At 42.0% G+C, this 72,089-nt stretch overlaps 1 protein-coding gene across 1 annotated transcript; it reads right to left on the bottom strand.

Annotated features, from left to right (window-relative positions):
- Window positions 1-13,068: 13,068 nt before the first annotated feature.
- Window positions 13,069-67,997, bottom strand: SEMA6D (semaphorin 6D). Its single transcript, XM_090270564.1, has 19 exons — window positions 67,866-67,997; window positions 27,769-27,931; window positions 27,251-27,362; window positions 26,638-26,698; window positions 26,454-26,516; window positions 26,242-26,343; window positions 25,907-25,997; window positions 25,354-25,473; window positions 24,609-24,697; window positions 23,662-23,879; window positions 23,421-23,552; window positions 22,973-23,128; window positions 22,709-22,882; window positions 21,242-21,382; window positions 21,066-21,146; window positions 20,566-20,627; window positions 20,123-20,179; window positions 18,481-18,645; window positions 13,069-16,742 (listed from the first exon to the last, which is right to left on the bottom strand). Exons 2-19 carry the CDS (start codon window positions 27,875-27,877, stop codon window positions 15,454-15,456), a joined length of 3,222 nt encoding a protein of 1,073 aa, XP_090126690.1. The 5' UTR covers window positions 27,878-27,931; window positions 67,866-67,997; the 3' UTR covers window positions 13,069-15,453.
- Between the last annotated feature and the right edge of the window lie 4,092 nt (window positions 67,998-72,089).

Genomic DNA, 72,089 nt, shown 5'->3' with positions numbered 1-72,089 from the left:
GCTCCATTTAAACCCACCCTGGGACAGAGGGTGCTAGCCAAGTAGTTGCTGACACAGCTGTATTAAGCCCAGAGACCCACAGAAAGTTCAGTTAGCCCCAGTGGGATGTTGTCCTTGCCATGGTGTGTCCTCGTAGTCATGGTGATGGACACATTTGCACAGTCTTACTTTGGGACGTAGGCTGCATGGGTTTTCTTCTCCAAATATGATGGTGTGATCAGGTGACACCTCAATGATTGCAAGATTTCTGGTGGAACAATGTCTCTATGGAAATAACAAGAATTTTAGATTTCAAAACCCCATCTGACAAGAATAAAAAGAACACTTATATCTAAATTCTCTAGGTTTGCTGAAGCATCACCTGTGACTTACAGAGGTGCGGTTTTTATTTTTAACCATTGGTCCATCTCAGCAGTGATGGGGTCGTGGATCCAGCACTGAATAGCCAGAAAGGGAGTTGCTCAGCTTGTTTCTGTCATGTGTTGCCCTCTGGGCAGCATTCTTCTCATTTCAAATTGTGATGTTTTCCTCTAGACATCCAGGCTAGTCTATGACAATTTCTGGAGCTTTCCAACTCAGTTTGCATTCACTGAGGAGCAGTTTTTAAGAGCAAGGGTCATATATATCTAGTTGATATAGTATGAAGATCATGGAGACTTCAAATGGGGAAATGACTTATTTTTTTAGAAAGCAAATAGCTTAAGAGTAAGTTATTTACCCTCTTAAGAAAGTCCAAGTTCCTTCAGCCAGCCCACTTAATCATTTGGAGTTCCATTCACGTGCCAAGCCCTTTACTAGGCTCCCTGGTTCAAGGACTCAAAGCCTGCAGTTTTTGGAAAGCTCCCAGAAATGTCCTTACTGTGATATGCATGGGAAGTTCATGGTGGGAACAGGGAACACACAAGGGAGAAATGACAGTTAAACTTAATCCTGTCCTCCCTAAGCAGGAAAAACTCAGAGCAGGGGTTCATCTAGACTCTAGCAGGCAGCGACCAGACCTATACAGACAGTGGGTTTATGGAACAAAAATAATTGCCAAGGTTTTTTTAAGTCTAAAATTATTTTTTTTTTTGAAAATGACTTCTTGTATCTATGGAAGGATCATATGAAGTTAAAAACTTTTTTTGATAATTTAAATGTGGAATTGTGTAGGCGTATACTATAGTTATAAGCAGTAAATTTAATCAAAATACATGAGACAGATTAACAAGAGAAAATAACCAAATTTAATACATACATATGTATGGGGAGCCCACATACATGTGAGAATCAGAGACCCCATGTGCACAAGAGGTTCAGATTTAGAAAGGAAACATGAGTCTATAAGATATCCTGAGCTAAGGATGAGGTAAAGTACCCTGGGGGCTTCAACAGGTCATTAATTGAGTATATGGATTTTTTTTCCACAAGGGAATAGACTATAGTATTTATAGAACATACATTACCTACTCTATTCGTATTTGAATTTTTTCAAGATAGTGAGTTGTTTGGTTTTGAACTTCTAGAGGAATTATTTACTTATGAAATATGACTAGCTTTACTTTGTTGTTGGTTTAAGGTACATTGTGTCAACAACTGTTGAAGTGTTTGCATTATTTGTGAGTCACCGAAGGACCCCGGTCTTCAGTGCGATCCAGACAGTGATGCATCAGGTTTGCATATGAGTGGTCCACAGACAGCTCCTCGAGCAACTCCAGCCCTGGAGAACTTCACTTCGTCTCTCCCCATTCTCTGTCTCTCTGTCTCCTTTTGCTTCTTCTTGGCTTTTAATTTTCCTCTCAAAACCTCAAAATCAATTTGAGACTTCCAATTTCTGGTCCAAAAAGTTGCTATGAATAGAATTTAACAATCTAAACTCTGGGTTTAGGGCTCTTGATGTAAAAGAAAAGGAAATAATCCCAGGCTATTATGGGAGACCCATAGTACAAAGGGACACACACAGGACTGAAGGAGAATTGGGCATTCATTCAACACATATTTACTGAGTGTCGGTATATTCTAGAGGGTAAAACCGAGAAGGAAACAAATCCTGGCTCTGTGGAGCACACATTGGATGAGAAGAGTAGATAAAACACCAACAAATAAGTGCTATGAAGGGGATACAAAGTAATGGTTGAATTCAGGAGAAAGGGGTTATTGCAAGTAGGAAAGACCTCATGTGAGAAGGTAATACCTGAAGTGAGGCTTCACAAGTGATGCACCTTGAAGGTAGATTATCTACCTTACCAAAACTTTCAGGGGTAAAATTATGTTAAAAGTCCCAAGCACTTAGTTTATTGAAAGATCAAAGGAGAGAAAATGTATATGAAGTGGCCCAGTGAACGGGAGCTGTTATTGTCATTGACAAAATGCTGTGTCAGTTAGGGGTCTGAGCAAGAAACTGACAACACACTCAAATGAGGACAATTTGAGTAGAGTTTACTAAAGAAAGAATTTACAAAACTGTGGGCAGGGTGCAGGGAAATGAAAAGAGAAAGGGGAAGGAATAGGGGTCTAGTAAGAGCAGACAGCACTTCTCGCCTTTAGACCTGCTGGGGAGGAACCAACTTTCCTCGACTCTCAAGGTTCTTCTTGCTGCTCTAATAATCAACAGACATGAGACATATTAACAAAAGAAAATAACCAACTTTAATTACAGATATATGTATGGGAACCTGACATACATGTGAGAGTCAGAGACTTCAAGTGCACAAGAGGTTCAGAGTTAGAAAGGGAACATGAGCATCTCAGACATCCTGAGCTAAGGATGAGGTAAGGTGCCTTGGTGGCTTCAAAGGGTCACTGCACTTTTTCCAGCCAGTGCTGAGCCATGGGCATCTCTCAGGACAACTGGTACAAGTGCTGAAAGACTGGGTGCAAGAGAAAGCCCCATCACAAAGCCCCACCACTGACCTGGGACACCATGCTGCCAACACTAAGATTGGCCCCTGCCATATACACACAGTCCATGTGCAGGGAGACAACAAGAAGTGCTGTGCCTTGACCCTGGACATAAGCAATGCCTGGGGCTTGCAGTGCTGTACACATAAAACAGAGATCATTGATGCTGTCTACAGTGTGTCCAACAACAAAGTGGTCTGCACCCAGACCCCAGTAAAGAACTGTGTGGTGCTCATTCACAGCACACCTTATCGACTGTGGTCCGAGTCCCACTGTTACAGAGCAGGATCCCCAGAGCCTGCAGTTGGAGGATGGGGGAAGGAGGCAGCTTTCAAGATGCCTTTGCATATCTATGGCTGGTAGCGAGGATCTTAGTTATGCAAGTGGCTTTGGTTCTTCCAAGACCCGAAGGAGATAAGAGGGGTTTTGACCATAGAATGGTGAGCAAAGAGCATATGGGTCTGCGTGAGATTCTGTGAATGGTCAGAACCGGTTACCACACCCACCATATCACAGGCCACGGTCAGGGATTTAAATATAAGGCCGTAGCCATTTGCAAGGAGAGAACCATGTAGCTTTGAAAGGGAAGGGAGAACTCCATGCGGTTTACAAGGAGGCTGAGAACTCCACATGGTTTTCAAGGAGAGAGGAGAAGCATGCGGTTTGTAAGGAGGCAGGAGAGAATCATGTGGTTTTGAAAAGGGAAAGAGAACCATGCGGAGAACCATGCATGATCCAGCGCAACATGGCACATGTGTTCCTGGACTGTTACATGGAGACTGATGACATCGCACCCCAGATCCTGAAGGAGAGAGCTGACAGATAAGGGATGGGGAACTTCTGGGCATGATTTTGGTTTGTAGCCTTTTGGGGAGCAAGGGAAGTGTTGGGTCCCACTTCAGAACAGGGCTCTGAGCTGAAGTGCTCACTGTCCCCCCCCCCCCCAGTTGGAATATTATTAAAAAAGACCTAAACTTTCATGTATGCAGGGCCTCTGACTCTCTCATGTATGTGGGGTTCCTGTACACAAGAGATTAATTTGATTTTCTCTTGTCAGTCTGCCTCCTATTGATTTGATTATTCGGCCAGCCAAAAAAAAAAAAACAAAAAAAAACTAGAAGTAAAGGGGAATTTTTTCCCCTACTCCATATTTTCTAAGCTCTAACTTAGTCCCATTCCAAGGATCACAGGATGGGGAATGATGGCTAATGATGGGAAAAAGAAATAAAATGACCTCAGAGATTCATCTGCTTCTCTTCCCATTTTCTGAGAACCAAAACCACCTGTATATGTGGTCCATAATAGGCCATCAATACATACTTGTTTGAATGAATGAATAACTAAGTTACTGAACAAACAACTCTGGCTTCTAAGCATGACTTAGAAAATAATGAGGACCCGTCGTTGAGGCCTTGCTGGGAAGGGCTTTGTATATAAAACTAAAGAAGCTGGATTGTATTACTTATTCTTTTTGCTATACAGAATGACTGAAGCTTTATAAGCAATCAAGAATATTTTAGCCACCAAGATTGTTTTAGAAAGATCATTCTGATGGTTACGTAGAAGAGCAGTTGGTGTGGTACAACGTTTGCTGTACAATACATCTAAGCTCTTGTTGCTTTCAAAAAGTGACAATAAAAACTTCAGGGAACAAAGGGCTTTTTGGTCCAAACATAAATGTGGCTGCCTTAACTATATTTTCCATTATTGGAAATAAATATACTTTATCCACCTTCGTGGTCTAAGGGTTTTGTATACTTTTTGAAAAGAATGTATCCTCATGAAACTAGTGTGAACTGAATCTGTTCAATTATTTACCATTTAAGTAAAGTATAAAGTCATGTGAACACCTAGATCCTTAATGGCAAACAAGACTATCTTCAAACTAAGAAAGAGAAATAACCTCACCTTTTAACATTCTTGTGGGAAAGAGAATTCTTTGATTCCTATGTACCTTTAAAGTGCTGGACCTCCAGTTGCATGATTTTGTAGGCACCATAGGATTTGAAAGGTCAGACTTGTAGAAGCAGATTGTTTTGTTTGTTTCTGCCATCTGGGTTGCGGGCGTCTGACGGTCATGCCGTAACAAGAGTTCGGGTCAGCTTGTGAGGATTTTCTCCATCGGGGCCAATTGAAATGTGTTGGGCTATAGCTGAGGATAACTCAGGTCCAGCTACATGTGATTTTTGTACCTCTAAAGCCATCCAAACACTTCTTTGTTAGAATATCATCATAAATATTGATCACTCGCTATGACATATTATATATCGCTGTATATATTTTACAGCTCCTTTCATCAAGCGGTGGAATCTACTCCCTGACTCTGGGCTGGCCTTATGACTTACTCTGACCAAAAGGAAGTGGCAGCTGTGATTCTGTGTGATTTCCAAGCCTCTGCTTAGAGGTTTTGGAGCTTTCATTCTCTGTTGGAACTCTGCACCTTGAAGCAAGCCTAGGATAGACTCGTGGAGGCTGAGAGATCATACAGAGAGGAAGAGAGATGAGGAGAGAGAGAGAGATCATGTAAAAAAGAGGTCCAGCTATCCCAGACATCCTAGCTGAGGCCCAAGACATGTAAGACTATCAAAAACCAACCAGCTCCAGAGCCAACCAACTCACTGACTTCAAAGCCAACACCATGTGGAGCAGAGATGAGCCGCACAAATGAACCCTGCTCAAATTGCCGACCTATAGAATTTTGAGACAATAAATGGTTATTGTTGTCAGCCACTACATTTTGGGATACTGTGCTGTACAGAATTCTAAAGATGTCCTCTACCATCAAGATTCCCATTCCTTGCTAATCAGTCAAATGCTAATAATATAGGTACTGCTGTAAAGGAATTTTTCAAGTATATTTAAAGCCCCAAGTTGCCCTGTGCTGTGAACCTGATGTGATCATTTAAAATGCTGAAGTAAGCTCTGTAAAAGCAGCAAGTTTTCTCTGGCTGGTAGCAGAAGCGAATGTCATAGAGACTCTAAGAATGAGAAGGATTTGTTACACCCTTGTTGGCTTAAAGATAACAGCAGGCCACATGGCAAGGAATACTGGCAGCCTCTGAAAGCTGAGTGGCTCCAGCTGACAGCCAGCAAGGGAGCTGGGACCTGTGTCGTACAACCAGAACTGAATTCTACAAACATCCTGAAAGAGTTGGAAGCAGATTCTTTCTCAGAACCTCCAGATAAGAATCTAGTTCAACAGAGACCTGGAGTTTGGCTTGTGAAACCCTGAGCAGAGAACACAGTCCAGCCTGCCCACATCTCTGACCTACAGAACTGTGTGCTGACAAGTCTCTACATTTGTGCTGATTTGTTATGCAGTGATAGAAAGCTAATGCAAGCTGTTTCTTTCGGTCTTAGTTGACAAATACATATACTAACATTTGTATGGCACATAGGAAAGACACAACATAGAGCAGAGGATTTCAATTCTGGCTGCATATCAGAATCTTGCAGACAGCACTTAAATACCAATGCCTAGGCCCACTCTAGTGATGCTGATTTAATTGATTTAATTGTTCTGGGATGTAGCCCAGGCATTGGTATTTTTGAAAAGCTCCCCAGGTGATTCTAATAGGCAGCCAGAATTGAAAATCACTAATATAGAACAAATTATATAAGGGTAGGTAGATGAGAGAGAAGGTTTCTCTCCTATGATCCCTCCACTGTGAGAGGACCACCTGGGTGGAGCATGTTAGTGACTATCAGGTAGGGTGCTTTCAGCTGGAAGAGACAATATCTGATAAGCAATAGAACAATAAGATCATTAATCTCTCCTTTAATAGAAAATATAAAGGGCTTCAAGCTGGTGAGATCAGCAACTCTATTAAGTCATCGAGAATTTGAGGGCTTCCTGTCTCTTTGCCCTTCCATGTTCAGCAGGTGGGCTTTTCTCCCACCACACGTCCTTCACTGTACTGAGACGGCAGGTGCTGATATGTCCACTGCATGTCACTCCCCACCAACCGCAGGAAGAGAGCTTCTCCTCATACCTTCCTTTTCTATTGGTGTGGGAAGCTTCCCCAGTGCCTTCCCAGACTTAGCCTCAGGTTCTACTGCCCAGAACCGGGTTGTTTCCATGTTCTCACTGTCAGAGAGACTGGAAAGGGGCACAGCAGACCTTTCAATAAAACCATTCTGTTCAACATCGTTTCATGATAATGTTGATTAGATGCTATAGATCTTAATTCTTATTTATATCACTGCGTCCATAGTAAAATTGGTTTTGTTATAAGTCTTTTCTCTGCAGTTCTAAAAATGAACCTATTGACAGCATTAAGGACTTAGGGCACTTGTCATTTTTAGCCTCTGTAAAGTTATTCAATTGTGGCAATATATGTAAAGAAGAGAAAAGTGCTCTTCCTCTGGCTATCCCTTCATTCCCTGGTAGTAGGTGGCTAATCTAAAACTAAGAGACACAAATCCAGTTATGTGATTAATTTAACATTTTCAATAAGAGGGGGATAATTTTCTCCCATTTGCATTGTAAGCTTATTTTCCAAGAACAGTATCTTCCTATAGGACTGTCTTGGCTATTGACACTTGGTGTAAGTGAGAACAGTAGAAACACCAATGGAAAAAAATATGATGACATACAGCAAGGCCCCTAAATGCCAATGAAGTTGAAGTTCATTTTGGCTTGCTACTGATTAAGATGATCTAAAAAAAAGTCTTTAATCTCTTCAAGGTGGTACACAGCTATGATAAAGAGGAAGGGCAAAATCACTTCTTCAGCGACAGAACTTGGTAAATTGAGAAAATCCACTTAAAAAAATTTTTTTTAGAAAATTCACATTTTAAAAAGTGGGGAAGAGGAGGAAGCCAAGGGAATATTGGAAAGGGGTGTGGCTTCCCTGACAGCCTTAACTGGCACACTGTCACAGCAGAGAGGATTTTGCTCCACTAATTATTTCATATATTCACACGTTGTCATTACCATAACAATCTCATTGTCTCAGACCTGCGTGCTCTCTATTCACCTGCTTCCGTGCTTTCTGTTATTCTGGAAGAGAAGACAAAGGAGAAACTAGGTCTGTGTAAGTTTCTGCATCTCTGCCCTTTGAGACAGAACTAGACAGAGCTGACACAGCTTCTCTATCCTGAGTTCCAGCTATGGACCCTCTGCTGCCTCCTCTATACCCCGCTCAGCTTCTGGCTGCTGTCCCGACTGCTCTGTTCTTCAGAAACCTCTTTTCTGTATTTCTAAAATTTTCATATTTCATCAGTTGAGTCTCAGCATCTTCAACAAAACAAACAAAAAAAAACAAAAGGAGGAGGAGGAGGAGGAGAAGAAGAAGAAGAAGAAGAAGAGGAAGAGGAAGAAGAAGAAGAAGAAGAAGAAGAAGAAGAAGAAGAAGAAGAAGAAGAAGAAGAAGAAGAAGAAGAAGAAGAAGAAAGAAGAAGAAGAAGGAAGAAGAAAGAAGAAGAAGAAAGAAGAAGAAGAAGAAACCAAAACACATTGTTTACACACTTTAGAAACCTGGGGACCTCCAGGTCAGTCATAACCAACCAGGGACATCTCCCTTTCAGATAAATCATACCTTCAGGGAGTTTGTTTTCAGCAGTGAGCAGAGTTCAACTTTTCTTGAGACCAAATAATTAAGTCAAGTCATGATTTTTTTTTCTTTAACAAACTGAGACTCAAACTTAGAGACTTCCAAAATTTGTTAGTTTTAATTATTATAACTAGCTTTAATATTTTTGTGTTTCTTTCTAGATTCTCTTCTATGTGTACATTTACATTTAAAATCATTTGAATTCTATCACTTTCTTTGGTATTTTACTATTTTCATTAAATAAGTTTATGATAAATATTTCTGTAAAGTAAGCAGACACTAAGAGTTTAGCTGTTACCTCTCCGGAGGAGGGTTGGGATGACAGCTTCGTAAGTCCTTCAATTCAGATGGACTTATTCAGGGGCAACCTTACTTAACATGGGCAGTCTGAAGAGGCCACTGATTTAGGTTGCATCTTGTTTTGATTTTAATGTTACGAGTTGCCTCTGGTGCATACTGACCAACAAACAATCGCTTGGACCAGCGAGTGGTCCTGTCACTCAACCTGCGATGTCATTGAACTTTGGAGCCTAACTCAATTCCCAAATGCTCACTAATACCTGAAGTTTTCAAATGTGCAGAAGTCCCCTAAGGGTTCTATTTCCTTTTTACACTTTCTAAAGCTGTCCCCAAACTCTTGGAATGCCCCTTTCACAGTGTTTAAAGAATTCTATAATCCTCTTAGTTTGAGAACCTGATTTGCAAACCCTAAGAAGGGGATTATGCTTCTCGTATGCTTATTAGCACTAACAGTTGCAAATATCTGGCCAGGCCCTGTCATCTGACTTAAGATAAAACTGAGGGGCGGTCATCAAATATGCTTCTTCGACATTTTCTATGTGCTACTCTGTGGCTTACCAGAAAACATTCTCCTCTAAGATCAAGCCTGACTCCTACAGCTTCCCCAACCATAGGGGACAGTGGAAAAATTACAACTGTGTTTAACTCCCAATATGCAGCCCTAGCTCGACATGAAGAAATCCCAGCATGAGAAATAAAGTGAATTCTCCCCTGAGCCTCTGACAGTCCACAGATGTAGACCTGGCAGGATGCCCAGAAACTTGGTACAATTTGGACACATCAGGTTAGTTTCTTTTAACATCGCGGAGTCCAGTCTCTTTGGTTGCTTTCAGCCTACACATCAACTCAATCCATAGATTTTTTTCCTCAAGTAATTGATTTGGCATGTTCATTATGATGGCCCAGCATGTGACTGATTCACTCAATATTTTATTTTTCAATGGATGTTTGGCACATATCCCTGGATACTATGATTATTCTACCTTTTTTGTTTCTTCTCATTATACATGAAGCGCTGGAGAGAGGCCATCCTTTTTGATTGGACACTGATATTTTTGTTTGGCCCTTTCCTGGAGTGTGTTGGTTTGTACACAGGACATGAGTGTGAGAATGGGTGAATTAACCTTGATTTTTGAATCAGCTATCATCTGTATTTTTATAGTTGTCATAGACCCCATGGACCTCAGTTTCTGTACCTTGAAAGTGGGAATGACAGATCTTGTCCCCTTCCAACAGAAAGCATTCTGGGGATTAACTGAATAGACCTCAAAATCTCATAAAACAAAACAAAACAAGCAAACAAAAAACCCTAAGAGAAGCCTATCCATGCAACCCAAGTGCTAACTCTCTCTCAGCAATTAGTGACTGTGCTCCTAACAGATTCTAAATTGGAAAAGAAAATAAAACCTCAAGCTAGATCTGTGATTGATTGGTGATCCATTGTGAGCCCAGCTGTCTGTGAGGCAGAAGGGTAGATGAACAAAATATACAAAGCACATCTCTTCTTGTAATCAGAGACACACTCCCCTAGGAATTGCTGCGTTCAGAGCAGTGACCTGACCTCTGACAGTGGTAGCAGCGGCAGTGGCTTTCTGGACCAGTGCCGTCCAATATGTGGCACCTCGGTGGCACTGTCTACATGCTAAGTGCTCAGATGCTATGACAGGTAGAGAACATTTCCACCAGCACAGGAGCTTCCACTGGACAGGGCTAGTCGACACTGACTAATCTTCCCTCTTACATCCACTCTACCTGGCCTCAAGTCAGTCTCCACAGTAGCATCACCTGGGTCCACCTCTCACAAATGAAGAGCAGTTACAAGTAATGGGGCATAGTAACAAATGTCTTATTTTCACACTTTCTTTGACTGAAACCCAGCATAAGAGGCTAAGATGAACCCAACTGCATGTTACAAAGAGATTTACCAACCAGTAATCAATACCTAATTTTAAAAAGAATCATATCATGGGACAGTATCTAAAAATACTCTATTTTCCTTCGTGTGTAAATTCCACTTGATTCATGATCTACATGTCCAGCATTTGATCACTCCCATCCCCTCATCCTGATTCCCACGGGAATTAAAGTTTGATTTTATTATAGGTCCAATTTTTCCTGTTTATGATATCACATCTATTTGATAAAGAATTCAACATTGGCAGAGATTTGTTTTGCATGTTATAGATGCAAAAAGGATAAACATCAAATATAGACCCACGTTAAATGGCTTAAAGTGCATTGTTTCTCATGCCTTCTTTTATTGCTAATTCCACCTATATCTCACATCTAACAGGAAGAGACCTCACACACCCATAAAAAGCCTACAAACCCAGCTATTGAAAGAGTAATATTTAAGCATAGCATTCATAAAATTGGTAATAGAATTATAGAGCTGACAGGTAACATAAAACTGTCAGACATGAATGCCAAGCCATCTCTTTTCAAAAATGAGAAAACTAAAATGGAAAGAGATGTAGTGCCACAGAGTGGCTTTATGAGTAATGGAGTCAGCATTAGAACGCAGCTCTCAGACCTGGATGCAGGGCTATTTTGAGCACCTTTTCCTTTGCCCTCTCCTCTGACAAGGAGGATGAGGATGAGCTGGGAGGCAGGAGGGAAAGGTGGCCTCTCTCAGATGGCAGGAAGGCCAGTCCTAGGACCTGGCCAGCACCTCAGCCATCAGGTTCCTGCCTTGCATGTCCCTTCCTTTCTTCTTAGCCTGCACCAGTGCCTCAAATATTCCACCTGCTTTCAAATTGCCACACCCCAGAGTGGCCTAAATGTCTAATCAATGGGATTTCTGGACCCAGGGAACAGGTGGTCTGTCCTGATTAATTAATTTGTGCCTTTACAGTGTCTTCCTTATGAAAAGCTTCTTTTCTCAAATGATACCAAAGTATTTATATTAAAGATTCAGAGTTTTAGGGGTCTGGAAATCTCCCGAAAAGTAAAATTCAGCTCAGTCTGTAGCATTCATTATTAATTATCAAAGCTGTCCACAATTGAAAAAGGTTAAGCCTGTCTATCAGGGGAGAAGAGAAGGTTGCTCTTTTTGAGGAAAAAAAAAAAAAAATCAAAGAACCCAGAAAAACTGGTGTAATGGCCAGAACGTATAATAAACACCAGTTTAACAGAAATAGAGAATGTAAATGAAAGAGATTACAATGCCGAAGAAGCCCAGAAAGAAACAAGGATGAAGATATATTTCCCTTGCCTCTTTCTTTATTCGTTTAAATGCCAAGAGTTACAAATGGACTTTTGCAAGCCCGTAAGGAGGGGGACCCTCGCAGCCTGCTCCCCAGCACGGCTGAGCACAGCCGCGCGGACTAGCTCACACAAGCTTCCCGCAGGGGACCGCGGGGCGCCGACTGCGTCAGGCCCCATGACTGGTGGCGCTGCCTGCCGCCTGCCCAGCGGTAGTGCTGGTGGCTGGGAAACGGGGCACATCGGCGCTCCACCAATGTTGCTCTCACGAGAGGATTCCTGTACACTCTTCCTCACATCTCTAAGCCAGACTACGCCATGCTAGGAATGAAAAAAGCTCCTGATGCCATGAACTAACACAGAAATGCAGCACCCCTCTTTAGATGACATTGTGCAAAACAAGGACCGAGACAGATATGGCAGCTTCTGCAGAGATGCTGCTGGGACTCTTGAGGAAAAAAAATGTGGCCACAGAGAGGAGGCGCAGAGGGGCTTCAGCCAGGAGCAGCAGCTGGACCCAAGAGGGCAGGGGTTCCTACAAACACTCCCATTGTCTCTCCCAGAAGTGGCGTGACACCATCAGCAACCAGAAGATCCAATGACAGCAGCCATCAACTCAGTCCATGCTAAGGGAAGAACCAAAAGAAATCATAATTTTATCTTCCATTTCAATATTTGGAAACGGTATCTATTAATAATATGTTCTATTGAGTTAAAACAACAGAATTGAGAAATACCATATACCAAGGAGCAGGAAATGTTCTCTGGAATCCGGTATACCAGCTAAAATTTTAGACTTAAAATGACACAGAAAAAAAATGTGGGAATACAAGTCATGAATTTTAACAATGTCTGTTGAACTAGATATGTGGACACATGAGCCACTAGTATGTTTGCCTATAGTATTTGACTGCTGGTTTTGGGGATTGTTTCTCAATATTTCAGGACTCTGTCCATCAGTATCAGCTTCCCAAGAAGAGAATGGCAGTGTATTCCTGCTGGGCAACAAATGCTCCAGATAAGAATATTTTGGGCGATATTTAAAAAAGAAACTCTCACTGGTGTGGACTCAAAAACATTTTGAAAATATGATACGTTATACACCTCTTCAATATCAAAAGTCAGGATATACTGATTTATATATTTATTTTGACTTTACATGCGGTGTTAAAAACCCGAGGTACATATTATTTACACATCCACAATACAAGTTTACAAGATATCTATACATGTTAAAGTACTCTATAAAACAGTATAGAGCCACTTCACTTTAGGGTTATTTTGCCGTAACATTAAAAAAGATACAATCTTGTGTTTACCTTTGCACAAATGGATAAAGCATTTAAAAATTAAATTAACAGGATAGAGACTAGATTTAATGTTAGAAATTTCAACATAAATACTGATAGAACTCACATTACAAACTACAAGGCAGCACAATGTTACAAAATGTTATCCGGGGATCACACAGAGTTACTGTTCTGTTTTCCACACGCCGGGATTAATATTGGTAAGGTAAACTCAAACACGTTTGCCGGCGGTGGACTGAGCAGTGTTTATTGTTGGTTTAATTTATTATTAATCTGTAATATTTTAGTTGCAAAGCTGAAGTGTTTCGAGAACAGAAGTTCTAGCTTTTGAGCTTCCAGAGATCTCAGGGAATCACATTCTTTATAAAACGATATTCTCAGAGGAAAAGAATAACTGTATCAGTATTCTACACTTTGTATAAAAATGCTCTGCTCTTCTGTCACCCATCCTCCCCCAGGTAATGTATATCATCAGCATTATCACAAGAAATCAGTGGAACATACTTGTCTCACTAACTCAGGAGCATTCCTCTGCCTGGATACTTTCTAGATGAGGGTCAATAAACCGTGGTGTGGTGCTCAGCATATCAACTGCAACAGTCATTGGGGCTGCCCATCAACAACTGCAAGTGGCTTCTGCAAACCTATGAATAAATGACTATGGTTTCTGCAGGTGTTACATTACCCCAGAAACCTCATTTGGCTTCACATTATTGCCGGTTCATCCTTAGGAAAGCAGGAGTGGAATGTCTATCATGGCAAAGGACGCAATGCTGCTATTTGGGTGGACTGTTTTACAATTAATTGTTCTAGGTTGTTTTTATGATTTTTTAAAAAGTCTTTTCAGGTGCTGGTTGAAAAACATTTACAACTGGCACTCAGTAAATGATGTGCTATACTGAAAACACTTGACATATTTTAGTACTTCTATCATTCTCATGAATAAGGCACAAAATGCACAGATTCAGGTAAACTCACATGTAATATTTACAGTATTTTGTCATTACCTGCATGACTCGGGAGAAAAATTCTCACATAACAACAACATAGACAACATGACTGCACCACTGTTAGGTTTTCAGACTGTCTGTTAAGCCAATCACAATTCTTTTCACATTTCCTTCTTTTGTCTTTTAAAAAAATTTTTAAATCTTGGTGGTAGGAGGAGTTAAAGGAAGAGACATTTTACCACATGGGAAAAACCAAACACAATAAAAATAAAACCTTATTAGTGTCCAAGGTTAAATAGTGACTCAGGCTTAGATTCACAGTGGACAGGTAAATTTTACTACTGTAAAATACTGTTGGATAAATCAAGGATACCTCTTAACATCTCTATCTCCTTAGGCTGGCAAGACTGTCATAGAAGTTTTAATGAATAGCAGCACACAATTACTTAGAACTTTTATATTCTGGCATTGGGTACCCCATAAGTCAATCATACGGATGGTCAAATCAGCCTTGATTTTACTTCTTTGTCAAAGCTGAACCCAATGGACTGCTGTTGGAAGTAGCTATTGTCTCTTGTTCAGTCATGCTCAATGTAAACAACGCCATAGCACAACAAGATGCAATGGGAACCTAAACAAATCCTAGTGGGTACAGAACACACACACACACACACACACACACACACACACACTCACACACCACAGTTCATTGGTGGCATGAAAAAAATGCCCCACATGAAAAAATGCTACAGTTTGGGTCAGAGACTGAATTTTTAACAAATCGTTTGGTAATCTACAAGTTTGTTTCTTTGAGACATTACCATTGTTTTTGACATTTGTGCAAGAGGCAAGGTGAATGCATACATATTAAAATGTTCACATTTAATGGGAAGACCACACATCATGGCAGTCTAAGTTGAACCCATTTTCAAGTATTTGCTCACAGATTCTTCTGCGTACTGTATCGGCTCTTTACACTGGGAAGGTAGCCTCTCAGAGCTACCCCTCTCTTCAGCTTCAAACAAAAGAAATGGAATGGCCAGCACCTTCCTTTGTTTTCGCGCAAGTACACAGAAGCCTTGTTGCAGTAGCTACATGTGGCAAGTTCTGATGTTGCCAAAGTTAGAAAGAGTTTCTTTGGCCACTTGGTTCTCTTAAAATACAAGTGAGTCTCTTATTTTAAGGTACCCTTACAACACCATCCTCAGCAACAGGGACAGGACAAAGCCACATGGGGAATAGCACACTTGAGGCCTAGTAAGTGTATTTGTTCAGTGGTCTGACAGATGTCGTCTGAGGAGCAAATGAAGGCTTTGGTGGCACGTCAGGTTTTAAGGACGGTGTCCTCTTTAGCCCCGTCCTAGGAAGGGTGCCATTACTGGTGTAGCTGCTCTGTCTGGAGAGGGAAGGCTGCAGATGAACACTCACTGGTGTTCCCTGAATGTAGTCCACCTTCGCCCCTGTTGGTGTGGGCACGTACCCGCCACGGTTCATGCTGGGCTGTCTGGACAACAAAATACCATTGGGTGAGTTTAAGTTTTTAGGCATAGCAGATATGGAGTGCCTCTGGGAGGAATTTTTGTGGTAACCTCTTTGTCTTTCCAGAGAAGTCATTGGGACTCCAGGGGTGGTGGGGACATCCACTCGCTTGGTTGGGCTATTTCTGGGGAGAGTGGAAGGAGGAGAGTAGAGCGATGCCTCCCGGTTAGGGACCTTGGGTGGGACCTCAGACATCGGTCCCACAGGATCCAGCATTAGGGTCTGGTGAGCCATTTGGATGTCTCCCATGATGGCTTTGGGGTTACTATTTGGGTCACTTAGATGCTTCAGGAGATCATTGAGGGTATTTCTGGAATCCACTGAACGCCGGTGGTCTCTTTTACTAGAGGACTTTGTAAGAGGGTGGTCAGTGTGTTGAAGCTTTTTTTCAGCTTTATGAGCATTAGAGTTTGAAAAAGATGTGTTGTAATCATGGGTAGCATTAGGAAGAACAATGGCACTGGGGATATGCCCATGACTTAAGGGGGAGTGGGGTGGAGGACTAGAAGGGAAGAACTGGGGCGTTTCTTTCCTTGAAGCTCCATGGCCATGGGCCTTGTCTGAGTGGCTCTTCATGGCTTGCAGGGTCTTCTGGTGCAGGACAGGTGTAGACTCGGGTGTGGGGAGTGCAGCCAGCTCAGGAGGTTGGCCTCGATGGTCCATTACCATCGATTTAGTGTCTCCGGTGGGTGGCAGCTCTTTCCGACTGGTTAGCAGGTTACTATACAATTTGGGAGAATCAATATTCTGCTGATATTCCTTGACCGGGCTGTCAAAGAGACCATTCAGTTTGGCAAAACTTCCACTGGAGTCTGTGCACGACTGGGCAGACTCTGCATCTTTATGGATCTTCCTGTTTTTCCGAACAAACATGTCGCGATAGCAGTATACTGCCACACCTGCAATGAATGCACCCAAAACAAAAGCGGCAAAGACACAGGTGATGAGGACATTCATGTGAACCATCTGATTGGACTCTCCAGACTGGACTTCCCATCGTACACCTGCAATAGACACAGGGAGAGAGTCTGAGTGAGATGCTCTTAAAACAGTATCAGCCAGCAAGTGGCTGCCACCTTTACATGGTCTATATGCTTAGCTTGGAGGGTCAGGTAGACTCTAAATTTCCATTTTTTTTCTTTATTCACAATAGGATCCCCAGAGACATCTGATTGCAGCAAATGCCAGGATAACTCGAATCTCCCATTGAACTAAATTCTCTCTTTTCTCCTCCAACCCCTCTTAAATAGTTGTTATATAACATTAGAAATTTTAAGGGTTTCACCTAAAAATTAGATTTAGAAAGTGTATATTTTCTAAATGACCTATATTAAACTCATGGAATGTTTTATCTCATGGTTTTCTCCTTTTCATAAATCAGTATTAAAGGGCAGCTGCTAGGTCTAGGGAAATCTATGAATTGGCATAAATATATATTATGCTAACATAATTATGCTAATACAATTTTGCTACCTTAACTGGAATAAAAACACATCATTTGTTCACAGACTAAGAGCATCTGCTTGGTCATTGTTAGCTACAGACAGAGACTTTCATGTTTGCTTTGATTTTTTTTTTTTTCATTCCATCTTGGGGCGAAGTACCCTTGAATTGCCTGCTATGAAAGAAATCTAAAGTCTGAGGAAATATACTTTTTAATAGTTAAGTAAGATGACTCAAATATATTAAGATATTTAGAAATATTTGTTAAACTAGAAAAAGAGTGAATTAGTTTTAATTATTGGAATTTTTAATGCAACCACAGACATCTAACAGTCAACCAAAGAAATGTTAGTTTAAGAGGTATCCAAGTCTGTTACATGCTATAAACACAGCTATCCCAGATTAAGGTAAGTCAAGAGCGATTTTGAAGATTTGGTTGCTTTAAGTTAGTACTAAGGCCTTTGAATGTTAGTTGTTTTTAATCAACGTCCAGGGTTATGTGATTCAGTGGCATTTTGAAAGACAAAGAAAGAAAAGTAGAAATGGTATTACTAAAAAAAAAAAAAAAAAAAAAAAAGCAGAAAGAATGATTATAAAATTGTTTACAATGAAAATATATAAAACCAAAATCAACAGAGGCAAACATAAATGGCAACGCACTGTCATAACAACTGATTGGAAACCTGATCCCATAGTTTGGCAAGCACTAAAAGAATAACTTTTTACCCCACTGCAATATATCTAATAAGCCTAGTTTATCGGCAGCTATGTAATAACTGCTTCTATCATGGGTTGAAAAGGATGGTTTTGGATAAATTCCGTTAGGTTTTATTGCTTGTGGCATTCAAGCAACTTAGCACCTCACATATCCTTTTCATATTGCATTGTGAACTAGAGCGAAACAAAAGACTTGGAAAGGCTCTCTGGTAAAACATCTGATATCTGGGTATCTGCAATGAATGAGTTTTGTTTTTCATCTGGTTGAATGACCCTCAAACTTCTCTGATACCCAGAAGTCTCCAGCTCCTTCAGACAGAAACGAACAGATTAGATAGTCTGAGTGGCTGTGCCACTACCCTTTCTTGAACAGCTTTCCACCTCTCACGTCTTTTAAGGAATGCAGTCCAGTATGTGCACAGAAACCCCAGTGACTGTGGCCAGGGCGGGGGGGGTGGTGGGAACAGCAGTGGCAGTCCCTTCTCGGTGCACCTGTGGAGAGCCCTCGGCCCTTGGGTTTTTCAGGGGCATTGCGTATCAGGTTTCCACTCAGTGAGAGGTATTTCCCTGGTGAGGCCTTACCCTTTGGGATACCTGATAAATGATCAGTAAAATCAGAAGTGTTTGGGTCATCTTGAACTACAAATTTCCGGGAGCTCGTCAATTTAGGTCTCCAGGTATCAATCACTTTAGGTGTGATTTCTGGGATACTTGCTGTGGTAACAGAAGATGAAGATACCTCCATGTCTGTGGTGGCAAACAGATTTTTATTAATGTGGGTCATGTCAGCAGATTTCTCTGACTGGTCTGTTGCATTTTTAAGTACAGTTGAAATAAAGTTTTGGACAATTCCTGCTCCAAGATTTTATCAAAACACACCCACAGAGACTACATCAAATCTTTTTCTTGCAAGGAAAAAATGAAAACTAAAAATTAACAATAAAGCTACATCAAGCAGATTTCAAAATTAACAATACTCAAAACACTCCTATGGAAGCCCCTGTAGTGACGAATGACACTTGTGGAAAAAGTCATTCAAATACCCAAGATTAATTGTTATGTTTTTTTCATCCTTTTGTGAGACATCATTTCCTTTCCTTTTGTGTATATTTTTCAAGCACTTCCATAGACGCTTGGAAACTGTATGCCTTTCCTGGGAGCCTAAGTGTAACTTCATCAGAAAGCACCTGGGTAAGTCCATCTAAACACCTGATGGGGGACCCAACAGACCAGCTCTGCCTATGTTGTCCTGCTTTGCCGGGGACCCCGTCCATCTGCAGATTATTCACTGCACTGAGGGCTCGCTGTCCACGGTGAAGCCCTGAAGCCGAGACGAACCTTGCCCTTGCCTTCCAGAATGCCCGGGGAGTTTCTTCCAAAGAGTTAGCAGCAACTCTTGCAAAAGAAACACCATTTATAAGCTGAATTAGGATGTTCTGATACATAAATCTGCCACCCTTTCCCCCACTTCCCCGAGGAATGGAACTGCTGGTGAGTTTTAGAAGCAGTAATAGGATAGGGAGTGACTTAACCTCATGGCATGTCTATTACTGATATTTGCCCTCAAAATGTAAGCACATGATTTTTAGTTTAAGACTCCAGAGACCCCAGTTCAGACCAGTGTAATGTCACAGATGAGGACTCCAAAACAGATACAGACAGAGGGGCGTGGGGAGCCCACAGAGCAACCGAACACACCAGAAACCAGCTTCATTCAACCAGGAGCCTTTTTCATACCACTGAGACCACAACATCCCAACTTGCCCAGGGTTACCACAAGCCACTCAAGAAAGATCTCTTAAATTCATAAATACACATTTTGGGGAAATGTGTATTTGCTTACTAAGTCTGAGGAAAGGTGAGGAGAGGAAGGGGAAAATAATGAAATTCTGCCATCCATTAGATGTAGATGGCCAGAGGGAACATTCACAATGCACAAGGGTGAGAAGAAAGCTCGGGTGGACGCGTGCAGCTGGAATGTAGTCTATGTTAATCCATCTGACTTTCTGTAGAGGATGTGCCTTGGCCAATGATGGACTGTTAACATGCTCCACAGGGTGAAGTACTGAGTAAGAAAAAGTCTTTTGGTACCATCAGTGGGATTATGAGTCAAAGCACAAAAATGAAGGCTGCCAAACTGCGCAAAAGGAGGGGAGGAGGGGCTGAAAATGCTGAACTGAAGGAAAGAAAAGGTTGTTAATTCAAAAAAATTAAAAAAACTAACCAGATGTTGGACCGCCAAATATTTTGTAATCTGGTGTAGTTGAAGTAGGCAAAATTTCTAAAAGAATTAAAGGAACAAGTAATCAGTAAAAAGTAACCAAAAGAAAGCAAAAATGTATGAGTTCCAATTAACTAAAAAAGTCAAAAGAAAAGACTATAAATGAAAAGATTAATCTACTGGTTAGAACTACCTTTCTCTAGATTTCCTACAAAATTGTAAATGGTGAAGGAAAAAAAAATTAAGATTCTCTAAGGAAAAAAAACAAAAAACAAGATCCTTCTCTAACGTATCCCCATGACCAAAGAGCTCAGCTTTTGCGAAGTTTAAGTTAAATGCTAGGTGGTATGTGTCCTGAGTCATTAAAAGGCTGGTTGTAAAATAATGTTCACGTGCAAATGTGGTCAAAAAGAAGTGCCAGGAGGGCAAGGAAGATGCAGCCTTACCATGGCAGTCCCCTAGATGGGCCGTGTTGCCGTACTCCATGTCTTGTTCATATCCTCCAGCGCTGTGGTTATGGAAAGCAAAGAAGTCTTCAGTTAGCAGCCTTCATAGGAACACAAGCGACAACCAGAGCAGAACCAAGAACACAAATTGATTAGTAGTAAGAACAGGCAGAGAGAAAAAATGGACATTTCAACAACGTAGCGGGCTAAGTTGAGTATGTCTGTTAAACATTTGGTCACTGGAATATTTAAGAAAGCAGAAGAGAACTGACTATCTCTCTTGGGTATTATACTGTCTATAATCTCCCTCTCACAGCTCCAGAGTGTCCTTTTCTTTTCTTTTTCTAGTTTTCCCATAACCGAAAGAAGAAAAAGAAAAAAAGAAAAAAAAATAATAAAAGTAGTGTTATTGGAAGTTTTCTAAAATTTCTAGCTTTACAGACCCGAGAAAGACAACAGCAGATGTGGCGATCTTGGCTGATGTGACCGAGTATACTTACAGCATCCCTGGGGTGGCTCTACCACAGGCCCCCTGGCTTAACAGCCAGCCACAGTATGGGTCCCGAGATGCAATGCAAGACCTGCACAAAACGAAAGAGAACATGACTTAGATTTTCTCATCATCAAAGGTCTAAATGCTGCAAGACCCAGGGCAAGAACAGAAACATCAGCTTACTTTTTACATGATCCATAACGCTCACAGCGACTAAGTGGAATGCGAATGACGCAGCTGGAGAAGGCCACGTACAAAGTATGATGATCCTTATCCAACTGCAACGAGATGACCTTTTTGTCCTCCTCGTTCTCAGTGTTACATCTATATCGTGGGATACGTTTTGAAGCCGTAAGTTTAGTAAGTCAAAGGCTACATGAAGCATACAAGGCAAGTGAGGTTTGCTTTTTGCAATTACTGAGAGCTGGGAGGTCTTAAGGAATGTTCTCAGTAGCAAACTAGGCAAGTACGCAATTTGGAAAGTAATAATTATGTGATTCATCTTCTACTGCTCTGCATGGTTAGTTAAATTTCAGGCTGGATAAAAGGTTTTGTAAGATTGCTTTCCCATTCTGACGATTGAAGGGAATTATATTTGTGAAGACCATGTTGGACTACAGGGGCAAAAAAAGAATAACATTTTAATGCATCTATGTTATTTTTTATCCTCATGTGAAGACACTTTTTTTTATTGCTTTGAGAGGGGAAGAGAGAGAGAGAGACAGAGACAGAGAGAGAGAACAAGCTCATCGATGTGAATGAGAAACATTGATTGGTTGCCTGCTCATAAACGCCCCAACCAGGAATCAAACCCACAACCTGTGTGTGTGCCCTGATTGGGAATTGAACCCACCACCTTTCAGTCTGTGGGATGATACTCCAACTGAGTCACACCAGCCAATGCTGTTTTTTTTTTTTTTTTTTTTTTTTAATGTCCTTTTCTTTTCTTTTCTTTTTTAAGATTCTATGTACTTATTTTCAGAGAGAGGGGAAGGGAGGGAGAGAAACATCAATGAGTGGTTGCCTCTTGTGTGCCCCAGCTGGGGACCTGGCCCACAACTCAGGAATGTGCCCTGACTGAGACTTGAACCATCGACCTTTTGGTTCACAGGCTGGTGCTCAATCCACTGAGACACACCAGCCAGGGCAAGCGCTATTTTAATGCATTTAAATCTTCCTTTGCTAGATGTTTCTGGGATCTCTCCTTAGTCTCTTTTACTCCATTTCTCTCATCTATTTTTTGTTTGTTTAATGATCTAAATAATCTTTCATGTCAGTGGTTGGAAGAACTGTACTGTGTGTGCATTTGTGTGTGCTTGTGACTGTCAGTTGTGTGCAACATCTGGAGATTTATCTGCAAGGTAGGAGGTGGTGCTAAAACTCTGCACTTCCACAGGTGAAATAAAAGGGTGGAATTATTTTTAAACTTATCAGCTGCCCATCCCCAAACCCCAGTAGACTCAGGAAGAAAACAAACCCAGGATTTATTGCAGTGAGATGAAAAAAAAAAAAAACAAAAAAACCCAAAACCCAAAACACTAATATGCCAAACCACTGCTAATTTAGAGGACAGAAAGGAAATGACTAGATGAAATAAACTCCGGAAATTTTTGAGCAGTGCTGAAGAGTATTCTCGTAAAATATACCTACTTTGCATGGTTGTATGCTTCAATCTCTTCCAGTAATACGCTGTCATTCAAAGAGAAAGAACTGGTCTTTGCCAAAATTTTAAGTACCACACCAGCTTCTGAGCCAACAAAGATGACAGTGTAATTCTGGTAGGGTCCGGCAGAATGGTCAACAGCGATGGCTGTCAGTCTGTACCTGCCGACGAGGTGAGACAAGTCAGGGGTGAGGCCAACGGGAAGGAAAGGGACTGGATGGGAGCGGGTCACCCTTTCCGCAAGGTTTTACCTGATCCGAGTCTTTGTGAACCAGGGCTCCTCTGCAATGGGTGGGACGGCAGAGTCCATCAGGGGGTGGGATTTGATGAATGACAGGGTTTCATCCGGGAAATCAATGGAGGTTTTATAAGCTTCAGCAAGGCCATGCTTCGCACAACAGCCAGGCCTGAAAGGAAAACAGTGTTTTTTTTCCCCCGCCTCATAAATTGTATCTAAGGAATAAGTAAGTGTCCATTCTGAAAGAAGAGGTCGAGAGAAAAAAAAGAGTAAGAGAACACCAAAGAGCAACACTATTCCCCCGATTCCAGCGGGTTTTCCACGTGCATGCTCACAGGGTTATGCTGACTGACTGATGTTCTGTCATGCAGCACAGGCTAGCCCTTCTGCTGTCTGAGGGTGGATGCGCCCAGTGGCCAGACAGTTTTTCTAAAGACAAAACCCTTTTTGTCTTTCTTTACCTTGGCTTTGGTACTTTGTCTTCAGGGACTGCTGTCCAAACAGAATCTGGAGTTTTCTGTTCTTTAAATCGTCCTTTGAATACTTTCTCAATGTCATCCATGCTAAATGCACAGACTGCTGAACCAGGAATGCTGAAAAGGGGGAAAACCATCAGAAAAGCATCCGGCGACAACAGGCCCGCTCGTGGGTCCCACAAGCAAGGACAGAACATCTTCTGAGGTGCCCAGGATGGGTTCTCACCTGTTGAGCTGTGTGGTGAACACCCCGACCACCGTGGGGATGCCATTGATTTGTATTATGTCTGTAATCGACTGCAGAACATCAAAGTAGAAGAACGAATCTCCGGGGACGGAGCAGTTAAGCCGAGCCTTCAGGAATGACGTCCAGTGTTTCTCTAGGACCCGCTGGGAGCCACCCATGTCATTTTTACATATGCGGGCCACACGGGAATACACAGCCTGCCCACAGGACAAAACAGAGCAAGAGGGTATGAGCATGCAGGGGGAATGAAAGCCAAAAGCTGCTATTGATGGGCGGAAGGAGACATGCTACAGATATAACAGGTTCAAAAGAATCCAGCAGTCTTCTCTCTAGGGATCTGTAAACTAAGAATGTAAACGAGATTTACCTGTGAGAAAAAAAGGGCCAGTTTCCTGTTCTGCCAAACAAGCTCCCCAAGAAGTAAGCCACTGAACTGCCTGGCTGAAGGGAAACCACTCCTTGCCTTGTCTCGTACTTTGCTTCTCCTATTGCTAATGAAACGTGTTGTCCTTAAACCTGGCGTAGAAGGGGTGGCAATAATTTAAACTCACATAGGCTCTTACCGAAGCACTTGAAATTAAACAAAGGCCTCTACTTTTCATCCTGCCTTTGACACAGAGAAACAATAAACTATCAATGGATTGCTAAAGAGTTAAAGAAGCATCCCAAGCTCAAGGGCGCCTGGAGAGCACTCTCTGTAGAGATAGGAAAAATGAAACCTCCTCCAGGTCCAAGGCTGCTGTTCCCTTTCAGGCCATTGTTCAGGCGATTTTCAGCAATTATTCTCGTGATAAGCTACTCGTCTCTCTGCACTTGGCCCTAAATACAGTGAGTGCTGGAAAACATGCAGAGACCATATCTCTACCACACTGGGCTCAATTCCGTTCAGTACAAGTCCACAGTACAAGTCGAGTGCATATACTTGCCTTGCCTAAATTATTATGTTCCACGGCGATTTCTCGAAAGAAGAAATAGACATAGTTTCCATACTCTATGGCATGAAGAAAGTGTGGCTCTGAAAGAAAAATTACAAACAAACTGGTTCTTAAAGGATAACTCCATTAGTGTATGACCCTGACTGCTAGGTATGACTGACAGATGCCACATAGCTACACTCAAGCCAATGAAAACTTCGTTGCAGCAATGAATCTGAGAAGTCCCGACATGGGTGAGTTGAAGCTCCAGGGAATGCAGGGTCTTTAATGCCAGCTAATGAGCTGTAAAAAGCCTACTGGGAACTGAACTATAGCAAAGGTCTTTGTTTCAACACATTTATTCATTAATCTATTTAACTAGGGAAGAAAACCTCTTACGTTGTGAAAATATTTTAAATCTTGATTTCTAGACTCCAAAGAACAAAATAATTCTGCAGATATGAGTTAATCAACTCTCACTGTTGACTTTTCAGGATAGGTAGATGAGAGTGGGCAAGGAGTCTTGTGTGCATTGAGATGTCACCTAAGATAAAATCCTGGATGAATCTACTTTCCTGCCTTGGATACGGTTCCCTTCATTCTTTGCCAATGCCCCTGTTCACAACCAAGGCAGCTTATACTTGCTCTAAATAAACAATATAAAGTCATGCACAACCCTCCTGATGCCCATGGTTCCTGTTCCCACTTGGCCATCTCACTACCCTTGGCAATCCCACACACTGCTCTTCAAAGGTACCTTTTATCCATTTGGAATCATATTTTATTGTACGAAGGGCAGATCCATCGCCCATGCTTCGATAAATAACAGCATCACTGGCCAAGAAGTCAGCCACCGTGGCAGAATACAGCTTCCCATCTGAAACCAAAGTTATACTTTGAGTAAAATAATCATAATTATCCTGTGGTGTGTTGCCCTGTGTCATGTGTTATACTCTTTGGAGTGCTCTCACCTGTTATTACTATATATAGAAACAAAGCTAAACCTGATGCTCATAATCAACCTGTAACAGGTTGCCCATAACATTACCTCATTTTATAGATGAAGAATCTAAGCATTAACAAAGTTAAGCAACTTATTCAGGGTCACTGGTCTAGGTAACAACAGAAGCAGGTGTCAGAATACTATACTATAATGTGCTTACTTTTAATTCTTTTTTGGAAAAGTTTTCATAGCTTTTGACTTTGAAATACCTATATCAAGGTAGCTATGAGATTTTTTTCTTCCTTTAAATTCCTTTGCACCTTCAATGTCATTAATCATTTATATTCATTACACTAAAGGATCTTACCAGCAAAAAGGGCAACGTTGGTTTGTCTGGCATCAAATGGGCATCTTGCCAGGCCACTAATTTCTTCCCCATCATACTCTAAGGTATTCAACTACAAAAGAAAAATAAATAGCTGGTGTCACATCTGTTCAGTGTACCTGTTTGAAGGCAATACTCTTTTATTTGTACTGAAATTCTATTTAAACAATTCTGTCTTTATTCTTCCACAGCATTAAGAGATAAAACAGATTACTAGGTTAGAGTAGAAAAGGCTCAACTTCAACAACAGCATACTAGTCAAGGAAGAAAGAAGAAAAATTAATTTTAAAAAAGCACATCATATAAAATATACTTACCCTATAGTATCTACACATGGGATTAAATGCATTGGTACCACATACAAAAACCATCTCATCGTTTCTTGGAACAAATACTTTAATGAAGTTGTGGCATTCATCCTAAAGAAGGTAATAATGACATTAATGTTAGACATTCCATGTGCTGACATCATGGGATCAAGACCATAGAAAGAATAAATATCAAACAGGTGCTTGTTTGTTTTCCTTACTTTATGTTTGCCTTTCATAGCACAGTTTTCTCGATCCTGTTGTCTTGACCGCCATGTCAGCTTCTGCATTAATCAAGTAAAACCCAAGTTCAACTTTTAACTGTGAAAATTCTGGGGGTGGGGATGGGGGCATTATCCAAGTTCTGAGGGAACGCAAGTAAATTTGGCAGCTACACTAGCTTACCTTGGTTGGTATGACTTCTGTTTTGGGGATTTCATTTAAGTTTACTGTATAAACTTGATCTCTGTTGGAAACAAGGCAGTAAGTCATATCATGGGAACGCATGAAAATGTTAAGCTGCTTCGTATTTTATTTTTACAGATTTGCTTTTATTGTGTTTTGGAGATCATTTGGATTTTCTCTGTCTCCAGCAAAGTCAACAAAGGGTACTTTTTCATTAGTGAGAAGCTTTTATATATCACTATGGTTAGGGAGCAGAGAAAGCTCTTCTCTCCAGGCGTGGGTCAAACTGCAGCTTGTATTAGTGTAGGCCTACTTCTAATATTTGCTCAAATAATTCCAAGTTAAAAAAGAATAAAAAAAGATTATTTTCCCCTGCTGCTTTAGGAATAAAGAACGATGTATGATTTCTTGATGGCAGTAATAAAACAGCACCACTAAAGGGTTTTGCTCTGCATTTTGTTCCTGGTACACAACACTGACTCCTCTCTGTGAGTATTTTTGGCTACTTGCAATTTTTGATCACAATCACGTATTAGTTTTTCATGAACTAAACACATTAATGCAAACATCACAAAAGAATTTTAATCTAATAAACCAATGAGAGGAAAATTACCTGCCAGCAATATAAAGTGTGTCTCGAATTTTCAACATCAGCTGAAAGTCCAGCCTGTGCTGCGATTCATTGCCTGAAGGGCGTCCTCTAAAAACCGGATATTGCCTTGAATCTGCAAGTAAAAATGGGCTAAACCATCAGTCGGGATTATGGAGCTAAAGAATCAATACAGAGCATTGATTAACTGTATATACTAGTTGTAGAAGGGTTTTAACTAAATTCCTCTCTTCAGGTCTTGAATATAAATGAATAAGAGATGGTAAATGTCAGCAAATGGTCTTTTTCTTTTAACTGAAAATATATAACCTATATGTGGGGCTGCTTTAGAGAAGCACCCAACAAAACAGTCCCTTTCTCTCCAAACACAGTTGTGGATAAATTAATGTGCAAAACATTTTTAAGGCATATGTATGTGTGTGTGTGTGTGTAACTCTACTTCTAAAAATGAACATGCTTAGAAAAATAAAACCAGAAAAGCCTCCTTCTTAGAAAAGGAGAATCTTCTCTGGATTACTTACAGTGATAGTCAACAGTATTGAGGGGTTCATCATCTTCAGGAAAGCTGACTGCCCTCAACTGGGAGACCATGAGGAGCAGCATGCAGGCACAGAGCAGGAAGAACCTCATGGTGGGCCAAGGTCAGGTCAGAGCTGCCCCTCCTCAGGAATCCCACTTAGCTACCTAGAAAATAGAAACAGTTTGGAAAGACCTCTATGCTGTGATAAACCTGGTTTCTTATTTGTAATCAGCTCAGTTTTCGCCACCAGCTCTCTCCAGCGCCCTCCTCCCATCAGGAGGCCTGGCTGTGGTGAAGGAGGTATCTCTGAAAACACAGGCAAAAGATGGCAGTGGGCCAGTCCTGATTAAAGTGTCTGCTGAGCATAAGGAAGTTCTAGGCAAATTTGCAAGTGTTTTTGAGTTAACTGTATGTCATCACACCAAAATCCCCAGAACCACACACACAGAAATGCTGGCTGCTGACTTGGCAAGAAGATAGGCAATGTTGGGATTAGAATTTTAACTAAACTCCAATCTGCTTCCCTGCCCCCACTCCTGAAATACATCCAGCAGAGCTCGCCTCTGCCCCTCACAAAATGCCCAGGCTGCCTTGGAAATGTTAGAAGAGCTGAAGGTCCTGCTGCCCCTCATCTGATCTTTGCTTAAGGCATTGCCAAAGTCCCAGCATTACTTAAGCCTTAGCCCTAAATTCTCAAGTACAACAGTTCCCTAACCTTAGTAACAGCAACACGGAAGCAATGACATGAATGACCTTGAATCAGGGTGAAAGAGAATTAAAGGAATGAAATGATTTCATGATCAATCAATCAAGCAAAGCAGAGCAGGGATGAAGCAGCACAGCTGCCGCCAGACCACTGGGGACACGTCTACACTTTTACATAAAACCGTTTGGACGCAAACCAATGCCCTGAGTATGCCTGTCCTCTTAGCTTTATTGAACTTTAGAGCCATAGGGGGCCTTAGGGACCATCTAGTCCAACCTCCTCATTTTTCAGATGAGAAAACTAAGGGCTGAAAAAATGAAGGGACTCAATGAATTTCATGAAGCTATTTAGGGAAAGAGTGGAGTCCAGGCTCACATCACCTGAGTCCCCATCCAGGCTCGTTATCAAATTAGATGATGGGTTTTCGTCTTCAGAAATATAGCACTACAAAATATCTTTTTGGGTTAATGAATACATTCATTATCTTTATTAAAGTGGTGTTTCACAAGTGTATGCATACGTTAAATTTTATCAGATTGTACATTTACATATGTGTAGTATGTTCTATGTCAGTATCTCAACATAGTCTATAGCATTAATTATATAATATTCAGTGTAAAATTAATTTCTTAAAAAACCTTTAAATGCTATCCATTTATTAAAAAAATAAGAAAATTAGGGCCCTCCTGGGCCAACAGGGTGGGTATTTCTGTGACACTATAAATGCTCCATTTTGCAATAATACCACCCCTTCCTCAACCAAAATAGTCACTTACAACTGCTGTACCAAACAGTAAAACATTCAGGCTTATCTTCAGTTTCACGTATCTAAGAACTTTAGGGGAGAGGCTAAGAATCACTTCAAATTCTGGGGGAGTCCAACCACTCAATCAGGTACTTACTGTGCCGCTTTAGCTTCTAAATGTCAAACACACAGATGCACATGTACACTACGCAATGCTTCATTATTTCTCTGTCTCACTAAAGTAAAAGCCAAGTTTATGTGAGTTTTAGAAACCTAGCTTTACGAGAGAGAGATAGACAGAGAGGCAGAGGGACAGAGAGACAGAGAGAACAGTATTGCAATATCATTTTTCTTCACGGGTAAGAAATCCAGAAGGAAGTAGGTGGGATCTGGGGCAGCGTCATTCTGTACTCAGTTGAAGGAAGGTGGACTTTGCTGGCAGTCTGACTTGGACAGAACCCCATCACTTACTAGGTCATTGACCCAGCAAAGGTTCTTTAATCTTTCTCAGCATTAGTTGCTTTTCATTGTTATGTCTAGCATGTGGATAATACCATCTTCTCCACAGGATGAAAAAGAACTAATTGCGCGGCACATACAGATTCTGAGCAAAGTTAGTTCCCCTCACCCATTTCCTACCGGACACCATGCATGTGACCAAGTTGACCGTAACAGTCTGAGAAGGCTCTGGGAAATAGATGTCGTAAAATATTAAAGGTATTTGGCCTCACTTCTTTTTCAAAATGAATAGTTATTTTGAAATACTAAGTATTATTTTTCGAATAAATTTTACAACTTGAGCCCTTATCGCACATGGTAAAACAAGTAAGAAACAGAAATCAACATTCCTACCATCCTAACTCAACAACTACGATGACTTGGTTCTGGGCTTCTCACCACATGCACCTATTTTCCATCACGACAAGATGACCCCTTTCAACCCACCACTTCCCCTGAAGCAGTGTCTTCCTGTCTGGCTTTCCTACAGTGTCTTGCTTTTTATAAAGACCCTAGAAAGTTGAAGCAATGTGAAAATACAAAACTTTGCCCTAAAACCCAAATTCTGTTATGACATTAATCCCAAACTCCATTCTCTGGAAATAAAGTCATTGATGTTTTTGCAGGATATCAGGGGAAAAATTAAGAAACACTAATCAATCCTGAAGAAACTTAGAAATAACTGTGTGAAAACAAGAAGATAGTTTTGTGAATTTCTTTCCACCAGGACAGGTAAGTGAATGGTTCACATCACGTTGGCAGAGCCTTGATGCCACGGCAGCAGGGCAAGGAGCAGTCTCTCCAGGAAGAGTGTCTGTCACAGCTACCTGTGATTCCGGCACTGAGATGGAGGACGGACGCACTGCTGACTCACCGGCAGGCACCACGCTGCTGGCTGAGCTCTCATTTCCTATAACTCACCCACTGACATGGCAGAAGGCAATTTCTTCTCAGACCCCGCCTCCCGCCAGTCTCAGCCTCCAAAAATAAAGCCTCGCCACTAATTGCTTCCTGTCCCTGAAGATAGCCTTTTTTTTTTTTTTTTCAAGAATTACTTTTAGATTTGCCATAGAAATTATAAATGGAAGTATTCAATGTAAAATACATATCAAAGTAAGGCCGAGTGGGGCAAGGAAGGAGCTGGAAATACCTGAGCTAGAAGTACCAGTAAGGAGATTTATTTGCATGTAAACCCCCTCAGACTACATAGCTCTCGCCTTATTAAAGGAGCACCTCAGTATTCTAGGGTTCAGTAAAATCATGAAACTAGTTATGTTGAAAGAGGGCAGGACACAATGTTGGAAAAGAACATAGACCGTGGGGCTAGAATTATCCATGTTCAAACTTACTTGTGCCATTTACTTCCTGGCTCTGGGACTTTGTTTAAGTACACTTAGCCTCTTTAAGCTTCAGTTTCCTCAAGTATTAAACAGAAAGAATTACATTTTCTACCTCATAGGCTCTTCTAAGGATTAAATGAGATAATCTATATAAAACATCTAACATAGAACCTGGTCCACAGTAAGTTTCTAGGACATTTTTGTGAATATTATCACGACTACTGTTGTTATAGCTTATGGGGCAAAAATGCAAACATGAAAGAGGGGAGAAGAAATGTTGACTCTGTCATCTTGTACAACAGTTTGCAAACTGTTTCTGTGCCAGCATAACAATGCTCAGTGGATTAAGGCACAGCTTCAGAGGCATGGATGCTTCCAAGGAGGAGGAAGGAACCACTTTTGTATGTGTGAGCTCATAGTAAAGAACGTCACTAGACTATGTTATTCCTTTCAACCAGAGAACAGAGCTACCTCAGTATATTTTCTCATTTTTCATATTATATCAGCTTCTCCCATATATTCTTAATGTTAAAGCCAAATTATAATGAGGAAAGCTCTTCAAAGGAGTTAAGAGCCACCAAGATAGCCAGGGTTTGAATGGCAGGATCCTTGAGACAAGGGTGGCAGAAGGAAATGAGCCCCACACTCAGCACTTGATTTCACATTATAGGATTTGCTAATTCTTAAATTGTATACAGATGGAAAGGTAGTTATAAAGGGAAGCCAAAAGTCTGGCAGTGTAAAGCTTAGGACCCTCCAGGAGGAGCTCTAGTAAATGTCTAAAGGCTTTCATTTGGGCCTCTAAAGATCCATTCCCCAAGGAGAGGGGGCAATCATGAGACAGATCAAAGCTTACAAAAATTCCAACTTGTCTCTGCTAAGCTAAGTCCATTGGATAGATGCTATCTCCTCTTATGCTAGCTACTTGCACAAAAGATAAAGTGGTTCTTCTCTAGACAAAAATAGCATAAAGACTACAGTCTTTACATAAAATGCTCAATATTCAATCTGTAATTACTAGACATTCCAAGAATTAAGACTACTAAACAAAGAAAATAAAAATACACCCACAGATAAATCTGTGTTATTTGACATAGATTTTAAAAAGTGACTTTATTTTGTTCAAGAAAAAAGATAAGATGGAAAATTTACCAGAAAAATGGACTCTATTTTAAAAGAATTAAATGAAAATTATACAACTAAAAAAGACAATAACTAAAGCTTTTTAATAGACTTTTTAGCAATATGTTTCTTGTAGCTGAAGAAAGAATTTGTCAATTAGAATATGGGTTAATAGAAAATATCAGAAACACAGACAGCAAAAACGGTTGGAAAAAATAGATAAGGGAGTAAGAGACACACGGGATCTTGTGAAAAGATCTGACATACTGGAATCCCTGAGAGTGGAGAGGAAAAGAGAAAGAGGGAGAGGGAGAGGGGGACAGATATAGGGAGGGAGAGAGAGAGAGAGAGAGAGAGAGAGAGAGAGAGAGAGAGAGAGAGAGAGAGAAAACGATGGACAGAAGCACTATTTGACAAGATAATGCTGCATTTTATTTCAAAACTGACAAAAGACCATAAGTTACACATTCAAGAAATGATAAGAACATCTAAATACAAAGAATAACACACTTAAACACACCACAGTCAACATGCTAAACACAATAACAAAAAAGTTAAAAGCTGAAAGATATATTACCTTCAAAGAACAATACTGACAGCCGACTAATCAATAGAAACAATGGCATCCAGTAAACCATAGTGACATTTTTAAAGTGCTGGAAGAAAATAAATTTCCAGCCTAGAATCTATTACCAGTGAATATATTCTTCCAAAATGAAGGCAAAATAAAGATGTGTTAGAGAAACAAAAACTGAGAGATCTGTTGTTAGCAGACCCAAACTAAGAGAAACACTAAATGGGATTCTTTAAGCAGGAGCATGAATAGGGTTGGTTAATGCAAGTTCTTTTTATGGTTACAGGGCAGTGGCCACATCTGATATTAACAAATCCCAGATAGATAAATTGGTATACAATCTTTGCCTCCCTGAAACCTATGTCAATTCAAAGGAAATGAGAATTCAGAAATGGAGTAAGCTGACTTCATCCTCAGGCCAAAGAACTCAGAAGATACCTTGCTGCTTGGAAAGCTCTCCCCTGGCTCTCTGGAGAGGCCACTTCTCATAGTCCACCTACCTCGAGACCTTGGGCTTGATGATCTTACAAAAAAAAAATCTTTACTTAGTTGAGGATCTGCCTCCTTTCCTCTCTTTTAGTTGATAACTTCCCAGTCACTTTCTTTAAGAAAGACATTGCAAAGACTTTAGTAGGCCCATGGTTCCAGTCTGGGACTTGCTACCAGCTACAGCTCCTTTACCTCAGAAATCATAAAATCAAGCGTTATATGCTTTGCTGCCCATCTCTTGTTTTTCCAGCCTGCTTGTCTGACCACTTTTACCATGACAGCTTGGCCTTCTCATCAGGACCTTCTGTCCTACTAATTGCTCCCCCTTCTTCCAATTTAATACCTTCCCAAATCTTAACAATTTTACACATCTTACATGTAACAGTTCATGGTCCCTCATTTCAATAATACATTTGACTAAACTCTAGATTCCCTCCTCTTTTGTCTCTGCATCAGCCTTTCTTGCGAAGTTCTTCCCCTGAATGAACTTGGCCATTTACCATCCGCATAGGTCCTAGTGCAGCTGAGCCCCCATAAAGGAAACCACACTCTGGGGCAATTTGGTAGTAACATCACAGAATTCCTGGTCACCAATAGAGCAGGCACTCTATAATTCTGTGAGAAAGCCTATGTTTCTCTACTAGATTTGCTCACTCCCCAAATCAGTAAGCTTAATTTTTTTCTGTTTTCCTCAAGGCCCTCATCAGTTCTCTCTCCTTACTCCACTGCAATTTTCCCTTCTGCCCCCTCCCCCCCACCCCCAGCTACTTCACATAGAAAATAAAAGCTATAGACAGGAACTTCCTCCATACCCCCTTCCCATACCAAATATATCAACTTATCTGCATCCTCATCTAAATTTTCCTCCTTCTCTCCTGTTTTAAGAGGAGCTTTCATTCCCCAACTCTTCTCTATGTGTTTAAACCCAACCCCTTCTTGTCTTTCCTGAAAAAGAAAAATATTGATATTTTTCTCTCTCTAAATATTCTATAACTTTGTATTAATTAAGTACTATACAACGGCACTTAAATTTGGCAAGTCTTTCTCAACTAAAAAAAAAGGGGGGGGGGCTGTAAGAAGCTCCAGGAGCCAGATCCTCCTGCAGCCACCCCCGATCTCCTCCTTCCATTCACAAACACTGAAGAACAGCTTTTACTCTCAATGGTTGCCACTGCCTCACCTCCTACTCGTTCTTCTACTTCCTCCATTTGGCTCCTCTCTCAATAAGGCCTTTCAGCCAAGTCATTGATGGCTTCCCGCTAACTAAATTAAACAGTCTTGTCTCATGTAATTGCTCAGCAGCTCCAGAAACAGTTGCATGTCCACAGCTTTTTAAAACCCTTTTTTCCTTGCCTTCTCTTACATCATATCCTTCTGCCCCTTTTCCTATCTTCCTGCTTGTCCCTTGTTTGCCTTCTATTCATCTTCTAGATGAAGCAAGAATTATGCTTTTAGAATGTGTCATCATATAACCTCATAATCCTTGAGTAACTTCCTGGAGCTCTTAGGAGAAAGCCTAGGTATCTGTAACGTGGCCTTACGTGTTCTGGTTCCTGTCTCCCTCTCCAGCCTTCATTTGTGCTTCTAGCACGCTGGCTCCGCATCTGGCCCTGGAACGTGTCATGCCACCTACTCCTACCACGCTGCTGCTTCTACTCTCCTTCGGGGTGGCCCTTCTTCTACTCTCCTTCGGGGTGGCCCTTCTCTCCCATCCTTGACCTGGTTAAGTCTTCCTAATTTTTCAGAGCCTAGGGAACCTTCTTTTAAGTCCCTTGGGGCAAGCATGTCTCACAGTTGTCAATTCTTGAGACACGGTGAATGAGCAGCGAAGGAAGGAATAATCCAAAGAACTAGTCATGTGCCCTGAATTACCAAAGTTCTGCTGAATTTCTCAGGGCAAGATTAGCATTTTGGACTCTTGTCTAAGTTAGATTTCTTTAATACTGTTAAATAAACAACAAGAAAAGAGGGCAGTAGACGCACAGAGAGTGGACACCCTATTCCCAGACAGCATTCATTTTCTTAGTTGAGAGCGCTATGAAGGACAGGAGACAATGGGGGTACCACTAGATCACGCAGTATGAGGGGTACCATTCTTCCTATAGCCCATGACATTCCAGGGTGCATAATTCGTACGTAGTTGATGGGAACAACAGCTCCTGTAATTACAAGACTCACAGGTCCACCACCCAACAGCCCCATGTGATCAAATGGAAAAGGAGCAAGCGACAGGTTTAGGTAGATTGAAAAAAGAGCAAAGAGAAGCAAGTTAATTGCTATTCCTTGGAGCCTTACAAGAGAGAAGGTTGTAACTGAAGGTCGGTATGAAAGAGAGGTTTATATATATACATACAGTATTCACATGTCTAAATTCTAGGCAGTATGTTCTCTGTAAGGCTGTGGGTTTTAATCAGTATTCACATGTCTAAATTCTAAGCAGTATGTTCTCTGTAAGGCTGTGGGTTTTAATCAGTGCTCAACCTCAGTATTTAATCAGAATGGTGTGACGACAGGGTGGCAGCATAACCTTTGGTGTATAAGAAGGTGAAAAAGGGTGAGGGACCACCACCGGATACACATGGGTTCCAGGAAGCTCATAAGCGAAGCTGAGGCAAGGGCCCTTCTGAGCCGTGTGGACAGCTACTTACATCCAGGCTCACCAAGTGACTCAGCCGATGAGGTCTCCTGGGAGAGCACTGGCTCTCTCCTTTAAGGAATCTCTGTTGCCACCCCAGACCAACCCCACGCCATCCTGTCCTGCACACAGGCTTGGGGACCAGTTGCCATGAATGAACAAATACACCCTCCCTTACTCTGGACCAGGACAAAGTGGCTAAACAGCCCTTAACTCTGAGATCCTTCCCCACTCTGGGAACTTGGGTGCTCAGGTGAGACAGACACTTTCAGCACTGCTGTATATTAATGACACTTTCTAATTAACCACATAAAACTTTGCCCCGTGGCATGTTGGGGAAATGGCAGCAGCTCTCTGACTCCCACTCCACGGGGCCGAGGAGCTGCGGGCACATCAGACCATGGAAGGACATGCACACTGAAGGGACAGGGGGACCATCCTGGAGGCCTGGGGACTCAGAACCATGAATAGCTCTCAAGGATTCTTCTCCACCCAGTGATAATGATAGCAGGAGAGGAAAGGTGCCAGGAGGTCTGGTGTCATGCGTTTGCTGTGTGACCATAGGCAGGTCACTTCACTTTTCTGGCTTCAGTTTCTTCACGTACTAAAAAGTGGGTAAGTTGAAAGTGAGGGAACACTTTTTTCACTAGGACTCCACGATCCCTTCTGAGGGCTGGAAGGGAGAATCCTCCTTCCCTTGCCTACTCGGATAAACGTCCTGTGGAATCCCTGCTGCTTCTTAGGTTCTCTCTCCTCTGCCTCTGTTTCAGCATCTCCAGTGGCCGCAAAACAGTGTTTCCCCTGTTTGCGAGGCTGCATCCATTACCACTGTCTCCCACCAACTTCCCCAGCTTCTTTGAGTCTGAGCTCATTGTCTCCATTTTCTCATTAAAAAAAAAAAAAAAAAATTAACCCATGTCAGTCTAACTTCTGCTCTTGCCCCAAAACATCTAAATGCCAAAACCAATGAGTCCTCATTTTAAATCTTCTTTCATTTCCCTGAGGAGTTTAATCATGTTGGTTCCTCCATCAGATCTTGAAACTCTACCTTTGATTTTCATAGTTTTATCTTTCTAGCTATTCCTTTGCAGCCGCCCAAATGCACATACCCTCATGTGGTTCATCCTGGCTGTTTTGAGTTCTACCCAACATTACACCCACCTTCTCCACTACCGCCAATGAACTGAAGAACCCCCGTCCCCGATGTCCAGCGCAGACCACATCCTTCAGTTCCACATTTAGCTGTCTAACTCTCTGCTAGATATTTTGACTTCATTAAAATATAAGCAATTTAAATTTGGTACGTGCAAAACTGGATTTAAGATACTTCGCCTTGACTTGTTCTCCTGCTAAATTCCTCAGAGAGCACAGGCTCTGAGCTCAGAGTACCAGGGTTCAAATTCACACTCGCCCACCTACCAGGCATTGAGCCTTGGACATGCCTGTTACTTCACTTCTTAAAGTCTCAAGTTTTCCTGACTAACATGAAGATAATTATAGCACTAATATTATTATGATTTTTCAATGAAGCAGTCTATGTAAATCATGCAGCTAAGCCCTTTGCACCTGGTAAGGATCCAATAATTACAGCCCTTATTAATATTGTTGTTGAAGTTTTTGATATCCTACTTACAGTCCCATAAGCCTTAAGCCTAGTGTCATCCTAGATCTCTCCCCTTCCATTACCCTCTCTTTCCAAACTGTCTGTACGTCCTATTGATTCTTTCCTGTCATTGTCCTAGGGTCCGCTCTGAACTGGTTTCTGCTTTCCTAGACTTCTACCTCATTCTCCACAAAGCCACCAGAATGACCTTTCCAAAGCACAAATAGTATCATGTTACTTCCCTGTCTAAAAACAGTTTCATGGTTCCCTAAGACCTTATTACAAAGTTCAAATTCGTTTCCAAGATTTGCAAGGTCTTCCACAATCTGATCCTGGCCAGCTTCTGTTTCAGCAACCAACGGTTCCCCACCTTCATCTCAAAGCGGTGTCTTCCTTATACACTATTCCCTCTACAATATGCCCTTCCTGGAGGTTGTCTGCTCACCAGCTCAAAATGCCCCTGGACTTCTCCCCTCTCCCATTCTTCCTCCTACCCCAAATCCCTCTTCCTCAGCCACAACGCTCTCCTCAGGAGGGTTGATCATACTATGATACCATGTAAATACTTCTATTACGGAACTTACCACTTCCTAGTGATGTTACTTATTCTCACATTTGCTCTATCAAACTAGGCTGCTTGAGGAAGGGAGTACATCTTACCTGTCCTCTTTATCTCCAGCACCAGACACAGGACCTAGCAACTCGGAGGTTCTTAGTCAGTATTTCATGAATAGAGGAAGAAATAAGGAAAGGAAGTAGCACATGTGACCAGACTCGGTCAAGGCACAGGCTCCACATCATGAGTACCCCTCCACTAGCGCCCCAAGCACCGAGTCTTGAGTCTCCCACTGTTTTCCTACAGTGCTGGCACACGGTTCTCATGGGCTCTCAGTCCATGAGTTTCCAGGTGCTGCAAAGCCAAGTAGTTCTTACAACCAGCAAGAGATGCCTCTGTTCACACCGACCCATCATTAACAAAGTGCTCTTCGATGCAAAGAGATGGGCAAAGGAGTAAGTGATTTCTGTCACCTCCCAGAACAAAGGAAGTAAAGCCATTCCTGAGATTTCCGGAGCAGGACATATGGGGCTGGAAGAGAAAGAAGCCTACTTGACACTCCACGACCCAGCAAACAAAAATAAGATAAAAATCAGCTTGCCTAATGACTGGCTGATCTTGGGGATTCTGCAATGCGAGATTTTTTTCTTTGGCTGATAGTCCTGTTTCTAGTTATAAAGTAAGTATGTTAGAGTATATATAAACCAGAAATCAGTATGAATACATTTACATGATCTTTTTCTTGCAGCTAATTCTGATAGAAGAGAAAAGAAAGGTGGCAGTAGCTACCATGGAAGGGAGAAAAGGGCGTGCTGTGGGGTCCAGAGCCTATTGTGTTCGTTAGTAATGCCTTGTTTTTCTAACCAACGTTTTCCTAGAAGTTAGGTCAGTTGTGTTTATTTTAATTATATTTTACATGCATGAGGAAAGCTGGCTATTTAAAGGAGTTTCCTGAAAAATTAAAGCAGCTCTTATTTTAATTTTCACTTTAAGTCTGAATTTTCAACGCTTCTGGTCAAATATTAATAATTCAAAGAGGAATTGAACTTAAGAGGAATCGGGCAGGAAGGGACACGAAAGAGGATCTAACTTGTCTTTGCCAAATTCTGAGCAAATCTGAACAGGGATTCCAGAATTTGACCTCTGGTCAGCACCATGGCTCTAGGGAGCAAAATTCTAGTGACAACCTGCCTACAAGTTTTTGCCTGTCCTCCCTTACTCAAATCAGGTAACATGTTAAAGCTAAACCGTCCTATGAATAGTCTTCATTTAAAATGAAAATAACTCAAAAGACTAATGAGTTCTGTCTCTAAGCAGAGAGACTCTGCTATCCAGGCAGATGACAAAACACATTAACTTTTTAAAAAATAAAAATGAGGACTTGCTTTGTGAAAATATAAAACATAGGAACCTTCCACAATCACAAAAGGAAAACAATAGATAGAAGATGGCTATGGCAGAAGTGAGAACAACTATGTGTCATTTTTCAGGGAGGGCCATTGGGCTTTCAAGGCTAACTAGTAATCAGAGAAATTAAAAGCCTTTTCCTTTGTTTTCTCCTCTATATACAGTAGTCGTCCCAGCCGGGCGGGGCTGCTGCCCTTCAGTCTGCAGGAAAGGAACCATCCCAGACAAAGGAAGGGCTCAGGGTTCCAAGGGAAGCATGAGAAGCCAAAGGACTCAGCCTGTCTTTGGAACATCGGCTTATTCTACCAGATGACCCGCTGGGACTGCCATATGGCCTGCGCGTGACATTCTGTTCGGGATAATAGGGCCTGGGTCCCTGCCTGGTTCTGCCCTCGGGCAGGGATCACAGAAGTAGAGCACGTTTGTTCTGATGCCACTGGCTCGTTTGAGGCCCCCACTGTGGAGCCACAGCTTTCAGCATCCTCCTTGGTGTCTTTTTCAGGTTTTCAAGGAACATGACTGAGGACGGGTGCCTGCTGCTATTTCTGGGAGAGAAGAAGATATATTAAGGGGCTTAGGATCCCAGAGTGGTTAAGCCAGCGCAGAACCCAGACGTCATGAGTGCAGTGATCTATGTTTATCATCACTGCCGACGACAAGAACTTGCTCTACGTGAAGAAGCTCATGTCTGCATGTCTCATATTCTGCAAATCACCTCACCAGAGGTTCCCAGGTGACGCCATGGTTTAAAACAGTGTATGTAGGGTTCACAGAAGGGTTAAACAACTTTAAGAAAGAAATGGTCTTTAAAAAAATTTTTAAAGCCAAGAAGTCCTGGTCCAAGTCCTATGGTTTTCGGTTGCCAAAAATATGGCCTTTGCATTTGCCCTCTGCATTTGAAAACATAGTATCAGTTGTTTGTCTATAGGAAATGTGGAGAATCATTACTAATTGCTTCAAAGGATCTAAAGCATTATCATTATCCATGTTCCCTTAGAAAATTCAGTTGACTTGTTTTTAAAAACATACTTTCTGGGTGAAGAGGACGTGGTACTCTACTATTGTTACAATTCCCTATGAGAGAGAGAGAGAGAGAGAGAGAGAGAGAGAGAGAGAGAGAGAGAGACAGAGAGAGAGAGAGAGACAGAGAGAGAGAGAGAGACAGAGAGAGAGAGAGAGACAGAGAGAGACAGAGAGAGACAGAGAGAGAGAGAGAATATGTGTATGCATTTTGTCCTATTGATGGAAATAAGATCCCAGGGAGTTAGGTTCAGCCCCACAGCCCTGGAATAAACATGAAGCTATAACCACGAGTGAGAAAAGTAACCCAGGTGAATTTTATGGACAGTAAAAGCTCTCAGAGGGCCCAAACTGGACCTGAGTCAGTTCAAGGTGACTCACCTGTTGACCTTTGTCTGGGCTCTGTATCTGATATCTGTGAGCTTTCTAAACCTCTGGGTCCAAAAAAGGGAGGTTAGGTAAGTTGGTGTCAGTTGCTGATTTTTCTGAACTGACTCAACACCCAGAGGGTATAAGAAACAGCGGGCCCTTCCTTCCATGAGGGGTGGAGTCTGACTGGAGGCCAAGCAGTGGAGTACGTGGTCACAAACATGAATTCTGGGGCCTGAATGCCTAGGTAGGAATTCTGGCTCTTCCTCTGAACTAGCTACCATCCTGCCTCTGAATCTGTAATCACACAATGGATTTGTGGAGACAAAAATAAAAACTAGGCTCCACAGTGACATTCAGAAGCAACCTTACAAATATGAAGCCCCAGCGGGAGCAGGGAACATCGTTCAGATGATGATTCTCTCAGCGCCCCATGTTCTGGGTATATGCATTCAGTTAATTCCAAAACAAACCAGCTTCTGCCTCTCTGCCTTTGCGTGTGCTGTGCTCAGCACCTGGAATGCCCTTTCCTCATTCTGTACCTGCCCTTGGGCAAGCAGATTAACTGCTCTGTACCTCAGTTTCCCTGTAAACTGGGGATAACACTAGCTGCTTTCTCACAGAGTTGCTGTGGGGATTAAATTAGTTGAAGAGTATACCAGGATCCCTGGCACATGTTATGTGATCAGGTGAGTACCAGGAAATCTGTTCAAGGCTAAAGGCATTGAAGGTGAATTGTGTGGTTCTAATATTATTGCTGGAGATATTATGCTTCAAACATCATATAACCCTTATCTACATTTATTCTTGCCCCACTTTATGAATAATCCCAGGGAGATGTTAATCTTTCCCCAGAGAGCAAACACACCTGGAGATAATAGCCAGTTAAGAAATCTGGATTCTACCCTTGACTCAGCTTCTGAGAAGCCGAGAGGCCACGAGAAAGCCAATGCACCTCCTCCAGCTTCAGTTTCCTCATCTATGCAATGAGAGGTTGGGCTAGAATCTCAATAATCTCTCAGGCCCCCTCCAAGTCATTAGATTTTATGATTCTGAACTTGGTGTCTGGGTCACAAACTGTTCTCTACCAAGAGTAAAATGACTCTCAATTTACACGTCTAAAATGTTCCTACAGCATTGGTGTTGCCTAGGATACAGGGTTCATGTGCTCCCTCTGAACCGCCAGACAGGAGAGGACCACAATCTAGCCTCTGATCTATAACCACAAATGGGCTGACACGTTAAACACCAAATGAGTCTCTGCTGGCACTTATGAACATGGATTTGGCATTCTCATGGTGTCCCAGATGGGATGGCAGAAGATGCATTTTTTCCCCTCATAATCATGTGGCCTTGGGAAATTCTGCCTTTAGGTGTTGCCTCTTCTAGTTTCCCTGGACCTGGGGGTAAAGTGTGCTTGTGGGAAGCTCAGGTCACTTATACCCAGGACCTCTTGGTTTCTTAGCCTTCCCCAAAGTACTCTGTAGCTGATGGAAGTATTTCATTAACTTCTTGTGAGTGAGGGTGCAAATCAGGGACTCCCAGGTCTCAGCGATGTTCATTGTAGGCCAGTGACTGGGCAACGAGCTTTCCCTTCTATAGCACCTTGTGCTTTCCAAAGCAAATATGCCTCATCTGTTTTGGTCCTTAAAGGTTTGGGGTAGAAATTATTGTCTCTACTGAACTTCATGTCAGTTTCATGAAGACAGAAGTTAATGTTGGTTCTACAGTATTCTCTTCTCCATCTTTATAAACCACCATGGTTTTTGGTAACTGGCATCTACTTAGAGAATGTCGGCTGAGTTAGTCAATGAATCTCCATTGTGCAAAAGAAGAGTTAAAGAACTGCTTGAGGTTAGGCTGTTAATAAGAGGCTTTTGGAATATCTGTCTCCAGGTCTACTGCTCTATCATCTCAGTGGCTAATCTCAGAGAGGCTCAAAGTGGATTTGTGCAGACAAAAACAATAAAAACTAGGTTCCACAGTGACATTCAGAAGCGATCCTATGCATATGAGGCCCAAGCGGGAGCAGAGGACAGCTTTGGATGAGGCTTCTGTTCTGGGTGTATGGATGCACCTAATTCCACAACAAACCGGCTTCTCCTGCCTTTGCATGTGCTGCGCCCAGCATGTGGAATGCCCTTCTGGTCCTTCCCTCTTCCCTCACACGGCCAACTCCTAATCAGAAACCACTTCCCACCAGGCTTTTCCCTGTTTTCCTCCTTCTGCCACCAAAATCTGGGCTCATTTTTATCAGAGCATGTACCAAACAATATTACATTTCCTTACTTTGTCCACTTCCTCCCCCGCCCCCCACCAAGCCCCACACCATGAGTCTCTTGAGTGCAGAGACTATGTCATAAATAAATTCCTCTAAAAGTGGTTGGTACACAGGGTCTTAACAGTTGTTTGTTGAATGAGTTGTTACATGCAACCCTGTAGCTTACCAAGAAAAAGAAAAAGTTGAAAATCTCCAAAGAGCACTTTTTCTGCTGAGAGTGAAGTGCTAGTGACAAGCCACCCATGTCTGTAGCAGGGAACACAAACACATGCCACCTCGAGATTATGCTGCAGGATGTGGGGAAGGCATTCACCTTACAGCTGCTGATCTGACCACAGTAAGGCCTGGGCTCCTGCGGATCTTGCAGCCGCTGAGATGGGCATAGAGGGTGGTCAATGCCCCGGGCTCTGGCCCACTTCCTATAATGACCAGGGCCTTGGACATGGGGTCACAAATTCTATCCTAGTCACTGGAAGCATCCTGGGGAGGTATAGAAAAGTATTGCTTTAGGTATACAAACAGGTTGAACACTAATAAAATTAGCTTTATTACCTTTGGAGGGAAAGGTGTGGCTGGCTTTCCTTTCTCCACCTACCCTACCTACAGACTGTGGCTTCTTGATAAAAGGAAAGGATTATAAAACCAGGGAAGGTAGAGGGTTTGGGGTCTTTTGTAAAAAGGGTACAGGGAAAAAGTGGGGTCACTACCAAAGTAAGAATTCCTTTATAAGGATTTGGAGAAGAAACACAGAAGCACCTCTGGGTTTCTTCCCTTGGTTATGTTCTATACTGAGCTGGGGAGAGAGGAGAGCTGCCTCTTCGTGTTGCCCATGCTGAAGGTTCCAGAGTGTTTTCAAAGTGTCAGAACTCAAGGAGGAGCAGCCGTTAACAGAGATACCATCTCCAATCCAATGGGTGTTGGTGGGGGGGAGGGGAGGCACTACTTTCAGATGTACTCTAATCAGAAGTTTCCAGGCCCTAAGTTCTGTCTCAGGTCAACTAGTTACAACTTCTCCGCCTACTTGTCTTTCTATAGCATCCAACCTGCCCAAGGACAGGAAGAAATAGAGGCCGCTGAGAAGGATGGAAGGGATTCCGCAGCACGGGCATCTGTAGCCCTCCACACACTGTCACTTTTGAGGTGAGGTGAGATGAGGGAGCATCGCTGCCGACTACCTCACTGTGGTTTTTTAAAGGGACAAGTGAGAAAATGTAAATAAAAATACTTTGTAAACTGTAAAGGTGCTATACAAGTGTGAAGATGTAGTATTATTATCAGTGCTTTCTTTAGTCGCAGCTTGCATCAGCACGGCATACTGATTTTGCTTATGCTTGGGCCCATGTTTACCTTCCTAGTTCTATGGAAGCAGGTGGTCTTCAAGTCTTGGCCCCGCGCAGCCTCCTGCCTTGGGCTCCTGCTGTTCTCGGGACCCGGACCGCCTTCCATAGCTTCTCTGATTGGCAAGTTCCTAAGAGTCCCTAAGGACCCGTCACCACTCTGAGCCCCTTTCCAGCTCCTTCTCTGGACCCTTTTTGCAACACTCCATCCAGTTGGACTACAGGCTTACCATGGTGGGTAGCACTCACCGGCCATCTGCTTGCTTGTCTTTCTGATTAGATTGTGAGTTCCCGGAAGGCAGAAGCAATGACATATTAGTGGATATAAGTTCATGCGCCAATACATAAACTAGTTCCTGTGCCTGTTCCACTGAGAGAACAGTCTGCCTAATAACAGACTCATTTTTGTTTCCATGAGACACACCTGGAGTTATGTGTAATATGCACGTGCTGGAGGCTGGAAGAGTAGAGGCAATAATGATCATAACAAGCCATGGCTGAATGCTAAGCAAGCACTAGGCATTGCGATAAGCACCCCCTAGGAGATTGGTGCTATTTTTCCAAATTTGCAGATGAGGAAATAAAGAGGTAATCTGCCCTTCAGTCACAAAACTAATGATCATGGCGGCTCTAGCGTCTGTGGTTTTAATCACTGCACCAGACAAAGGTGATGCAGAAGAAAAGGAGAAAGAGGTGCTTGTGACTTATTACGACAGCAATTCTGTCATATTTGTAGCTTGATTTTATTAGTGTTATTTTATGGTACAGATAGCACTACTTCCCCCACATCCCTTCTTCTAGTCTAACTGTATCAGACAAATAAATAAAGTTTCTGTGAAACAATAAAATAAGACAGGACTTCCATGTGGTAAGTGAGCTAAGATCCTGCCTCCGTAGGTTTTGGAAGTTGGTTTCCACCTCTTGCTCCTGCGTCCACCTTTGAAGTGGCCAGAGGCTCTTCCCTACTATCCCTGACCCAACATCAAAGCCTTGACGTTGTTTCTTGAAATGATGGGGCAGAGAGGCAGCAGCAACCCTTCCCCAAGGCCAGGGAACCTCCTTCCTTGCTCAGGTGCTCTTGTGTGGAAACAAGGTGAGGGCAGAAGGATAGGCTCCCTTGGTGCCTAGGTTCCTTCCTTCCCAGATAGAGAGGCTTCCTCTGAAATCCCTTCTTAGAGCCATGTGAGAGGGATGCAGGTAAAGAGGTAAGTCTCCTCCATGGCAAGCCTTGTCTACTTGCCTTACTTTCTATCTTCAGTGACCAAAAAGAGAAGAGTAAAAAGTGAGGGTTTCATCCACACCCCATGAAATGGCTGAAAAAGGGGTGTCAATGTGTGAGACCCAAGGAAGGACCCATAGGATGATGGGTCATCTTCTCTCTGTGCTTGAGGAAAAAACACCCTCATGCAATCCAATGAGAAAAGGTGGCTTAAAAATATTCTCGCTCCATCATCTATTAGTTGTGAGACCTTGGAAAAACTACTTTACTTTGCATCTGTAAAAAATAGAAAATAATTGGACTTATTTTAAAGGGTTGTTCTGAGCATTATAGACTTAATACACAGAAAACCTTTAAAACTATGCCTGGCAAATAAGTGCAATTATTAGCTATTATTATGGTAATTGCTGTTAATATTATTATTAGCAGCACTCTGCTTTCTCTCTGCTGTGTCCCCTCCCTTTGTGTGAGAATCTGATCTTTCCTGAAGACCTCCTCTGGTGATTTGTGTCATCTTCTACATTCTAAATTTTCTTCTGGAATATTCTTTGTAAGACTGGACAAAGAAGCTGCCTTCAAATAATCTCCTTTCCCTGGCACTAGTAATAGGAACGCCTAACTCAACCACTTAGCAATCAGGTGAGATTCTCATAAGTAGCTGTCAGCACATTAGGAGTTAAGCATTTTCCCAGTATAAATATACCAAATACATTTAATGCCATTATTCCTCTTGAGACGCATCTCGCACTCAGGTCCATCACTAATATCTCTCTTACTAGAAAAGAACTGTGACATAGGTGATTAAAAGCACCAAGACCTAGCTTCCCGGGAAGGCTGGGAGGGGCAGGGGTGGTACAGGGAACACCACTAGATTCCCAGTTAGAAGAAATGAGTCCAAGAGACACCAGGATGAATTCCTTTTTGTGGGAAAGGTGAATTAGGTCAATGGAGAATTCACTGCTGGAGTATTCTGAAAAGCAGAAGTGGATGTTAATGCTACAATACCTCCCAGTCCATGTTGTTCTAAATATCTAGATTTTCTGTCTCTCAAAGTGCTAGGCATACTCTAGGGCAGTTTAAAAAACATGGTCCCCAAATATTTTGATATTGTTCCCATTAAGAAGTGTATATATATGTGTGTATATATATATCCTCTCCTTGAATCTGCGACATGACTGCTTGGGTAATAGATAACAGAATGTGATGGAAGTGATGTGTCAGTTTCTGGGCCCAGAACTTAATAAATGGGCCACTTGCTGAACCCACCCACCATAGTATGAGGAAGCCCAAGCTGCCTGGGGAGAAGCCTTCAGGAACAGCCCACCTGGGAAGGAACGAAGGCTGTGGCTCTCAGCCTTAGCGGAGCCCCCAGCTGACAGGCAGCTCCCACTGGCCCCCTGTGCGAGCAGGCCGTCTTAGAAGTGGATCCTGCAGGCCCTGCTCGAGCACCTCAGCTGACACTATGTAGAGCAGAGAGGAGTCTTTTTGCTGAGCTCTGCCCACATTGCAGACCCGTGAGTCAAATAAATGATCATTTTTTTACACACTCAGTTTGGGATGGTCTCTGATCCAACTAGATAATCGATACATTCTGTGTTTTGGGAAGAATCCTTTCCGGATCCTTTCAGGTGTGCTCTATATCTTGAAATATTACTTTCTTTGCTCTCTCCTCTTGGACCAGCTGAAGACAGAAATTAGCTGTCGAAGCTGGATGTATTACAGAAAGACAGGGCGTCTTTGGTCAGAACGCAAACGCTGCGACAATTCTCCATTAACAATCTTCAGATTGTTTTTTATGTGTCAAGCAGCACAAAACCTGTCCCTAAAATGACTTATCCCCGTCTCTTGAAATCAGGTGTCTTCTTATTAATCACAGCAATACAAATTATAACAACGAGGTACAATTTCACACTGGTCAAACTGGCTGTCCTTTTTTTTTTTTTTTTAAAGAATAATATTTAATGCTGGTGAAGTTGTGATGAAATCAATATATGGTCCACGGCAGGCTAAATTAGTGCAACCACTTAGAAAATAATTTGGCAATGTGTAACACACAAGCTCCCATCCATGCACATTCACAATACTAACCTTTGACTCAATAATTTTACTTCTCATAATTTTTCCTGACTAATTTAAAAGAAAAAAGAGAAAAGAGAAACTTATTAGAGGAAGATGCTTACTGCAGCCTTATTTATCATGGTGAAAGGATTAGAAACAGATTAAATTTCTAAACATGAAGAAACAGTTTAAAAAAAAGTATGTTATACCAGCATCACAGAATGTTATGCAATCATTACGATGATAATAATGAAGACCATTAATCCTCAGCTTATGATGTAATAGTGCGGGAAAAATTAGAATATGGGGTGGGCAAAAGTAGGTTTACAGTTGTGGGTGTGGGAAGCAAAGTTTATTCTTATATTAGCGATTATTCTTCTATTATATATATTTTCCATACAAACAACTGCAAACTTACTTTTGCCCACCTCTGTATAAAATTATATGCCCACCGGTTACAACCTTATAAAAACAGAGGTACCCATAAACAAGTGTTAAAAGGGAGCAGATAAAGGCAAAATAAGTCATTTTATATAACAGTTTTATTAGTTTCGTTTCCTTTTAAAAACAAAACTTTGTATTTTTTAAAAGATTTTATTTATTTATTTTTAGAGAGAAGGGGGGAGGGAGGGAGGGAGAAAGAGAGAAACACTGATGTGCTAGGGAAACAGCAATGGCTGCCTCTTGCATGAGCCCCAACGGGGGACTGGGCCTGCAACCCTGGAATGTGCCCTGACTGGGAATCAAACTGGTGACCTTTCGTTTTGTGGGACAAAGCCCAAACAACCAACTGAACCACACCAATTAGGGCAAAAAAACTTTGTATTTTTTTTAAACATGTTAAAAAGAAGGGATGGAGAGATGATTCATTAAAAACAATAAAATCACCCTCCAACCCAATTAGGCCGAGCATTTTCTTGGTAAAAAGTTATTGCCCTTCTGTTGAACATAATGTTTCTTGAAATAAAGAACTTACTCTAACTATTTCAATGTTTCTTGAAATGGATAACTTAATGCTAAGGTATTTTGGTAACTTCCTTGAGAACAAGTCCTCTATCAAATGACATATTTATACTCTGGGTGTTCAGTTGAGAAAATGGAGGTAATTCAGAGAACACAGTTAAATTAGCATATAATAATTTTGGTTTTGTTTCCCCTTCCAACCTCCTACTTTTTTCTTCCCAGGCTTCTAAAACATAAAGTGCTAAAATAAAACCAGCAACAACAATTTGTATTTTTAGAGTGAACTTTAATCCGATTTTCACAAAGATTCATGCCAATTCAAAATCACTGCTGTTCTCTTCGCACTAGTAATATAGTGACTGTCTTTTGCATTAAAAATTCAGAATTACAGTCACATAGGAGGAAGAAAACCTGACTCAGACTTCTGAGTGGTCAAATATACACCAGCAAAAGCAAATGGAAAACTGATTGCAATTGTGTACTTGGATATTTAAAGCCCAAACCATTTTTATCCTAGTCGTTCAAATATTGGATTTAAGGTCTCCTTTCTCTACTCTAAAATCATACACAGAAAAATGGAAAAGGAAAACCTGGTCCATCCAAATCCCAAACTTCCTGGTAGAGCCCTGGGCGTGCAGTGGCAAGAAGTCCGGATCCTCTCTCTGCCAGCCTTCTTGCTCCTGCTCAGGTCCCCGCCCTGATTCACCACCATCCAAAACCAAATACTGTCAATCTAAAGCATTAAGTAAACTTTGATTTGAATGTGTAGCAAAACATTAAGTACATGTTTTCATAAACTAATTCCCAAGTGGAACTGTTTACATTTTACCTTAAAGATAAATGGCTGCTGGAACACTGAATCTATTTCAGAATTTTAGTCACATCGAGCCATTCTTCTTAGTCATAAAAAATAAATACCATAGCAGGTAAGAATAATTCTGTAATTCTGCATCTAGTTATTAGACTTCAGCGCTCTCTGTGGCCCTTTTCAAATCAGCCCACTCAATGCTAATAAAAATATAAATATGTCAATCAATCAACCATCAGGACTGAAGAAATACCTTGGGAGCTAAAATGTAAACATATTTGTTTCCAAGGCTTCTAAGCTAAGTATCCTATTACACATAATAAAACAGGCAGAAGTCAAGATGTTCTCCACCATGATAAAATATAATAAGGTTAAATTAAATTAAGGAAATAAACTCCTAAACCAAGTAACTTTTAGGAGGCCCAAAGACATGATACTTCTAGCTCTTGAAAGAAGAAACATTTACCATTCTTGCTCTTTCTCTCTGAATTATTCGAGTTGTTTAAAAGAATCTACATTAACACCTCTTGATCAATGTCAAAGTAAAAATTGCTTAATAGTTAAGTGATGAAATCGGGACCACTATGCATCATGGCTTTGATCTTAATTGGCTCCTGGGTACTCTCTTATGCTGGAGTTGTCTGTGTGCATTTAACACTACAGAAGCCCCCCCCCCACCGCCCCCCCTACCCCCAATCTCTCTTTTGCTCAAACAGGCCAGCAGCATGCTTGTAAAGTAGAAAAGCCCACTTAATGATGCAAGTGTTTGGGTGATGATTAGAGACACTTTGAGCTGCAAATTCTCTTGTGATCTAAAATTTGCTCAAGCAGAAGGTGCCTTAAGGCAGAACTGAAGGTGTATCTACAAATGATGGTTGCTGAATATTGGTTAACAGAGTTGTTTTTCTTTGAAATATCTTTATTTATTGCAATTGGCTGGTGACCTCAACTTGATTTTTAAAAACCTGCAAGACACAATTTGTGTCTTAAGTCTGCTTGCCATTAAACAGCTACAAGTTTTAATCCAGAAATTTTAACAATGCTCTCAGAGGTGTCAGAATGACTGAACCAGAAAACCTTGGTTCTCACAATGAGTCAACAGTGGTACTTCTTTCTTACACCGTGGAGAGACTGAGTCTCTGTAGAACTAGATATCTGGGCCACCGTTAGTACAGTGGCACTTTTCCTAAAAGTTAACATTCAAGTGTACGACTACATGGAGTCCACCCAGAGCTGGCATCTGCTTGGTACCACACTGTGGGTTCCACTTGAATTGGTCAGTGCCCACTGGCTGGCTAAATATTTTGATTATCTTGCAATATGTAAAACTTCTTGGATTATAAACTAAACATCTCAAGGATGCCAATACTTATATATTAGAGTTTTAAGGTCTTGGATAATAGATTTTATTTTTTTTAAGTGTGGCAAAAGTATTGAAGTGAGTTAAATCTCCTCTGGGATATTAGCATAAAATCTATAGAGAGGAAAGTTCAAATCCAAATGAAATGAGCAAAATAATGCTAATGCTCAATCAATTTGACTTTCTGTTGTAAAACCACTAAACAGCATGTTTATGTAGGCTAGCCTAGGGGTCAAAGGTTTCAACTGCACAGCTCAACTTCTTAAGAAAGAGTTCTGATTTCAACTTTGTTTTCTTTTGATCCCATAATCCCCATATCCTAATTTTGAGTTCTAAGAGTGTGGTCACCACAGTTAACATTCAAGTCCAAGCCTGACATCATTTTACACTCATCTCTTACTGTCCTGAATGGTGAAGACAACCAGCAGTGAACCCAGAGACCAGTCTATTTTGCCTTTGTTTACAACCGAGAGAATAAGGCCCAGGGAAAACAGGTGGCTTGCTGGAGTATGTGATACAGTGGGAACTTAGATCCAGTCTGTGACCCTTTCCAAAAACTGATGGAAGTCTACTCAGATCAACACAGAATAATCACCACTGGTGAAAAGAAGCAACCAGAACAGGCTACCTGATCTGCAGAGGTCAATGCAAAATGTAAATGTGGGGCTTCTTATTCCAAAAGTACTAAAAATTTCAAGATGGCTACAGCAGAGCACTCTAGGTACAGGGCCAAGTGTGACTACACAGGTGAACATTCCTATGAAACTAACCAGCAGTGCAGTTTCATTATTTACTAGGCCTTGACTCTATGAAGGCAAAGGGGAAGAAAGACTCTTTGATCACTAAAAATGCTCAAAAAGGATCTCTTGCATAGATAAATAATGAATAAGTGAATGAGTGAAGGAAGGCACCTAGAAAATTGATAAGACCTGGGGTCAGGTTGAGTGAATACAGTAAGTCACCAAAAGTACCTGGTCCATTATTTAAGTGTTACAATTCATAATCTGAAAATACCTCACAACATAATAAACTTTCCAAGCCCCAACACAATTAAGTCACCAGAATCACGTCCAAACCGTGAGTGGCAATGAATACATGTGGCAGCATTACTGTGCTTTTATGTGATCAAGAACTGCCAACTTTATTTTCTTACCAGGGCTGCTTTGTATTTTTTTCTGTCTCTGTACTTTTAGAAATAGCCATCCAGATGTTTTATGGAATCTATGCATATGCAAAATCTACAAGCCCTTCATATAAGAATATTTCATTCATACATTGCTAGGCAACCTTGATTTGAAAACAATAGTACTAATAACAAAAATATACAAGGGAGTAAACCCCGACAGAAAATCTGGAGCCAGAGTCCCTAAGGCGGTTTGACGTTGTAGTCAACACCGGCAACTCCTGCGGCGCACCTGAAGCCAAGCTGTATTGACTCCGTCTTTCCCTTGGACCCTTCAGCTGCGAAGAGGGGGGGGGGGTCTGCTGCATGGGCAACAGCAGACCCTCCATATCACCCTGCCCAGGCTCTGTAGCTTCAGCTTCACTGGAGAGGACACTCCAGTGTCATCGCAAGATGTCGATTCAACACGGGAGGAGACAGATACCGTGTCACTCCCGAGTCGGACTGCACAACCATTCTTGGCGGTGCAGATAGACTCTTAAGAAGCTACACCATTGTCTCTCGAGACGGATGGCTGCCGACGACGACAATGTATTGAGTTTTTATTATGTCAGATACCATGCTAAGTCCTTTATATACATTTCCTCCTGAAGAAAGACATCATAACATCTCTGAGGATAGACATATTATCCTGATTTTCCATAAGGAAAACAAGGCTCTGAGAGATTGAGTGGCAGAATCAGAATTTGACCATGGGCCATATGGACTCCTGGAGAGACCAAGAGCTTTTTGGAGGAATAAGAGTGCAGGCTGGATATACAGAGAACACACTGCAGGGCTGTTTCTTGTCTTAAGGAATAGGACTTTTCATTTGATGAGGCCAGGGTGAGGTCTCGCTTTGGTGAACAAAACCACAACCATAAAACACTGAAAGTATAAATTCCCAATACTGAAAATCTAGATGGTTAATTTTACAACATACTGCAAAAGCAGACCAGTTGTACAGAGACAGGTACAAAGTTGAACAAAGATAGAGCCTCCTCACCCATATTTTATAGGGCCTCGGGGACAATTTGTTGCATTACTGTACCAAGAAGAGAGGTTAAACAATTCAGAGTGAAGGAAGAACCAGGCTAAGATTTCCAGTCAGGGAAACTGCAATAATATACTTCATTAGGGGCACGAAAGAAAGAAAGTGGGTAAATTTCCTCTGTACATACAGAATTTACAGTATGTAGCCAAAACACATGCAACTTTCACTTTAGAGCTTCAGGGGTTAATGGTTGTTTTGAAGTAGGAACCATGAGAACATGTGAATTTATTATCATGAAATGTCTTGGAGTTTAAAAGAATACAGTTAGTGTTTCTGTCTCTACCTATCAAGAGATAAAAGTGCCTTCATAATGATGGCTTATGTTTATTATGATGTTTCAAAGTGTTAATCTGGCAGGAATATCTTATTTCTCATATAAAACAAGCTATCAGAAAAAATTAAGAATAGAAATATGTAACTATAATGAAGGCACATCCATTTCATACATTCTATCTAGTTTTTCATAGTATTGTCCTCCAGGGTCGTGTCTTTTAATAATTTTTAATTGCCTCATTAAATGAAAATTCTGTTCTAGGTATACGAAATTTTTGAATAATGGCAGAAAGATATTCCTTGACAAACACATGAATATGTTTATGTAATATACACCGTGTTTATACAATATGCATATGTAATGATATAAAAATACACTTTGTAAGAAAATGCTGATCTTGTTCCTGTATCTATTGGCAAGTGCATTGTGGTGATGGCGGTGACTCTCCTGTTCAAACTACATTAGGCATGAGAAGGTGTTATGATTCTGTCCATGGAGACTGAGGGGAAGTCTACTGCTAGGAAGGGCTCCTTAGGAAGACTTGGTCTCCTGCTCTGCTTTATTCTCACCTGGAACATGCCAGGCTTCGGGGGAACGTGAAAGGAGCTACCCAAGCACAGGTTGACAGGCTGAGAAGACCAGAGAACACAGAAAGCATGCACATCTTTGATGACACTGTTGAGTCACCTCACCTCAGGACGTCTTATTATGTGACGTGACATGTCCTTATTGTTTAAGCAATTCTGAGTTGGGTTTTCTGTTACTTGTAGATAACACCTACCTGACTGAGCACCTTTTGTGTTCTGAAAACTCTGCTGACCAATTTGCATACATTCTCTCTAATGAATTTAACAGCTCTTTAAGATAAAGGCTGTTTTCTCCCTTAACAGAAAAGGAACGAAGATTTGGAGAAACTAGTGATACACCCAATCTCTTGCATCTAGTTAGCAGACAGGGTAGGATTCCAATCTAGTCTATCTGACTTCGAAAGTTATCATTTAAAATCTCTGTAGGTGTCTGTGTGTATGTGTGGTGGTGTTGTATTTTAACATTTGTCCACACTTATATACCTATGGTGAAGGTGTTATTTGTAGTAACACAATCATTTATCTCATTTTTGACTCTTTGATAAAGTATTAAAAATAGTGGAGCATAATTGAGGGAATATGCAACAAAAGAAAGCAAATGGAAAGAACTGGGAAAAGTAATCATTAGCAAATTGCCTTATCCATTAGGAGTTACTTATTTTCCTTCTCATGGGTCAGATAATTCAAAACTCTGTTCTGCAGCTAGCTGAGACATTGTGCCAGATAACATCCACATTAAATACTTATCATTAAGACCATTAATGAGTAAGTGTTTTAAGGGAGATATGTGTCTCTGAAGAAAATCCTGGATCAAAGGCTGCAAATTTTCTATGTAGAGGTTACCATGCACTCTCCTTTTTCCACAGAAGAATCTGCTAATCACTCAACGCATTCTTTTCCTCCCTGACCTTGGATGTGGCCCCACAAATTTCTACAACACAAGCTTCATCAGTTACTACCAAGCGGTTAGCTTTGGCTTTCTACTTTGAAACTCATTTGACCTGTCTGTCCTACATACATGTTCGACGGGGGATGGCTCTTCAGGGATGTAACTGAAAATTACAGGGAAATTGTGCAACCGTAGCACATCAGCCTGAGATCTGACTGAGGTGCAATTACTGCTCACTGAAAACATTATCTATGTATGTCTGAAAATTGAGTCTAAAAACTATATTAGCAGCAATGAAGTTTAAGTGATCCCAAAAGAAAAGGGCAAAGTGTTGTAAAATGTAAATGGCAATAATAGATTTGAGAAGTTGGACTACTTTTTGTCTGTCTCTTTTTACAGATAGCGATATGCACATTCGTGACGTGGATTCAGTTTTTAAATCACCATGAGATTTGGCCCTACTACCTAAGTAATGAAATTATGAAAATAAATATAGCATTAAGGAACCTATTACTAAAATGAACCGTGGAGATCATCTAGACTCTCTCTGCTGCCCAGTCCCCCTTACTTGGTTCTAATGAGAAAACTAGGGCCAGCAAGGCCAGTGCCTTGACCATAGATATCTGGTTGGCTAATAGTTGAGCAAAGCGAGGCTTCAACTTCTAGCTCTGTCCTCTCATTCCTTGTTCAAACTGCTCTGACAGCTTTGTCAGTGACGGGTGCATACTTTGAACTGTACAATTACATTAAGCCTTAGATATTAGCTAAGTGTGTAGCAAAGAGAAGGCATGGAGAGACAGAGAGCGAGTGAGCGAGAGAGACAGAGAAAGTAAAGGAGTGAGTGAGAAAGAGATCTAATAACTTTTTTACAGTTCTTTGGGGACTTGGCGGAACACAAATTTCTGATTTTCTCATTGGTCTCTGAGGACATCAAGCTCTATGAGCTTTCAGTGAATGGGGTGGGGTAGTTTTACTTGTGGAACCCCATCCAATTGGCCAAGAGACCAGCAAAGCCAAAGTCAATGCCAGGGCCAGCAAAAGATGACTGGCTTATCGCCATCACCTTTTGTAACCAATCTTTGCTGAACTTGTGGCTCCATTAGAATACCTTCCTATAGTCTTCCAAAATGGTCCCCTGGTCCCCAAAATGCTCCTTTATTCAGTCACCTCGCAAAAGACAAATGGATTTAGAGACCTTGTAAATTCAGTTAATTAGGTAAGTAATATTTGTGCTCACAAGAAAGAAATGACTATATATAGTATGCTTTGTACAAAGAAGGGCATGAAGATCAGTAAGATTCATTTTTGTGTTGTTACTGCTATAATGATTATATTTAAAAGCCCCCAATTGATTATTCTAAAGTAACAGGGTCCTCCTCACCACTTACGTTCTATATTTTTATTGTTTCTTCCACTGATTGCATCAAGGAGGCTTTGTAGTAAGTGGTTGAGATTATGGGCTCTGAAGTCAGACAGGCGTAGGCATGAATTCTGACTCTGCCACTGTGTGTACTTAGCAAGGTACTTAACTGTGGCAGACAGAATAATGTCTCCATCCCTCCCCAAAGATGTCCTTGCCCTAAATCCTGACTTGTCAATGTGCTACTTTAAACAGCAAGAGGGACTTTGCATATGTGATTAAATAAAGGATCTTAAAATAGGGCAATTTTCTTGGATTATCTGTGTGGGCCCAGTGTAATCACAGGGAGACATGAGTCCAAGGACACGTGACTATGAAAGCATTAGTTGGAGTCATGGAAAAGCTGACTCTGAGGATGGAGGAAGGGACCACAAGGGAAGAAATAAAGGCAGCTTCTAGAAGCTGGAAAAGGGAAGAAAATGGATTCTCCTCTTGAGCCTTCACAAGGTACAGCCCTTGACTTTATCCCAGGGAAACCTAGTTGGGCCATCTGACCTCCAGAACTGTAAGGTACAACACTTGTGTTGGTTAAGGCCTCTAAGTTTGTGGTAATTTGTTACAACAGCAACAGTAAACTGATGCTCCTTGAACATCTGTGTCCTCATCTATAAAACAGTAAAAAAACATATGTGACCCAAAGGGCTGATACGGAGACTATATAAGAGAATGTAACTAAAACACTTCAGTGCTTGGCAGAGATTAAGAACTCAATAAATGTTCATTGTCATTATGCATATGATATCATCATATAGAGTAGGGATTTACATATTGCTGACTATAATAAATAGTGACTCCATAAAATGTAATTCATTGTATCCTAATAATACCTTACATTTTGAGCGGCACTTAAGTGGTTTTTACAAAGCACTTTCACGTCTTCTGTATTATTTGATGCTCGTTATCATTGTGAGTCCACAGATGAGAGGAAGTGCTTTCCTGGGTCACTCAGAGTATGCTACTGGCCAAAGTAGGGATCTAGGTCATCTGGTTCTAAAGACAGCAGGCTTCCAAGCTCATCATGTGGCTTACAGAAATATGCATGAAATGCAGAATCTTCACATGAAACAAAAATGATAAGCCAAATGATGATGGGGTTGTTCATCGCACATCAGACCATTTCCCCTGCGAATTTATCTAGGGGAGTTTTCTGCAAGGGCCTCAAGGCTTGGTTTCTCCGAACGCAGCCCAAGTACTCTCTCTAATGCATCTAGTCAATTGTGCAAAACACAAGAGAAAAAATTCCATCCTGACCGCAGCAGGCAATCACCTTATGCCCTGAAGCATGAAGTTTGATTACTCTTATCTCAGTTTATCATGAAATCAAAAAATGTTGTTCTGAATACTGGCCCAGGACTCCAGTTAGGAAATGATATAGGCCAGTCAGCAGAAATAAGTGAGCGCCCTTTTTCTTTCTTGATTTCTGTTCACTGTAAAGAACTTCTGCAAACTGAAAAAAAAAAAAAAAAAAAAAAAAAGGCCTCTTTAGCTTTTAGCAGATTGTATTACTTTTCTCCCTCTTTCATGAGCCAGCCAGGAAGCCTTCAGCTCATAACCATTCTCCTTGTGCTGTAGGCAAAAGGCTTCAGATCTACTACCTAGTGACCTGTAACACTAGCCTTGAAGTCTAGCACCTTACCTGGGTGGGAACCTGCACTCTAGCTACACTAGATCATCATTTCTCAAAGTGTGGTCAAGGGACAAAATGGGGCACAAGTCACCCAAAGTGTTTGTTAAAAATGCAGACTCCTGGGCCCCTTGCAGACCCATTGGTGCTGGGACCCTGAGAATTTGTATTTTAACCCTAAGGGATTCTGATGAATGTTAAAGTTTGAGGATCACTGGGAGAGGCCAAAGATGTGGGTGATGGCAGGGATGAGGTAGGACTGTACCTGGATTTCCACGGTGTTATCCAGGCTTTCGTGAGCCCAGGGGGTCCGCCAACATACAACACATGCCGATCATTTGCATTTGTCCCTTGACACAACCAACACTGGCAGCCAGATTTCTGACATCGTCAATCTGAAACAGCTGAAATTTGGGTCAGGGATCTGCAGCTAGGTGTCAAGGTCAGGGGTAAATCTCCAGGCCCCTGGACCCCTCCTGCCAAATTCCTCTTTCCAATCAGGCTGAATTTGTGGCTGGTGTAGTGGATGGCAGGGCGGAGGGTAGCTGGTTGTGAAACTGGCCTCAAGGTATATGCATCAGTTAAAGACCTATGATGAAATCACAGGTGAAAAAATGGCACAGTGCCCGGGGTGAGCACATGGGCTCTGGAGCCCGACCGCATTTACTTTTCTTGACTAGACACTGAGATATATATAGCACTCATGGCATGCCAAGCACTACTCTGAGTGCTGTTCAAACAGTAATTCACTTATGTCTCACAACAACCCCACCAGGTGGGTACTACCCTCATCATCCACGTTTTATGAGGTGGAACCAAAGCTCAGAGATATTATGTAAGGTGCTCCGGATCACACAGCTTAGCAGTCACACAGCCAGTGCTCCCACCACAAAAAGCTGGCATGCCCTTAACTACTATTCTGCTTCTTATGAATCCAGATCCCTTGGTTCCAGTCTTCATTAGTTGTCAACCTGGGAACATCACTTAAATCTCCCATCCCTCAGTCTTCCCCTGTATGCTGATATTATTATTAACAGTACCCACCACGTAGAATGCTGATCAAATAATTTAATATATACACGTAAAGAGTATCAGACACATAGTAAGCAGTCAGTAAATGCTACCTCTTAGCTATTAGTCCTACACTCTAAGAGGTAGCGTGAGGATTAAATTAGGTAACATATTTAAAGTTCTAGGCACAGTGCCATGGCACACGGTAAGCACACAGTAAGCACTGGCTGTTATTATTAGTCAAGTTGAGCCAGGCCAGGTTATTTTAGGTCCTGTCTGGAAGGCAACTGTGTGCTATGAAGGGGAGATTGGGGGGAGAATGCCCTTCACTTCAAAAAGTAACTGGGTGGGAGCCAGACTAATTACTAGACTCAACAGGTTCTCTGCTTTACATCACTGGAATATTCCTGAAAAGTTCCTGATATTGAATTTGTGTAGGCTTAATCCTTTTACCCCACTGACCTATTTTATAATTTCTGATTGATCTTTCATTGGCAGTGATTCTTTGGACTAAGACTCTTCTCTGTCTGTCATGTAACTATTAGCTTGTAAAAGACGTAAATATACCAAAGAAAATTAAACTACTGGAGCGATACTTGGCAAAGCAATCGGCTTAATCATCCCCTATTGTAAATGTTTTCATTCTATCTTTCCTTTATTATATGTTCTAATAAGCTTGCTTATATTACACAGGACTTCCAGGCTTTCCTCCCACAAAGCTTATCAAGTCCACTCTTAAACTTAACCACTGTTCGACTACAGTTTATGTTAACTCAAGAGGTTAATGATGGCTTGGAAACAACCCGCATACCCCAAATAGCACAGTTTGGAGTAGGAATGGGCATGGAGGGAGGGAGAAGGGAAGGGATTTGGGAAACTGGGGTCTTGGGGAGCCACTGACGGGGGATGAATGTATCCTGAAAGCTCAGACCCAGAAAGGCGTGCTGAATCCTCAGTACTCTCAAGGGTGGAGTTCTCAAAAAGGAAGTATTAGTAACTCTCCAAGTCATTTACTGCGTTTTCACTTTTTATTACAAAAAGACAGTCAATAGCTCCATCCCCATTTCTTGCACAGTTTACCAGCCACCACAGGCCATAACTGCAACGTAATAAAAAGTTAAACTCAGTGAACACACTTACTGAAGTATCTGCTGCATGTCTACGATGCGTCACTCGCTCTGCTGACTTACAGGGTGAACAGGCAGTCTGGCCTCTTGGGGCTGCAGCCTAACGAGCACCTGAGTCCAACTCTTATCACGTACGCAGATTCAACAGTTTCTACTCTGTCTTCCATTTCCTGTCTCCACAGTCCCTTCTCCCACCACCAGAAATTCTTGTATATGTATGCAATTTATTCTTCATTATAGAGTCTATGTCTAGAGTCCTTTCAAGTTAAAAAAAAAAGATGAAGCCCATGAGGCAGCAACCTTCTAGTTTGGTTCTGCTAAACGACACTGTGGGAGAAACCATCTTGCTGGGAAATTCGAGGCAAATCATGCATGTTATACATGCAGTGTTCATGTATAACACTGAGCCATTTGGCAGTTGACGTGGAAAGGGGGAGGGTTCAATTCTGATCACAGAGCAATCTACTAAATCATCACGAGACTGATCCATTCACTCTGATGGCTTTAAGCAGCAGGGTCATCTGCTGACTGGCTAAGTACAGTAGACCACAGACACTCAACAAATATTCGTGGATCGCAAGGCAAACTGCCTCTTCCCCCCTGAAATGTATGTCTGTCTTAGGTTAGGACTCAACCATGGACAACTGATCTAGACCCCCACCCCCGCCCCAGGGCCTTCGCCTAAGCTGTTCTCTATGCCTGGAATGCCCTCCTTCTAACCCCCCCCCCACTGCCCCTCACTGTCCACATGTCCAAATCCTACCTAGTTCAAGGACCAGCTCAAATATCAGTGGCTCTACAAAGCCTTCTCTGACCACCCTCTCCAGAAATAACCTCTCACTACTCTCCGTTTCCATAGGTCTGTATGTATGTATCCTGACACTTAAAACACTTGCCACTTTATTTTGGCGGTGTGTTGACCTCGTCTTTTCCATATACCACTTGGTAAGACCCTAGAGCTCTGGAACTGTGTCATGTTCCTCTTGGAACTCTCTCCCCACCCCGGCACCTACCTGTGAAGCACAGACATGTGGTAAAAGTTAGCTGGATGAACAAATGGTCACCCCAGCAATGGCCCAAAACAGAAGCATTCTTTATTTATACTGCAAAACAGTAGCACTCTTTATTCCTCCTTCCGTAGTTTTAAACATATAGTTACTCCACCCACCAATTACCCAGGAGAGATCTGGGAACTTACTGATAAATGTGGACAATCCTAAAGACCAGAAGAGCTCCTTGAGACCCTCAGAATGACATGTAAGGCCAAGGCCAATGTAGATGCGGGGGGAGTCTGAGTGCCTGCTCTGCTGACAGCCAGCATCTGGGAATGGAACTGTTCTTTTCTCAAAGAGATTCATCTGCTCTGGTTCATATGTGCCAGTTCTTCAGCTGAGTAGAAACTCCAGACTTTATTTTTAAATACAGACTCCAATAACAGGTTAAGTAATTCAGATCATCCCGAGGCCTTATTATACATGTACCAACAACACACTGGACTTTTTAAAACCCCTATTTCCTTCTCATAAATATATGTTGAAAAAGCTTAAATTTCAGCATTATTATAGTAGTAATGTGTATTTCTTCTTCTTTCCTCCCATAAGAATACTGAATAACAGAGAAAAACAACAACAAAAATGCTGATGCATAAGAGACAATTTTTTAACAATGTGTCTGATGACTCACAGAGGTAAAAGGATTCTCTCACAATCATAACTAAGAAAAATGTGTATTACAATAGAATACATAGTCAAACTTCAGTAATATACTTTTCCTCCTGGTGCCACCAATGCTTGAACAGCTGCAGTTCTCATTGCCTTTGCTGATGAGGCCCATAAATACTCCTGGGAAATGGGACAAGAATACATAATGGATCTTTACCTGCCAAGACCAGAGAAATGAATGTCAATTGCACCCTGATGCAAGAGGACTTTTTGGTGGAGAGTGATGAATTTTGTCATTTGTCCTCTGCCACCATAATTTTGAAGAGGCAAGCCTAACATGGAGAAGAATGGTGGAAGAAGACAACTGTTCTAGGACACTTGAAAAGAAGAGTGTGTCATAATCATTTGGTCAACAGGAATAAAAATGAAAGAAGAGTACAATGATACGCTTTCATTCAGAGAAAGGTTAAAATTTAAGAGCATACCCAATCTGTACATATCATTTCATGCAGTAGAATACGTTCTCTCAAAATCCGACTCTTTTTTTGAAAAACAAATGTCAGAACTACCAGGGACTCAAAAAATTGCAGAATGGCCCCTGTTCCTGGAAACAATTCAGTGCAGTGATAAAAATGTGGGTAGAGAGATAAGGCAGCCCTATTTCAAACCCTGACTCACACACCTTCTGTCAAGTGACCTTAGGAAAATAACTTGACTTCTCAGAGGCCTGAGAGTCTTTTTGGATCATGCACTGATGGAACTAGAACCTACCTGATGCAATATTACAGAACGAAGATCAAAATCTTAGATGAAGCCTAGAATTTTGTAAGCAGACCAACAATAAGTGACTGCGTTTTCTCCTCTTTCTCTTTATCATCATCATCATCATCATCATCATCATCATCACCACCACTATCATATTCAAAGGAACCAAAGTTTTGCCACACTGAAGCAGCCTTTTGGAATACTGATTTTAAGCTGTTTTTTAGAAAACAAGACTCAGAACTTTGACCCTCCCCCCTTCCTGCCCAAGAGATTCAGACGGATAAACCTGCTTCAGGAAGGAGACTTTAGGATGCTGGCTTTAGCCTAATTTGAATTAAGTATGGTAAATACAAGGGCTTTCAGGTAGGGAGGGGTCTGTTAGCTAGATACCCACTGGATTGCCTAACAAGAATTTTCCTGCCAAGTGTGTTCTTCAACTACTTGTAAATCACTCACTCTTATTTTTGAAACCCAATACCCCATTCTACCCATTTATCCTTTGTCCAAAAATGGCTTATATACCCAATGTTGCCTCACCATCTCTGTAATTTTTGTGCCTATGTGAATTATCCATGCACATGTACTAAATTTGATTTTCTCCTGTTAATATGTCTCTGTTAATGTGATGATTAGCCTAGCTAGAGGAACTTAGAAGGTGGGAAGAAAAGCATTAATTCTTTTATTTTAGTCCCTACACTTCTATCCCAGTTGTTCTGTGGCTGATTTCATTAGTAACTATTAGGGTAAGATGTAAAAATACTATGTCCCACCCTAACATGAGGCACATCAAACTCCTCTATCTTCATCAAAATAAAAAGAAGCAATAATTCTAATTATAAAAGTTTTTTTTTTTTTTAAGTTTGGCTATATAACTGGACATATATATCCACCTAATTCATGTCATTCTTGTTTTAATAAGCAATGACTACTGTAGCAGATCTCTTATTGAGTAAAAAGAAGAAAAAAGTGATAGAAAGCATTGGGTATTATTAGAGATGGGTCTCAGATTTAGGCACAGCACATGTTCTTTATGAAAAGGGATGAAGCAGTAACTGTTCAGTTCTCCAAAGAACCAGACCAGGTCTTTTCTGTTTCAGTCTTTTGGGATCACAAGTTACAGGATACATTTTTTCTTCCTCTTTTCAAACAGAATGAAGTTTGAAGGTCTAGGATTGAGTGGTGTCTGAATGGCTCCTTCTCATTTTCTAATTCTGGTGGTTTAATCATATCAAGCTTAAGGAAGCTTTCCAGTGGGTCGTGCAAGGTTGGGATAAGTCCCCTCTTAAGTGGAACACACCACTGCAAGCCAGCCTTTCTGCAGGTGTTCCCCCAGGGCTGATGGGGGACCCGCACAGGTTGTCAAACAATGGAAACTTCCCGTTCTGGGTGTTAACTTTAGTTACCACAGCCAGACAATGCTGCCACTGGTGTGGAAGAGAAAATTGCTGTAGCCAGCTGTGCTGTTCACAGTCGGATGGATTCTGTGTAGCTCCAAATGGTGATGGAGCCAGCAGCCTGTTGTAGCCAAGGACAGGATGATGGATGATCTACACACTGTGTCCAAGTGGAGAGAATGGCAGAAGTTCACTTCAGGGTTGTTAAAATGCTAATCCGGGTGAGTTAACAGAAGCTTAATAGAAAAGAGAAGTTTGGGAAATAAGTATACCTCATGTGGTACCTATGTGGACCACTGATTTGATTGCCCTTGGTTACATAAACAGCTGCTTTTTGAAGGAGAATGTTGCCTACCTTCCCTGTTGGGACAGATGAAAGTAGCATCAGTTATCAACTAACTGCACTGCCGTTGTTATCAGGGGCTGAAGAGGAGAAGTCAGTCAGACAACACGCACCTCAACTAACAAGGATTATGATATGCTCAGTATAGTTATGTGATTTTTATTCTCTCCGCATGTCATGGGAATAAATCAAACCACACCTTTTTCCATAACTGGAAGTTGGCAGCAATTCACAAAAATAAGCAGCAACCTAAGACTTTGGCTTTGGTAGATTGTAATGCTATGTCTCCATTCACATGAGCCACGGAAAGTGAGATCTTCCACTTTAATGACACTTTCAATACATGAATGGCACTAACAGTACATTGGATTATTAGTGTTAAAAGCAGGAAGCCTGGACCTCTGTAAATATCTGGTGAATTACTCTTGCTTCACATTTCTAGGGTAAAATAATATACTTACTGAAAGGGGGTGCATATTTACATCTCTTGCCTAATGGTATGTTTGCCATTCTTTATTTCTTTTCATTCTTATTTAAATTTAACATACAGAAACATGTCTGCCTCACCTGGTGTTGGAACACTGGCTAGCATAGCTTCTTGCAAACAATAACACTCAATAAATACTGAGTGGTTGGCCTCTTGCTGCCTCTAGAAATGAATCTAGAATGTGCAGGTTTAAAGTCTATTAATTGAAATAAATGGTAATATTTTATCCTGCAATATGCTAAGGAGGGAGTTCACCTCCTATGGTTTCACCAATAATGGCTAGGCATTCAGCCAGGCTCTTAACTCTGCAGAAAATACATCAGAAGGCTGAAAAATGACCCTCTTTCAGATGCGTTTCTCACTCCTTGTATCTCAGTGTAATTCACAGGCAAGAACAATGACTAAGCTAATTACCAAGGTTTATTATAATAAAACAGCAAGAAGTGAAGAACTTCTGTAGTTTCAGTAAATCCTTAAAAATTATGGGTATCTTTGTGAATCAAAGCTTTGATTCCTGCCTACTTGCCTATGTGTCTTTCAAGCAACAGAAACCACCGCACAGGATTCAGGGCCCACTTACCCACAGCAGTAACTGGACAGATCCCTCCCGCGCAGCAAGCAGCCAGTGAACTGAAGTCCACTGGATTTCTAAGTGGCCCTCCCTCTAAGGACTAATAGGTTTACGTCACAGCTCTCTCTCAAACCCATCAAACCAGGGAGACATGACAAAAAAAAGAAAAACAGGAAGAGGGCAGAATGCCCATAAGTCTAAATCAAACTCCAGTTAACCAGCTGTTTGATGGTGGGGAAGTCACAATATTCTTGGCACACTGTCCTGAATCACAGAAACGTGCCTCAAATAAAGGTAATCTATGTAGGGCCCCTAGCAGAAAGAAGGACAGGTAGCAATCCTTTGCAGGAGCCAATATGAAACAGTAGTTGGTTGTTATTCTAACCAAATGTGCCAATGGAGGAAAATGGTCTGCTAAACTGAGAGCACATTCTAGAGACCCAAATCAAAGAACATACACTAACTATAAAAAAACAAGACTCAGCTACAGTTTATTTATATTCAGATGTTTAAGTTCATGGTAATATAGGCCCAAATCTCAGAGCTTATCTGGCAATTTCTATTTATCTAAGGCAGGGTAAACGTTTGTGTAACACTTGCCAGGCTGACAGAATATGCCTGTCACTCACTACATTAAACATGACTACACACAACTTAATTTCCTGACTTAGACAGCTAAGAGAGCTAGGGGATTTTTTAACAACATGAATAAACCGGCATCAAAACCTATTGTTTAAACCACCAACAAGGACAGTAAAATCATCACCCTGAGCTGTCTAAGATAAGATTTCTCAATCCCACCAGGAAAAACCTTGTGAAAATTCTCCAAATAAGTATGTCTCCTATTTTGAGAGACAGAGACAATGCAATTAAAAATAATAATAAAGTTAAACTTTACCCTAGGGCTTCAACCTTGAAATAAACAAAACAATCTATTTATTACCCCAAATATCAGGTAGGTGTTGCAGACTTAAAATTCTTAGTCGCTAGAAGTTCTTGGGAAAATTGCCCTAGAGACGTATTTTCTTTAGAAAACGGAAACACTACCGTTATTTTTACGGGAAAGGAGCCGCCTGTAGAAACAGACATAGGTCCAATTACTGTTTACAAAGTCTCCAGATCTACAATAACGATCCACTGTCCCCTCTGCGTGAAAGTCACGCAGCTGAGAGCGGCGAGGGGCTGGGATGCTAGAATGCTAGAACTTGGGTTACTGACTGGTCCCCTCAGAACTGAGAGCTCTCCCCTGACTTCCTCTAATGCTGTAATTAATACCGCTATTTCATTCCGCGTTAGCTCGGTGACATTTAGCTCTCCAGAAGTTCAGGATTTCAACAATCACCTGACAGCACCGGTCCCGGGAGTCGATTTAGCAGAAATTTCTCATACCCAGTTCTCATCCGCACCTTTAAGTCCTTTATGACCTTTTATTTCAATCCAAGAGTAAGACAAGACAGGGGAAGCGTTAAGGCCCTCTGCAGCCCAGGAACAAACATCGCTGTCAAGACTGGAAATAAAAGTTTGCCTACCTTCCTCCTCACCATCCCCCTGCCAGCGGCTGCCGACGCGAGCCGCGGCTCCCTCCCGGCTGCTGGACGCCTCTCGCCGCTGGAGAAGGGGCTCATGCAAAATTGACTCTTCCTTATTTGTTTGCATCCATAATTGATGGGTAGATGAGAACGTAACACATTTCAGCGCCCGGCTCTTGCCGCCTGGCGGAGACCCTGTCCAAGACGCTTCCGTAAATCATTTCCAGCCGGAGAACAAAGCACGGAAAGTTGCGGGGGAGAGTGGCCGGGAGGAGCAACCCCGGCGCCGGGTGGGAGGTGGAGTGGGCGGCGGGCAGCTCTCGACCCCAGAGCCCGTCCGCCCCGCGCTCTGCCAGCAGAGGGAGAGTGAGGGTGGGCAGTGGCCGCCCTCGGGGCAGGAGCCCGTGCAGGAACCTCGAGGGTGGGGGTGGCCGAGTCCCCCGAGCCCTCGCCCCTCGCTGCCCGGCGCCACAGCGGGGGCGCACTGACAGGTAGCAGGAGTAAGCTTGGGAGCTGCTCCGGCCCCTACGGCTGCGCTACGCCCCTTCTTCAGGCGCGGGCGAGGGCTCCGCCCGTCCGCTCCTAGCTGGCTCCGCGCCGCCGACCCCAGCGGTCCCAGCGCGGGTTCCGGGGCCGGCGGGCGGAAGGGGGCGACCGAGTCCGCAGCCCGCTCCTTTGGCCTTGGTTCGGCTTCCTTGCAGGCTGGAGACGCGGTGCCCGGCACCGAAACAGCCTGGGTTGCCCCTGATAATGTAAGGGCAGCGCGACCCCGGCGCTGCCTGGCAAGAAACTTTTCTTGCCCCCTTCTTTCGCTTTCCGCCCCCGAAGGGGCGCACAGTGCAGGGGCCCCTCCAAGTCCACATGCCCCCTCTACCCCCCGTCAGGCTCCCAGCTCTGCCAGTTTTGACGGGTCCGCCAAACCTCTCCAGCCCTCTGCGCGCCTCTTGCACGGCAGGCGGAGAAAGCTGCTTAGAAATCAACTCTCCACTGACAACGCACACACACACAGACACACACACGCACACTGGCTGCGATTCGGGATCCGAGGATCTAGGTCCGATCCCCACCAGGCGACCACAGCATTAGCACATTTTTAGCAGAGGGTCTTACCTCATGGGGGGAGGCTGGTAAAAATAAAGCTTGTCACGTGCAAGGGAAAAAACAACTAAAGAAAAAATGCAAAATATACATATATATCCCTCTCTCTCTTTAGATCGTGGCTTCCTCGATATAATCCTGAAACTCGCCACCACCGGTCCTTGCAGCAGCGTCAGCAGCAGCAGCAGCAGCAGCAGCAGCGGGACGGAGCAGAAGCAAAACAAATCGAGGCACGGCAAATGGTGTAATTCGATCCATCTCCAAGTCAATCCGTCAGGCGGCGCGGGGCCCACCCCCGGGCGCGGACGGCAGGAGGCGCGGGTGGCCCGGCGCGCCCGCCCGAGCCCTGCGGCCAGCGCCGCCTGGAGGCCCCCAGCCCGGCGCCGCGGCCCCGCTGACCCCTTGGTGGCCTCCGCGTCCCTCCTCCCGGTGCTGTGCTGCGCCCCTCCCCCTCCCCACCTCTGAAGAGCTGTTCCTTCCAGCAACTGCCAGCGCCTCAGACATCCAGCTCGCGGTGGCTGCTGCAGCCTGCGAAGCCGCCTTTTCGCTTTCCTCCCTCTTCCCCTCTTTTGCTCACACCCTCACTTTCTTCCACCTATCCAGAGGACACGTTATTGCAGCCCAGATGAGCTGCAGGCACAGTTGCTCCGTAAAGTTCTGCTATAGTTTCCTAATCTTTGTTTTTCAAGAGCATCTTTACAAACCCGCCCCCATGTTATCTTTCTTGCCCTACCCCCTTCCAATTTTTCTTTATAACCACTAACGAAAACAGCTGGGAAGAAGCAATCAAACATTGCTTTATCTTTATAAAAATACAGAAATTGCCTACTAAAAAATCCCATTTCTGGTTTGAACGAAAGCCATTCAGTACAGTATAATTTTGCAGGCTAATGAGCCAGTTTTACAGGCAAGTGTTTCATGTAATATGTAGTGGGAGAAATGAAAATGTCCTTGAAGTGACATCATTTAAAACTGACAGTCACAAATGAAAGAAAAAAATCATATATTCCAAAACAAGAGGATCTGAATCCAAACTTCATTTCCAAGAATGAGCTGTGTTTTACTAATCTCCAGTTGAATTATGAATCACTGAGAGCTTTAAAAGGCTGGAATTAACCATGGTGCCCTATTTAAAGGAAAAGAAAGACGAGAGTTTTTTTCGCCAAACTTTTAATTTTCATTTGAGTCTGGTTAATTACCCTGAAAGAGAGAAGAAGGGGGCAGAAAAAGGATTTTCCTTTCCTTAAGGGTTCCTGTTTTTTCCTCAGCACCAATTTACAAGTTTACATTTGGGAAATACCCTCTTCTGAGTTGTTTCTGAACCTTCCACTGACAGCTTTGAAAAGGAAAAAGGAACGCAAAAAAGACACCTCAAGGAACTGCTTGCTGCAAGACTCATCAGGACAATTGTTTCCTGGGTAGTCAACACTTTGTTACCAAAGTGAAGAAGGAGGAAGGAGGAGGGGGCGGCTTTTAAAATATAAACTCTCTTCATGCTGTTCTTCCTATTGGAAGAAAGGGGTAGAGGGCGGAAAGAACAGCTTTGGCAGCACAGCTCTCCGATTTTTCTGTTGTTGTTAAGGCTATTGTTGGCTGGCTGGCTGGTGTTTTTGGTTGTGCAGGGATCTGACATCATTGCAAGTTACTTGGCAGTCAGGGTCCTTCCCCAGCCAACTTCTGACCCAGAAAGCTGTGCCTGTTTTACTGGCATCCAGTCATTCCGTATTTTCTCCATCAAGGGAGCAAGCTCGCTGCAGGCAAAGGGCTCTGTGCACTGAATGAAGATGTGCGAAGGTGACCCATGGCTTGATGAGGAATCAAACTGCCACCCACCTGGAAGCAGAAAGCTTAGGAGTTGTGCTGTGTCTCTGACAGCAGCAAAAAAAAAAAAAAAAAAAAAAAAAAAAAAAAAAAAGAGAGAGAGAGAAAGAAAGAAGTTCAATCCCCCAGATTTCCGAATTCTTCGCTCATACTGACTCCAAAAAACCTCCGCTGCCTTGCGGCATACCTCTTCAGGGGAAAGGCTAAGGGAGTAAACCCCGACAGAAAATCCGGAGCCGGAGTCCCTAAGGCGGTTTGACGTTGTAGTCAACACCGGCAACTCCTGCGGCGCACCTGAAGCCAAGCTGTATTGACTCCGTCTTTCCCTTGGACCCTTCAGCTGCGAAGAGAGGGGGGGTCTGCTGCATGGGCAACAGCAGACCCTCCATATCACCCTGCCCAGGCTCTGTAGCTTCAGCTTCACTGGAGAGGACACTCCAGCGTCATCGCAAGATGTCGATTCAACACGGGAGGAGACAGATACCGTGTCACTCCCGAGTCGGACTGCACAGTCATTGTAGGCGGTGCAGATAGACTCTTAAGAAGCTACACCATCGTCTCTCCAGACGGACGGCTGCCGACGACGATTTGGCAATGGCCAAGTCTCCGGAGTGCACCCCAGAGAGTGCAGTTGACAGGGTCCTAGAATGAGTTCTTAAGTCCAGGAATGAAAAAAAAACTTTTAGGTTGCAGAAGGATATGGTGATAGATCACTTCAAGCCAAAAATTAGACATGTTTTCACTCTCAATATCAGTCCAGACCCTTAGAGCCAATCCCTGTGTTTGGTTTGCTGGGGGAACAGAGACTTGGAAGTGGGCAATTTACTGGCGTCGAAAGAACGACCCTTCATTTCCTGGTCAGGATCAAAATAACTTTGACCTATTAAGGATTTATCATTTCCCTGGTTCTCAGAATCAGGGAAATGGCACTCTTTTTATTCGGGTTTTAGTGGAAAGAATTCTAAGAAACTGTTTACTCTTTATGTAGTTTACTAGCACCTGGCCCTTTCAACTGATTTTATACACTTTTAACCAGTTAGTTCTGTTCATTTCTCTAGTCCAACCCCACCACCACCACCAACCACCAGCTTGTGCTATACACAAGGTAGTTCACAAGGTAGTTCCCCACCATGCTGCAGTGTTTCATGTCTTCGTGTCTTCAATTGTGGCGTCTCTGATTTCTGGGGTCTCCTCATAACTTGATGCATTTTAATTTCTGCTCTTCTTGACTTTTAATAAATATTTTATTTAGGTGTCACGATTTCTCGCATCCCACTACCCCTGGGATGGGTTTAAGCACCTCTCTTCTGTGCTCTCCTAGCACGTTCACTTATACAACGTACCAACTGAAGGAAAAGTATCCGTTTAGGATGTCTTCCCTACTGGCTGCTTCTTAACTACAAGAATTGTGTCTTCCTTACCTGGGCAGCACCAGTGCTTAGCCCAGTGCCTGCTTTTTAATGTGCACTCAATAGATACTTGTTAAACAGATCTAATCATAGAACCTAGAACTTGTTCACATTCTTTCATGTGCCAAACCAGAGAGTATAGTCATCTCTAAATTGCATGCTCCTCCAGGGTAGGGATTTATTCACCTGTATTCCCAGGCCAAGCATAGTACCTGTGTAAGGATGTTTGTTGAAAGAGTGAATAATGAAGGAAGGAAGGGAAGGAAGATATTTGGTTTTTTCTATATTCAGAAAGAATACTTAAAGAGCTCAATGCTGTAGATGGTCAGTGACTACTATATACCTTATAGTGTTACCAGCATACATGTCCTGTGATTGATAAGTAGAAACCTAGATTACAATCTATTTTTTTTTGTTTGTTTATTTACTTTAAAAGTACAGTTCAGAATTTTATTTGCGTTTTTTTTTTAAATTTAATTTTAAGAATAAAAGCCATCTGAAAATTATAGAAAAGCTATGAATAATGGTCAATAAAATTTTATCAATCATCACAGTACTACTCTTTAACTATTACAGTTATGAAACAAAGCATTGGTGCTAAATATGTGCCAAATTCTGTTCTAAGCAAATATTAACTCACAACAAGTCTATGAGGTGTTATTATTATCTTCACTTTATATAAGAGGAAACTGAGGCTTAGAGAGTTTAAATGACTTGCTTACGACGACGCAGGTAGTAACTAAATAGGATCTGAACCTTACCTCTTACTTAGTTTTAATAATAGTTTTAATAGCAAGGTCACAGTTAATAGCAGAAGGCTTTGGAACATTGGACAACCTGATTCAAATTCAGACACCTCCTCTCGGGATAATTTATTCAACGACACTGTGTTTCAGTCTTCTCATCTGTGAAACAGAGGTGCTAGCAATACTTCAAATGGATTTCATGAAGACTGAATGTGATAATGCGTGCGAAGTGTTTAGCATCTTACTTGGAACACAGCAAG

This window comes from Furipterus horrens, unplaced genomic scaffold, assembly GCF_987537825.1.
Source record: "Furipterus horrens unplaced genomic scaffold, mFurHor1.1.pri manual_scaffold_3, whole genome shotgun sequence".
Classification (NCBI taxonomy): Eukaryota; Metazoa; Chordata; class Mammalia; order Chiroptera; family Furipteridae; genus Furipterus; species Furipterus horrens.
The sequence above is the reverse complement of the archived record's forward strand: the minus strand, read 5'-3'. Positions and strand labels throughout refer to the sequence as shown.

What these genes read in the sequence shown, in the direction of transcription:
- SEMA6D (XM_090270564.1), bottom strand. Translation starts at nt 27,877, where the DNA reads ATGAGGTTCTTCCTGCTCTGTGCCTGCATGCTGCTCCTCATGGTCTCC. An exon ending in TGATTCCAAATGGATAAAAG is followed by an intron (nt 24,698 to 25,353) that starts GTACCTTTGAAG and finishes TTTTTCTTTCAG; the next exon opens with AGCCACACTTTCTTCATGCC. An exon ending in AGAGCCACCCCAGGGATGCT is followed by an intron (nt 20,628 to 21,065) that starts GTAAGTATACTC and finishes CCATAACCACAG; the next exon opens with CGCTGGAGGATATGAACAAG.